The sequence below is a fragment of the Peromyscus leucopus genome, chromosome 12 (assembly GCF_004664715.2).
Source record: "Peromyscus leucopus breed LL Stock chromosome 12, UCI_PerLeu_2.1, whole genome shotgun sequence".
Taxonomy (NCBI): Eukaryota; Metazoa; Chordata; class Mammalia; order Rodentia; family Cricetidae; genus Peromyscus; species Peromyscus leucopus.
The window spans coordinates 74,079,690-74,151,778 of record NC_051073.1 but is presented as its reverse complement, the minus strand read 5'-3'; the positions used below and the strand labels follow the sequence as shown (position 1 = coordinate 74,151,778).

General features: G+C 37.4%; 4 protein-coding genes across 4 annotated transcripts; all 4 read right to left on the bottom strand.

Moving 5' to 3' along the window:
* Nucleotides 1-10,074: 10,074 nt before the first annotated feature.
* Nucleotides 10,075-13,744, bottom strand: LOC114684246 (olfactory receptor 2L5-like). Its single transcript, XM_028858760.1, has 3 exons — nt 13,712-13,744; nt 10,989-11,834; nt 10,075-10,116 (listed from the first exon to the last, which is right to left on the bottom strand). Exons 1-3 carry the CDS (start codon nt 13,742-13,744, stop codon nt 10,075-10,077), a joined length of 921 nt encoding a protein of 306 aa, XP_028714593.1.
* Nucleotides 13,745-26,451: 12,707 nt separating this feature from the next.
* Nucleotides 26,452-27,393, bottom strand: LOC114684264 (olfactory receptor 2AJ1-like). Its single transcript, XM_028858780.2, has one exon. The coding sequence runs from the start codon at nt 27,391-27,393 to the stop codon at nt 26,452-26,454; it is 942 nt and encodes a 313-aa protein (XP_028714613.1).
* A 24,416-nt stretch (nt 27,394-51,809) lies between these two features.
* On the bottom strand, nt 51,810-52,748 carry LOC114684247 (olfactory receptor 2L13-like). Its single transcript, XM_028858761.1, has one exon. It carries the CDS (start codon nt 52,746-52,748, stop codon nt 51,810-51,812), a length of 939 nt encoding a protein of 312 aa, XP_028714594.1.
* Nucleotides 52,749-69,971: 17,223 nt separating this feature from the next.
* Nucleotides 69,972-70,920, bottom strand: LOC114684248 (olfactory receptor 2L13-like). Its single transcript, XM_028858762.2, has one exon. It carries the CDS (start codon nt 70,908-70,910, stop codon nt 69,972-69,974), a length of 939 nt encoding a protein of 312 aa, XP_028714595.1. The 5' UTR covers nt 70,911-70,920.
* Nucleotides 70,921-72,089: the final 1,169 nt, after the last annotated feature.

Below are 72,089 nucleotides of genomic sequence, written 5' to 3'. Positions count from 1 at the left end.
GATGTGAGGGCAATTGTATATGAAGAAGAGGAGCTGAAATCTGATCTAGATAAGAAGGGAGAACGGGGGAGCACTGTGTTCTTAGGTACATTTCTACACCTCTGATGGAATTCTCATGTTCAGAAAGAAGCTGCTGTCGGGACCATGCAGAGAAGATTACTTACCTGGATTTGAAAACAGAACTACACATTCCCCCTTACCCCCCACAAAAAAAAAATCACTGACACCTGCTCATTGAGGATAGTGGGTTGCCTACCTGGACACAGGCTCTTGTTTGATGATTCATTGATGTCTACTCCCTGGCACAGCACTTACATCAGGCTCTCAACCTGTGTGCCTGTTGAAATGAATAAAACATTATCCTTAGAGATGATAGATTATTCTGATCATACTGACAAAACTGACATTATGTTTAAAATCCAGTCTTCGGCATCATGCCTTATGAATAAAGAAGAATGTCTTAAGGACACTTTCTTTTACATCCTTGAACACTGGTTTGCTCATAAAGAAAGGAATATTCCAGCCATCCTCTCAGGAGTGTTCTAGCAGCCATCTTTGGACACAGTCTGCACTAAACTTACAGTTCATGTTTAATTTCTATAAAAAAGATATACAGGGGTGTGCTCTCAGATCACTTCTCAGTAATTCATGAACACACTTTGAAGACAGTTACTGTAGTAATTATTTATTTCCAATGTTTGGACAGGTCATCTTGGCAGTTAATATTGGGGAATAGCTATATTTAGGGGTGTGGATACCTCCACCTTAAGGAATAAGATCTAAGACATTGATCTAAACAGAGCTAAAGAATTTATATTGACCTGATAATTGCAATAGGCTTCTGTGTATGTATGCATGGTTTTTCCAGACAGGGTTTCTTTGTGTAGTCTTGGCTACCCTGGAACTTGCTCAGTAGACCAGACTGGCCTCGAACTCGGAGATCCACCTACCTCTGCCTCCCAAGTGCTGTGATTAAAGGCATGCACCACCACCTTGCTGAGTACAGGCTTCATTTAACAAAGAGCCACTGAAAGAATTGTATTATTGATTACATTTTAATTTTAAAAACTTCCAATGTCTTCAGGCAGATGTAATGTTAGTGTGTCCCGTGAGCATTCCAAAAGACACAGAAAACAAAGAGATGTTTAAAGCCCTGTTGTAAAAGTTCTATTGCATAGATATGCTACATATACAGAAAGCTAGATTAATTTTGCCAAGGTTACACATATGTAAACACAACAGGGACACACAGTTAGCAAAAAAAAAATCTATGAAACACAAGACCAGGCAGATAACTGAACATTGACATCTCTGCTTAGTCTGAAAAACTCTATGGGACTCTTGAGAACATGAACCTCAATTCAGCATATATTAGGTCCTCCAGAAATGTCCATCTCTTTCCACAGAAATGTCCTCCATTCCACATCTTAGCTTTTGAGAAACCTCAACACCAGAAAAATTGCAGCCTCTTATTTATGGTCACAACCTTCAAAAACAACCCATTGTAGAATCCAAATATGTTTACAATTTTTTCCTCTTGCATTTTAAGCTTGTTTTTGCTTTTCTAATTTGTTATGAAAATCCTATGAAAGGCTTCCTCAGTACAAGAAAACCATACCTCCAGAGTCTCCCCTAGTTAACCTAACCCAGACCAACTCTGCTCCATAATGTCTTCTGGACTCAGTTTATACAAGGATCTTATACTTGTGTTTGTGTTGGTGAAAAAAGGTACCTTTATAGTAGAGCCATTCCCTGTAGACAGTTTCTGGGTCGAGAGAAGTCTTCAGCTTCCCCACTTTGTTCAAGTCCCCTGCCAGGTACACCACAAGATCATTTCCTTGTGCAGCAGCCTCAATTGAAGTCTGAAAATCTGCTTCCTACACAAGAGTTCCTTCTTCCACCAATATATCAAAAAGAAACTTTTAAGAATTATCTACTACTATTTCATCTTACACATGATGACACCAAGAGAACATCATTAACTCTCATGAAATATTGACGTGTTTACTGCTCATATAAAACATCATTCTTACTAATTACATGAAACATAGAGATATTTTGGATTTATTTCCCACAGACTATACTGATGAAAGACAGAATGGTAAATGCTGTATTTTATATGCACAGCCTTGGATCACCAAGTCTTAGATGTTCCTCCTTTTCCTATAATTGATCCCTCATGTCTAAATCTACAGAGACCAAGCCATGGCCATTTCTCCTGACTTGGCTGCTCTGGGGTAGCTCAGTTCTGAACTTAGAGAATTAAATGCATGTTGATCACAACTCCTGCAATCACAGGATGTCTAAAGATAGACTAAGGAAGGTGACTTCATTATTTCAGAATGTGACTTAAGAGATGTAAAGGATACTGGGCTATATTATATTATTATAGTCCCCATTTTAAGTGTTGGGCCCAAAGGTGTACAAATTGATATATTGAACATTGATATAGACAGAAACTGTACTTTAGTCACAGGTTGATGCAGAGGTCTTGTTGTAAAGTGAATCTTCAGACTCAGGGTCATCCAGGATGACAGATCCGCCACTGATAAGAAAAAGAAGTTGATTAAATTTCAAAAGAAATTAAAGATTATGGCCTAATATTTAAGTTTTTTACAATCTGAGGGATGTTTCAGGAATAAAAAGGAAGGATGTATGCTACTTGCATGTAAAGTGTCTACATAGAGGCAGAAATGAGGAGACTTATAATCTTACTGTGCTACTCAATCCACAGTAAGAAGATTAATGAACATTTGTGGTACTTAAGATATATACATGTGCCCTGAATCTCATTGTACAAATAGGTGAGAGTTTGTTATTGAATGGCATTGTACTCAACAAATACTAGTGGTGGGTGTGATGTGGAGCAAACTTTTACAAATAGTTCTGCTCCTTTAATTTACTAGTGGAAAAGTTATAAATGCATATGAATGTTTATTATTATCCTTTATGACTAACTGCTAGGTCTATGCATTGCATTGCCTAGAAAGTCGCATAGACCAATCACTCCATCAGGGTCTTACAGTACTTGCATGGTCCATATGTAACACTGAACTATGACTGGAAAAAAGGCCAAACCTTGATGACAGACCTCACCTAAGAATAATAGGAATACAAGAAGGAGGAGAATCCCAGCTCAAAGGCCTATGAAATATATTCAACAAAGTCATAGAAAACAAGTTTCCTGACAGAAAAGGACATAGCTATAAAGGTACAAGAAGCTTACAGAACACCAAACAGATTGGATGGGAAAAGAAGTTCCCATGACAGATAATAAACAAAACACTAAACATATAGAATAAAGAAAGAATTTTTAAAGTGACAAGGGAAAAAGTCCAAGTAACATATAAAGATAGACCTATTAGAGTTACATCAAATTCTCAATGGAGATTATAAAGACCAGAAGGGCCTGGACAGATGTCTATCAGACTCTAAGAAACCATGCATGCCAATTCAGACTACCATAACCAGAAAATTTTTAATTATCATAAATGGAGAACATAAGATACTTTAAGACAAACTCAAATTTAAAGAAGATTTATCAACAAATCCAGCTAATAAACACAGGTTAACAGAATAGAAACAAAACAAAATCCATCCTCTGCTGTATACAAGAAACACCTCAACACCAAAACCGAGCTCTGGGTTTGTTTTTATTTAATAATACCTTCTAACAATTTGTGCTACAAAAGATAGACATTACCTTACAGTAAAGGGTTGAAAAGAAGATTTTCTAAGCAAATAAATGTAGGAAGCATGCTCGTGTAGCTATTCTAATATTTAACAAAGTAGATTTACAATGAAAATTAATCAAAAGAGAGGTCAGCATATCTTTAAAATATACAGGCTTACTTAATTCCACAGTTCTTTCTATTACTCAATGTTTCTCCTCAGCTGTTGTTCCTTTTTCATTAGCATTTACAAAATCTAAAGCATTCCCAAGGAAAGCACTATGCAGTCTATCTCTGGGGGTCTTTATTACACACTTCTGTTTGTTTACTATATCCTTTAGACTTCAGTTTGATCTTTCTATGACGACTTGACCAGTAGGATTTGTGTTATACCTGTAATATGCTTTAAATTGTAATAAGCAAAAAACTGTTTCATTTACCAGAGACATATGCTGGGATATTGTTGGTGTTAATTTGTCCAGGTATAACCATGATGGCCATAACTTCTAGCAAATGTGTGATTACAGAATCAGCCTTTTCAGAACTCAAAGCAGTTGCCCATTAAAATACTGAATAGGTATCCTTGATGTGGTGTATACACTTTAATTTTCCAAATTCTACAAAATAAAACGCATCCATCTGCCAAATTTCATTCCTTTGAGTACTTTTTGGGTTACTTCCTGAAGGTAGTAGAGTTTGGTTGTATAAAGAACAAGGAGAAAATTTCCTTATAATTTCCTTGACTTATTGCCAAGTGATGGAAAATCATTTTTCAAACCCTTGCTATTGATATGATTTGTTTATGAAATTCTGAGGCCTCCAGAACATTTCCTATCAATAGTTGATCAATTTCAACATTATTTTGTGCTAGAGAACCTGCAGACCTGTATGGGATCAGATGTTTGTTATATATGAGGGATGATTCCTATTCCTGATTATTTGTTGTAACTGAATAATGAAGTTAATTCTGACTCATCAGGAACAAATTCAGCAGTTTTAATGTGTAAAGCAGCTCTGCATACCAAGAGTCAGTAACTATGTTAAGAATTTTGGAGATCAGTCCTCTGTCAGATGTGGGGAGGGTGAAGATCTTTTCCCATTCTGTGGGCTGCTGTTTTGTTTTATTGACCGTGTCCTTAACCTTAAAGAAGCTTTGAGATTTGCTGGTGTGAGATTATCTACTGCCTGTGTTTTCATGGGTACGTCTTACTTCATTGGGTTGGAGTTATCCTCTAGTGCTTTCTGTAGGGCTGGATTTGTGGATACGTATTGTATAAATCTGGTTTTGTCATGGAATATCTTGTTTTATCTGTCTATGGTGACTGAAAGTTTTGTTGAGTACAGTAGTCTGAGCTGGCATCTGTTGTCTCTTAGTGTCTGCAGAGTATCTGTCCAGGACCTTCTGGCTTTCAGGGTTTCCAATGAGAAGTTGAGTGTAGTTCTGATAAATCTGTCTTTATATGTTGCTTTGTCTTATTCCTTTGCAGCTCTTAATAATCTTTCTTTATTCTGTTTGTTTAGTGTTTTGATTATTATGTGGAAAAAGACATTTTGTGGAGAGGGTCCAGTCTATTTGATGTTCTGTAAGCTTCTTGTATCTTCATAGCCATGTCCTTCTTTAGGTTGTGAATGTTTTCTTCTACAATTTTGTTGAATATATTTTTCTGTGCCTTTGAATAGGAATTCTTCTCCTTCTTCTATCCCTATTATTCTTAGGTTTGGTCTTCTCATGGTGACCCTGATTTCATGAATGTTTTGTGTTTCCTATCATATCTTCAGTGCCTGAGATTCTCTCTTCCATCTCTTGTATTCGGTTGGTTATGCTTGCATCTATAATTCCTGTTCATTTACCCAGATTTTCCATTTCCAGAATTCCCTCAGTTTGTGTCTTCTTTATTTTCTCTATTTCAATTTTCAACTTTTGTAATGTTTCCTTCACCTATTTGATTTTTTTCTTGGCTTCATTGGCTTTATTTCAGGGATTTATTGATTTCTTCCAATTTTTTGTTTGTCTTTTCCTCCATTTCTTTGAGAGAATTTTTCATTTTCTCTTTAAGGGCCTCTATCATCTTCATAAAGTTATTTTTGTTTGTTTGTGTTTCGAGATAGGGTTTCTCTGTGTAGTTTTGGTGCCTGTTGTGGATTTTGCTCTATAGAGTAGGCTGTCCTCAAACTCACAGAGATCTGCCTGGCTCTGCCTCCGGAGTGCTGGGATTTAAGGTATGTGCCACCACTGCCCAGCCACAAAGTTATTTTTGAGATTGTTTCTTCTGCTTCATCTGCATTGGGATGTTCAGGTTTTGCTGTTGTAGAATCACTAGTCTCTGTTGGTACCATATTGCTCTTTCTGTTGTTGAATGTATTCTTACACTGCCATTTACCCTTCTGGGCTTGGGATAATTATCAGAACAGGTATTGATTCTTGTGATGACTTTGTTGGATGGGTCTTTCATACCTTTAATGTATGTTTTCTTTATTGCCTTTGGCCTAATTGACCAAGGGTTATAGTCATTGGCTGGTTGTCAGTTCGAGTAGGGTTTTCTCAGCTGAGGTTTGTGAGGGTTTGGGTGCCTAGGTCTAGTATCCAATGCTTCTGACGTGTGGGCTTTACTTGTGCCTGTGGGCTCAATTCTTCCAACTGGTATGTGTGGCTAGGTCTAGGGTCTAGTGACTGGGGTAGTGGCTGGGAGACCAGTCACTGACCTCTTCCTTCAAATGGTACAGAATTGTACCCCTTTTGCCTCTAAGAACTCCTGCATTTGTGGGGGATGGTTGGCCAGGGAGATAATGATGGGTTTGGTGGGTTTGGGTGGCAGACTGGATCTTGTAGGTTATAGGGTCTACTGAGTGGTGGTCGTGGTGGAGCTACCTGCCTGCAAGACTCTTACCTGCTGGTCTGCTGATGGGCCTGAGATGCAAGGGTGAGGAGAATGGGATATATTTTGGGGCTTACAGCCTAGGGCTTGGGGCAGTTTATCTGGGAGACCAGTTATATACCTCCTCCTCCAAATGATGCAGATGTGCTTGTATCTCTAGTGGCTGCTCACTTTGCAGGGGCTGGCTGGCCAGTGGGAGGATGATGGGTTCAGTGGGCTTGGGTGGCAGAGTGGGACTTGTCGGTTACAAGGTCCAATGGGTGGCAGCAGTGGTGGCGTGGCCTTTCTACAGGACTCTTAACTGCTAGCTGGATATTTCATCTTGTTTTAATGATGAAAGTACAGATACAATATATTGTCCCTGATACAATGAAAAAGATTAATTTCTCTGAGCAATTTAATAGGAATTTGTTGTAGTACAACTTTGAAATCTGGTAGAATTTCAAGGTAAATCTATTTTGGCCTATTTGGGTTTTTTTTGTTGTAGTTGTTTTGTTTATTTGGTTTTGTTTGTTTGTTTGTTTGTTTGCTTGTTTGTTGTTTTTGAGGGGTTTTTTTGCAGGAGGCATCTGATTACTGTTTCAATCTCTTTATTAGCTATGTATGCATCTGTTATGGCTGTTGAATCCTTCTTAGTTTATGTTTGATAGATAAGCTGGATCTCAACATTCATGCATTTCATTTAGCTTTTCCAACTTAATAGAGTTTAGGACAAGGATCTCTCAATCATCTTTGTTGTCTTAAAGGTTCATTGATTCTTTGTACTGTTTTCTAGATCATTCATTTCTGATCTGAATTTTATTATTTCTTGCCAGTGTCGTGGGATGTTCCGTATGTTAAATGTGTTGCTCTGATTGGTTAATAAATAAAACACTAATTGGCCAGTGGCCAGGCAGGAAGTATAGGCGGGACAAGGAAAGAGGAGAATTCTGGGAAGTGGAAGGCTGAGGCAGAGAGATGCTGTCAGCTGCCACCATGAAAAGCAAGGTGTAAGATACCGGTAAGCCACGAGCCATGTGGCAACTTATACACTAATAGATATGGGTTAATTTAAGATATAAGAACTAGATAACAAGAAGCCTGCTGTGGCCATACAGTTTGTAAGCAATATAAGTCTCTGTGTGTTTACTCGGTTGGGTCTAAGTGGCTTTGGGACTGGCAGCTAAGAGAGATTTGTCCTGACTGTGGGCCAGGCAGGACTGGAAAAAACTCCAGCAACATGCCATTACTGAGTTTGAGCTTAATTTGTTCTTTCTCTGGCTTGAGTTGCATCATTACTCATTTATTTTTAGTCTTTCTGAATTTAAAATGAAAGCACTTAGAGCTATAATTTCCCTTAGAAGACTATTTCTAATGTGGTCCAGAGGTTTTGTTGTGTTGTGATTTCCTTTTCACTTAGGTGTAGAATTATGTATATCTTTACTTCTGACCCTTTCATCACTCAGTAATGGATTGTTTAGTCTTGAGTCTGTGTGATTATTAAAGAATTGTTTGTCAATTTTAAGATTTATCACATCTTGATCATATGTAACACTTGGAGTTAATTCAGTTTTTATGAATTTGTTATGATTTATTTTGTTTGTTTTCAAGGATGTGGTCTATTTTAATGAAGCTTCCATGCATATATTCTTTGATGTTTGGGTGAATGTTCTGTAGATATCTCTTAAGTCTGTTTTAAGAATAATGTCATTTAATTCTTTTAAAGATTTTTTATTTATTATGTATACAGAAGAGGGCGCCAGATCTCATTACAGATGGCTGTGAGCCACCATGTGGTTGCTGGGAATTGAACTCAGGACCTCTGGAAGAGCAGTCGGTGTTCTTAACCTCAGAGCCATCTCTCCAGCCTCAACTTTATTTCTAATAATAAATGAAATAACTAAAAAATGATTTTCAATTTCATTTATGCTAATTAATTGTACTGATCACTCAATATATTCCTGTACAGATAGACATATCAAATTTTCAATATGTTTTGATGGCTCATAATGGCAGAACACTCTTTGCATGTTGTTATTATGACATATTGCTAAAACATTTTTTTTTTTTTTGATTTTTCGAGACAGGGTTTCTCTGTGTAGCTTTGCGCATTTCCTGGGACTCACTTGGTAGCCCAGGCTGGCCTTGAACTCACAGAGATCCACCTGCCTCTGCCTCCCGAGTGCTGGGATTAAAGGCGTGCGCCGCCGCTGCCACCACCCGGCAACATTTTTTAAAATTGCCTATAATTAGAAATCTTATATGGATGGATAATTACATGTGAACAACAATCTCCATTATGATTTTTGGAAGCAATATACTCCAAATGGAATTATTCATTAAACCTAAAATGAGTAAATGTTTTGACAGGGTCATACAATGAAATAATACAAGGCAATAAAAGACATGAATGAGTCTTGTACAAATGAAGTCAAATAAAAGGTCAGGCATGAGAGGGGACAAGGCAGTAAATGTTGATCAACTCTCTTGACAGATACTTTTTAGACCTTTATAAATGAGAACAAGAAAATTTCACTATCGTACATGGTAACATTATCTAGACAGAAGGAGGGGTCTTTGTTTGGAAATGGGTGTGCAAAGACTCTTAAGAAGGCCAATATTTCTCTGCATCTAGAAATGATACACAGTTACACTGGTGCTCAAATTTTAATTCATGGTTACTCCCTGATCCCCAGAAGCTACATTCTACAACCTGCAGAGGATGTTTGAAAGCATGAGCACTAGTTAAACCATATATATGGGAAATAGAAAAGGAAAGCTCTTTAGAGAGTGGGAGGGAAGTAAATCCAGAAATAGGTAAGTAAATAGAATAGCAATAAGGATGTCTGAAAAGCCGAAAGGAATCATGCAATTAACTATTTACCTAAAGGAAAACTGTAACACATATAACTCCCATGTATAAACATACATACATAATTTTAATGAATGTTTTTTTTTAAAATCTGGGCTGATGGTACTCCTTCCAAGATCCAAAGACCACCTAACAAAAACCCCAATATCAAACATGAAAAGCTATCTTTTCAGTTGTCAGCCAGGGCTGTTGAAAAATCTCCCAAGACATACAATTTATTCATATTGCCCTTGGTTACCCACCCTCACAGAGGTGGAAGCTAAGTACCTATTGCCGAAGATATGGTGCATATCAGAAACATGTCCCAGAGACTCTTGAGCTGGGACTAACCCGAATGCCATCTGGCTGAGAATTAGCTTTCATGGCACCATAAGGCATCATGAACATTTCCAAAAGAAGGAAGCAACCAACAGTCCTATGATGCCTATGAACAATATCAATAATCCACATGGGTTTATAACCCCGAGAGTATAGTAGTGGTATGCATTCTGTGGTGGTAACCAACAGCTCTCTAATTTGACGTAAGACCCACTTAATAAGAGGAAAACCATGCTTGGTACTAGAAACCTAGCTAGTAGAGTCATGATTAGTGGAGGAGAATCTACAACCATGAACTTACTAAACCAGCATAAGTCCTAACAGCTATCTATAAACATTTGTCCTTATATCCACAGACCTATATAATCTTCATCCTCACTGAGAAAATTTCTCTTTTCAACTGATGGAGACCACTACAGAAAATGGCAAGTCAATCAAAATGAAGAGTTGTGAAGGCCTACCTATACAACACTTCCATACCTAAGGTTTAGGAACATTGTAGAAGAGAGGGGTGTAAAGGTTGCAAGAGCCAGAGGATCCGAGACATTGCTGTGAGGTTGTGTATCCTAGTAACATCAGAAGCTACACCCATAAAGTCGCACCAATATGACTGCCCAAACTCAGGTAGAACAAGAACATCAATGGATATGCAATGGACAAGGAAAAGTCGGTGAGGCTTCAACCCTATACAAAGAACTAGAGGCAACTGAGGAAAGCAAAGCTGGGAGCTAGAGAGGTGGCTTTCCCCAGGAGGAGCACACTATTTGATTGTCAAGTGCCAAACAATCAGCCTGAAAACATACAGGCAAGTAACATTATACCATCTGAGCAGGTTACACTTGTTTTATACATATAGATGTGTATGTATGTGTGTATGTATGTATATATGTATGTATGTATATAAATATGCATCTATGCATGTAAAAGAAATTACAAAAAAAGAGACCATGAATTTGAAGGAAAGTGGTAAGGGGCATAAAGGAGGGTTGGAGGGGGAAAAGGTGAGGGAGAAATGTAATTATGTTATAATCTCAAAAATAAAATTAAAGAAAAATGTTAAGAGGTCAAAAAAAGAATGACATTTTTCTTCCTAATTTTTACTTCTGAGACAGAGCCCCTTACTTAATGCTTTATTACCCTTAATCTCTCTCAGAATATTTGAGATCTTATGGTTTAACTGGAGAATATGAAGCTGAGTGTTCTTGTACCTAAGTCCCAAACTCAGGTAGGCAACTTGTCTACATTTTTTGAAAAGCAAATTCTGTGAGTTACTCTTCTCAATGCATCCATCACTTCTTTGTTTCTCAGGCTGTAGATGATGGGATTGAGCATTGGGGTGAGGACTGTATAGAAGACTGCTAGAATCTTGTCCTCTGCTCCAGATCGGAGGGATCTTGGATGTAGATAAGTGTAAGCAAACGGTGCATAGTAGAAAGTTACCACAGTGAGGTGAGTGCTACAGGTAGAATAGGCCTTCTTCTTCCCTGTCCCAGAATGCATGCGGTAGACAGCAAGGAAAACACGACCATAAGAACACACTATACCAATGAATGGAAGCACAAGAAAGAGGATTGTGCTCACAAATACTGTGTACTCGTAGACCCATGTGTCCATGCAGGCCAGGGTCACCATGGCAGGAACATCACAGAAGAAATGGTTGATGGCCCCGGATCGGCAGTAAGGAATGTGAAGTGCATACCCAGTGTGAGCACAGGAGTTAATGGAGCCCAGCACCCAAGATCCTATTATCTTCTGCACACAAACTCTTTTGTTCATGCGTATAGCATAGTGGAGAGGAAAGCCAATAGCCACATAGCGGTCATAGGCCATACAAGCCAGCAAAAGGGTTTCCGCACCCCCAAAAGTCAAGAAGAGGAAGATCTGAAACCCACACCCAATGAAGGAGATGTGCTTATTACCCAACATGAAGTCAGACACCATTTTAGGGACAATGGTAGAGATGTAATTTATGTCAATGAGAGAAAGCTGACTGAGTAAGAAATACATGGGTGTGTGGAGATGGGAATCCAGGAGGATGAGGAGGATCATGGACAGGTTGCCAATCCAAGCTGTCAGGAAGATGAGAACAATGAGATTCAAAAATTCAAAAATCAGGTGCTGTTATTTCTTTAAAAATCTATAAATAATGCTTATGGACAAGTGTCAACTACACAAAGTCATTTTTCCTTCTTCATTCACATTTGGAACACTCTAACTAGACCCTGTCTGTGGACATCTACACATCACATTCACTGCACACAAAGAACAACTGCTGTGATTGCCCCTTCTCAGAACCTCACAGAGCATTTTGTTTTTCCTTCACTCCTCATTTTCCTCTCTTTTATCTAAAACATAAGGTGGACATTTATACACACAAACAATTATGACTTTTCCATCTAAGAACTAACTGAAATGAAAAGGAAATAAATGATGTACATTTAAAAAATATTTAATGCAAAGGAGAGGGCTAAGCAAGAAAAGAGAACTCAGGGCCTTTCAGAGTTTGTTTCAGGCTTGTTAATGGAGTAGAGCCAGGCTGCTAAGCACTGGGAGGGAGAAGAAATCCTGAGTCTTCAGATTGAGCAAGAGTGTGGGCTTTTCTCTTCCACAAGGAATGCAGTCTGCAGGAGGCTTATAATACTGGGCCCAGAAAATGCATGCTATGTCTGTCTGTGCTAAGGCCAAAGAATATCAGCCTGGAAATCTGTAAACTGAAGAGAGAGATACAGCACTTAGGAGTACACAAACACATACACATATAAACACTAAATACATGTATATAATGGGTTAGAATGATTGGGAAATGGAGATTTTTATCAGAAAACTGGCATCTTCAGAGGCACATGGAGAGGTATTCAGTTCATAGCACAGATATCACTTATTTTAAGGGAATGACAGATGCTGGTAAAGAATTTCTGAAAATAAAATAACCAGGACTGACCAAACACAGTCAAGGAAAGTTCTAAAGTAAACTGGAGGACACTCCAAAGACAAAATAGAAATAAAACATAAAAGACTGAAGTTTAGAAAAGAAGTTTTGAGATTGGATACTTATGCCTATGTGCAGGCATTCCTAAAAAATGCCTAATGCAAAATAATTATGGGTTGAGATTATCAAAATAAAAAGCAGTTCCTCAGAACTGAAATGTATGGCTCCATTGACTAAATACCATACATATTATGCAGAAAAGTAAAGGGGAAATTATTATTTTTTGAAAATACAATTATTTATTGAGCAGAGTAGTTTCTTAAGAATCCAGAGAGTTTCCTTTAAAAAAAATCCTTTTAATTTTCGGGATAGACTATAGCATGAGAAACCATGAGAGTATTGTTTTAAGAAAAAAAAACCATACAAGACAACAGGAGAAATGAAGTAGCTGTAACCAAACATCTACAGGCTTTGCAGTGAGGCTGAATGTTGTCCACACTGCCAATGCATTCTAGTACAGGCAGCTCCAGTACATTCTGGAAGGTGGAGTAAGGACATCAACCTCCATCAAATGTGAAGAGATATGTGGCAATGTCAGGAGGGAAGGGTGAAGGAAAGAAGGGTGTGATATGCAGAAATGTTTGCTGTCTAACCACTCTTTACCAACAAATGTGTTACTTAAAATATCAAAAAAGTAAAAAAAAAAAAAAAAAAGAGTGAAATATTCACCTGAGCAGCAATTGGAGTGGCTATGGAACTGTCTTATCTTTGGGGATGTTGCTGCTAGAACATAAAAATTTGCCAGACTTAACCATTCCAAAACATAAAAAATATTGAATGCAAGAAGCTTGAATTAAATTGTGAAAAACAAGGTGGAACTTTTGATTTCACACTTAGGAAAGGAGTCTCAACTGGCTACTGGAAACAGATGGAATTCAGGGAAAGCAGATATTACACACAGCTGTAGTTGGATTCATCATGAGATTGACATCCTAGACTGTCATTACAGTATGTCATGTACATTGATGTTTTAAGTGACCGATTAAAGTGTAATGTTAACAATTACCAACCTGATTAACATGGTGATGACTGCCACCATTTTTACTCTATACAGGGTGTAACAATAGTTCCATGAGTCACTTCATTGCTAAGATGAGAAGAACAAAGAGAAATAATGGCTGATATATCAGTTCTTGTATGTGACACCTCCCAACTGTCAAAGAAATTATTTCACTGGACTGTGTTTTGTTGTTCCTGTGTGACAACAGTGAGTAATGTGGAAGTTGCATCTGACAGGAAAGTGGATTCAGCCAATGATTGTTGGTTTCAAAGTTGAAAAGAACATTTTTGCTTACATGACAAACCAAATCATGTTGCCTTTTTTTTCTCTTTATGTGAAATAGTGATAATTCATCTCTTTACAGGCCATTTGAAAATATTTTAACTTATCTTGGCCACTCCACAAGGAGTGGTCAGGGTACTAGACTGACCTGTCCAGCAGGCCAGGTTATTCGAGGATCTCAAGGAGGGACCACCTGGGAATCAATGGGGGGCGAGAGGGAAAGGAGACCAAGCGCGTGAAGAAAGACAGAGTCAGTCTGAGTTGCGTCAAGGTCTCGTTTATTGACTGGGTGTTAGAGCTTATAAACAGGGCTTCAGGTAGGGAGGGGGAGCAGGAGGAGTGAGGAGAGGACAAAGAAAATTCCTAAGGGAGGGTCAGCAGGAGGTCGCTTTGGTCCCAGGCCCCTGCAGCTAGCTGATTTAGTACAGGCTCCAAGAAGTTTATTAATCCTACATTCCTAGGTTAGACTAAAAGCCTCCTATTTACACGAGGCTTGATAAATTGTGGAAGGTTACACAGGTTCAAGACACAGCTGTCCAGAGTCGGTCCCCAACACTAGACATGGGAAATAAATTAGCCAGAAAAGGGTGATGTGAGCTGAAGTAACAGCCCTGATGAAACACAAGACCTGTGTGTAGACAGAAAGATAGACAGCCCAAGCTTGCAAGTGTCCAGAAACCTCCCTGAAATAAATTGTCTAAATACATTGATTTAGTATTAGTACATTTTATAATCTCCTCCATATTGTATTTTTGTTTAATCTTTATCATTTAAGCCATAAAATAATATATCCACTAGTGCTTTTTTTTTTTTTTTGAAACGGTATTACTATGTAGCCTTGGCCAGCCTAGAATTTTGCCATATAGAACAAGATTGCCTACATAGAACTCACAGAGATCCCCCTGCCTCTGCATCCTAAGTGTTATGATTAGAGGTATATGCTACTTTGTCTGGTAACCACTAGCATAGAAAATAAAATCAAGTTAAGACATTTTAGGCAAATTTGCTTTGATCTCTTTTCAGGAACTTGGAGGAGACAAATCAGACACAAACATAGATATTATGTATCAGTTATTCTGATGGATTTTCTTTATATGTGACTTTTTTTTTTTCTTTTACAGCTTTTAATGTTCTTTCTTTGTTTTTTATACTTAGTGTTTTAATTTTAGCATGCCATGGAGAGTTTCTTTATGACCTTGTCTATTTGGTGTTTTGTGTGTATTTTGTATCTGTATAGATATGTGTTTCCTTCAGCTGGAAAGGTTTTCTTCTACAGTATATGGTCTATATAATTGACCTGGGATTCTTTTCCCCAGTTAATCCTGTATTTAAAAAATTTGTTCTTTTCATGGTTTCCCAGATTTCTTGAATGTTCCTTTACCGTATTTTTTAATTTTTCATATTCTGTGTTTCTATGGTCTAATTATGATACTTTATCTATAAGACCTGATCTACTTAATGTGTTCTACTTATATGGATCTTCCCCCATGATATTTTAAATTAGTTTGTTGGATATTTCAATTCCATATGCAATTCAACCTTAAGGTTTCTATATCAACCTTGAATTATGTGTTGTCATCATCATTTAATTAAGCCCTAGGATTTGGTTTTCTTAGGCAACACTTGAGCATTTATTACTATTCTAAGGTCATTGATATGGTTGTTTCTGTCTTCTTTAAAAACCTTGAAACTTTTGATGCTTTTTATGACTGTTATTTAAGAACTGTACTCGGTTCAACTAGACAATTCTCACTGGAGAGCATTAATATAGGTCTCATGTGTTTATGGGGAGGCTTACTGTCTGACATTTCATATTGTTTGTCTTTTGGTGATGAGTCCCAGAAATATGTACACTTTTTTACTGTGTGTCTGATATGGACTCAGTATAGTTGACTGGAGCAAGGATATGGATCCTGGACAAGAGTAGATGTTGTGGAAGTATGGGTGGAGATCTTCAAGCTGGGGCAGGTGACTGGATATTGGGACCAGGCTCAGTCAGAGGACTAAATTGGATACATTGGTTTAGAGATAAAAGGGCAAAGTCACCAAACATCGCCTGAGCACAGGATGTACTGGCCAGACTGGATCATAGGACACCTTTGACATTGGGAGTGATGGGATAAGATATGATAGTCAAAGGGGACTGAGTTGAACAAGGATGTGAATCCTGGTCTAAGCCTAGAGCTAAGTCATCCTTTTAATCCTTGGAATAGGGAATTTAGAAGATTTCTTTCCCATTTTAAAACAATTATCCATTAGGCAAACTTGCACCCTAGAGTAATCATCTGTTGAAAACCAGTCCATCTTCTCAAGCAGTCAATCTCCTGGGAAGTCCTTGAAGAACTTTCTAGACTACCTTGTTGAAGGATAATTGAGACAAGGATTAATATATTAACACACAGACATTTGTCTTAAGAGTCCACTTTAAACTTTAAGCTCTAGTCAGATAGCCAAAAGACAGACTGAGGTTCATCAGATTCCTGCATTCTTTCCCTGAGTGTGGTAACACCATGAAATATTCATTCTGCCCATCATCATTACACTGTGTCTTTATTTGACAGTTATACAAACCTAATTAGTTGGGGTTGTTGGAGCTGAGATCTTATTCTATTAAAACTCAAGTTACAATGTAAACCTAAATGAATTCAGGATAAACACACACACACACACACACACACACACACACACACACACACGTATATTTTACATGACCACTCACTTGTAAACCCATTTAGTACCAGATAAATGATATAAACATACAAGTACATGTAAACAATACTTATATACATGTATAAATATGAGTGTCTATGTCCTTAGAACATAGATTTAAGTTGCTCCAAATTCTATGTTTCAATGAGATAACAATTTCATGAAGTTTTTGTAGCAACAGAACAAGGAAAGCTATAAATCAGCATACTTTTCAAGTACATCACTGAGCATAGAAGCAAAGGTAAAGACGGACCAAGAGAATTTTGAATTAGACTCTAGGCCTGGAACATTCAAATCTCTGCAGAATCATTGAAATTCTGACCAATCATCCTCTTCAGGATGATATTCTTTGTGGAAATTTTTATTCATAAGAGTCATTTCAATATTTGTATTTTGTTTGTTTAGACTTTGTTTTTTGTTCTTTTATTTTTTGTGTGAGAGAGAACATGAAGGTGAGTAGGATGGTGAAGAGGATCTGGGAGAAGTCAGAGAGGAAAAATATGATCTATATATGGTATGAAATTTTTTAATTACAAAGTGAGGAAAAAAGTTTATACATATAAACTCATATAAATGCCTATTTTTCAGAATATTCTTTCTAAATATTTTGTGCTGATTCCAGCCTATCCATAAAATATTATAGTCAAATTCACATATATGTATATTTTATATACACACACAAACACACACACATATATATACATAGAGAGAGAGAGAGAGAGAGAGAGAGAGAGAGAGAGAGAGAGAGAGAGAGAGAGAGAGAAATATAGACATAGACATATATACACTTTAGGGCTTCCATTTAACTTTTAATTTCTCCTAGAAATAGTATGCATTGATCATTATGCTAGTAAGTTTTCTGTTGAGTCTCACTCAACCTGTCAAACAATTCTGAAGAAGGGATTGTGGAATTTAGAAATGATAACTATGGAATATAGATGTAGATGAAGAAAAAGACAGAGACATAGGATAGCTTAGGGGTATGTTTGGGGGGCCCCTCTGCGTCAATAACACAGATTCCTGAGTCTATTACTCACAGCCTTTATATGCCCAAAGAAAGGTGACAAAAAGACCTCCCCTTTCAAGGACATCACCATGGTTCAAGCTACAAAGTACAGTCAAGTGTAAACAACTCCTTAGTACTCAAGACATCTGGTGACCATGCCTTAAGGCAAAAGGTCCTGTAATTAGGCATAGAGGTACAAGATACCTGGTAACCATGCCTTTGGCCAAAGTATCCTACTATGCAGCCTTGCAGGGGAAAATAAGCTGGACTCTGACCTTGAGTCAAGATGAAAACAAGTCACAAGCTGGGGTTTCTGTGGGGCCCACAGATTTACATGCCTTCTTTTGAAATAACACTCTTTAGTACAAGGACAGGAAGTAAATTACAAGGAGAAATGTGTAAAATTCTGCATTGAGATCATAAAATATTATTAAAAGCATAATTGCTATAGTTTTGTCTTATTTACCATGTCCTTTACCTTATAGAAGCATCTCAGTTTCAGGAGGTTCCATTTATTAATTGTTGCTCTCAGTATCTGAGCTACTGGTGTTATATTTAGGAAGTGGTCTCCTGTCCCAATGCATTCTAAAGAACTTTCTACTTTCTCTTCTATCAGGTTCAGTGTAGCTGGATTTATGTTGAGGTCTTTGATCCATTTGGACTTGAATTTTGTGCATGGTGACAGATATGGATCTATTTGCAACTTTTACATGTTAATATCCAACTATGCCAGCACCATTTTTTGAAGATGCTTTTTTTTTCATTGTACAGTTTTGGCTTCTTTGATAAAAATCAGGTGTTCATAAGTGTGTGGATTAATACCAGGGTCTTCAATTCAATTCCATTGGTCTCACATGTTGGTTTTTATGCCAATACCAAGCTGGTTTTATTACTATAGCTTGAAGTCAGGGATGGTGATGCCTCCAGAAAATACATTATGATAAAGGATGCTTTTAGCTATCCTGGTTTTTTTCTGTTTTCCATATGAAGTAGAGTATTGTTCTTTCAAGATCCATGAAGAATTGTGTTGAGAGTTTGATTGCATTGAATCTGTAGATTGCTTTTGGTAAGATTGCCATTTTATTATGTTAGCTCTACCTATCCATGAGCATGGAAGATCTTTCCATTTCCTGATATCTTCTTCAATCACTTTCTTCAAGGACTTAAAGTTCTTCTCAAACAGGTCTTTCACCTATTTACTTAGAGTTACCCAAGGGTATTTTATATTATTTGTGGCTATTGTAAAGGGTGATGTTTTCCTTATTTATTTCTCAGTCTATTTATCATTTGTATAAAGAAGGGCTACCAATTTCTTTTAGTTAATTTTGTATCCCACAACATTACTGAAGGTGTTTATCAGTTGTAGGAGTTCCCTGGTAGAAGTTTTGGGGTCACTTAAGTATACAATCATATCTCCTGCAAATCATAAAAGTTTGACTTCTTCCTTTCCAATTTATATTCCCTTCATCTCCTTTTGTTTTCTTATTGCCCTAGCTAGAATTTTGAGTACTACATTGAATAGATATGGGGACAGCAGACAGCTTTGTCTTATTCCTGATTTTAGTGGAATCACTTTGAGTTTCTCTCCATTTAATTTGATGTTGGCTGTTGGCTTACTGTATATTTCCCTTATTATGTTTAGGTATGGTCCTTGTATTCATGAGCTCTCCAATACCTTTATTATGAAGGAGTGCTGGATTTTGTCAAAGGCTTTTTCAGCATCTAATGAGATGATCATGTGTTTTTTTTTTCTTTCAGTTTGTTTATATGATGGATTATATTGACAGAGTTTTGTATGCTGAACCATCCTTGCGTCTCTGGGATGAAGCCTACTTGGTCATGGTGGATGATTTTTTTATGTGTTCTTGGATTCAGTCTGCCACTACTTTATTGAGCATTTTTGCATCAATGTTCATGAGGGAGATGGGTCTGTAATTCTCTTTCCTTGTTGCATCTTTGTGTGGTTTGGGTAACATTGTAGCTGTAGCCTCATGAAAAGAATTTGACAATGTTCCTTCTGTTTTTATTGTGTGAAACAATTTGAGGAGTATTGGTATTAGCTTTTTTGAAATTCTGATAGAATTCTGCACTGAAATTATCTGGCCCTGGGCTTTTGGAGGGGGGTGGAAGATTTTTAACAACTGCTTCTATTTCCATAGGTATTATAGGTACACTTAAATTGTTTATCTGCTCTTGATTTAATTTTGGTATATGGTACCTAATCAGAAAATTGTCCATTTCTCTTAAATTTTCCAATTTTGTGGAGTACAGGTGTTTGAAGTATGACCTCATAATTCTATGGATTTCCTCATTGTCTGTTGTTTTGTCTCCCTTTTCATTTCTGATTTTGTTAATTTGGATATTCTATCTCTGCCTTTTGGTTAGTTTGGGTAAGTGTATGTCTATCTGGTTAATTTTCTCAAAAACAAACCCTTTGTTTCATTGATTCTTTGTATTATTCTCTTTGTTTCTATTTTATTGATTTCAGATCTCAATTTGATTATTTCCTGGTGTCTATTCCTCCTGAATGAACCTGCTTCTTTTTCTTCTAGAGCTTTTCAGTGTGCTGTTAAGTCACTAGTGTGAGATTTCTCCAACTTTTATGTTGATATTTAGAGCTATGAACTGTCCTCTTAGTACTGCTTTTCTAAGGTCCCATAAGTTTGGGTATGTTTTACATTCATTTTCATTGAATTATAGGAATTTTTAATTTCTTTCTATTTCTTCCTGATCCAGTGGTGGCTCAGTTGAGCATTATTCAGTTTCTATGAAATTATAGGATTTCTGTAATTTGTGTTGTTGTTGAATTCTAACTTTAAGACATGGCGGCCTGATAAAATATAGGAGGCTGTTCCAATTTTTTTTTATCCATTGAGATTTGCTTTGTGACCAAGTATGCCATCAATTTTCGAGAAGGTTCCATAAGTGCTAAGAAGAAAGTATATTCTTTGGTGTTTGGATGGAATGTTCTATTAAATCCATTTGAGTCATAATGTCTGTTAGTTCCCTTGTTTCTCTGTTATGTTTCTGTCTGGCAAACCTGTACATTGGTGATAGTGGAGTGTTTAAGTCTCCCACTACTAGTGTGCAGAGTTCGATGTGCAATTTAAGTTTTAGTAATGTTTCTTTAACATATGTGGGTATCCTTGTATTTGAGACATAAATACTAAGAATTGAAACTTCATCTGGATGGATTTTTCCTGTGATGAATATGTAATATCCTTCTTGATTTCTTTTGATTAATTTCAGTTTGAAGTCTATTTTGTTAAATATTAGGATAGCTATACCAGCTTTCTTCTTGAGTCTATTTGATTGGAAAGTCTTTTCCCAATCATTTCAACTGGGGCAGTGTCTGTCTTTGAAGTTGAGATGTGTTTCTTCTATACAGCAGAAGGATGGATCCTGTTTTCATATCCATTCTGTTAGCCTGTGTCTTTTTATAGGCAAATTGGGTCCATTGATATTAGGGATGCTAATGACCAGTGATTGTTATTTCTTGGGTTTTTGTTTGTTTGTTTTAGTTTTTTTTGATGGTAGTGTGCATGTGTTTCCCTTTTTTGGGGATTTGTTGGTGTGGGATTATCTATTGCCTTATTTTCATGGGTACATCTAAATTCCTTAGGTTGGAGTTTTCCTTCTAGTGCTTTCTGTAGGGCTGGATTTATGGATAGGTATTTTTTTGTCCTGGAATATTTGTTTATACTGTCTATGGTGATTGAGAAGTTTGCTGGGTATTATAGTCAGGGCTGACATCCATGGTCTCTTAGTGTCTGCATAACGTCTGTCCAAGACCTTCTGACTTTCACATTTTCCATTGAAAAGTCAGGTGTTATTCCCATGGGTCTGCCTTTATATGTTACTTGGCCTTTCTCCTTTGCAGCTCTTAATATTCTTTCTTTATTCTGTATGTTTAGTGGTTTGATTGCTATGTGGTGGGGGGACTTTTTGGGTGATCCAGTCTATTTGGTGTTCTGTAAGCTTCTTGTATCTTCACAAGCACTTCCTTCTTGAGGTTGGGAAAGTTTTCTTCTGTGATATTGTTGAATATATTTTCTGTGCCTTTGCACTGGTATTCATCTCTTTCTTCTACCCCTATTATTCTTATATTTGGCCTTTTCATTATGTCTCAGATTTCCTGGATGTTTTGTGTTATGACTCTGTTGGCTTTAATGTTTTCTTTGACCAATGAATCTATTTCCTCTATCATATCCTCCATGCCAGAGATTCTCTCTTTCATCTCTTGCATTCTGTTGGTTATGCTTGCATCTGTAGTTCCTGTTTATTTACCCAGATTTTCTATTTTCAGCATTACCTCGGTTTGTGTCTTCTTTATTGCCTGTATTTTAATTTTCAAGTCTTGAAATGTTTCCTTCACCTGTTTGATTGCTTTTTCTTGGTTTTCCTGACTTTCTTGAAGGGATTTATTGATTTCTTCCAATTTTTTGTTTGTCTTTTCCTCAATTTCTTTAAGGAATTCATTTCCTTTTTAAAGGTTTCTATCATCTTCATAAAGTCATTTTTTAGGTTGTTTTCTTCTGCTACTTCTACATTGGGTTGTTCAGGTCTCACTGTAGTAGAACTACTAGATTCTGGTGGTGCTGTACTGCTCTTTATGATGTTGAATATATTCATGTACTATCATCTACCCATCTCTTTCTCCAATCAGTGCAAATGGTGTCTGTGTCTCAGGGAGTAGCTCTTAGTCCAATTGGCACTGGCAGTGTTTGTGTGTCAGGGAGCTGCTGGGGTCTCTTGGTTCCATTGGAGCTGGTGGAGTCTATGTTCAGGGAGTAGCTGAGGTCTTGCAAGATGGGTGGATTTGGGAGATGGAGTGGGGGCTTGTAGATTACAGGGTCTGATGGGGGTAGGGGTGGGAGTGGTCAGTCCACCTGCAGTAGTCTTGCCTGTTGGCCTGCAACTGGTGCTGTAATAGGTGGGAGTATGGGGTCATAGGTTGTGCCCCTGGGCCTAAGGCCTAGTGCCTGGGGTGACTGCCTATGAGAACAGTAATTCATCTCTTGGTCCAATTGGATTTGGGGGAGTCTATGTCTCAGGAAGCAGCTACAATTTCAGGGAATGGGTGGGTTTGGGAGATGGCGTGGGACTTGAAGATTACAGGGCCCATTGGGGCAGGGGCAGGCCTGCCTGCAGGAGTCTTGCCTGTTGGACTGAAACTGGAGCTGCAGTGGTTGGGGATATGGGGGCGCAGATTGTGCCCCTAAACCTAGGACCTAGAGGCTGGGGTGACTGGCTAGGAGAACAGTGACTCACCTCTTGGTCCAATCAGAGGTGGTGGAGTCTGTGTCTCAGGGAGCAGCTGTGGTCTTGGGGAATGGGTGAGTTTAGGGGATAGAGTGGGGCTTGTAGATTACAGAGTCAAATGTGGGGGTGGGGGTCAGGCCTGCCTGCAGGAGTCTTGCCTGCTGGCCTGTACCTGGGGCTACAATGGGTGGGGTTATGAGAGCACAGGGGCCTAAGGCCTAGAGGCAGGGTGACGAGCTACCAGAAGAGTAACTCACCCACAAAATGGGAAAATATCTTCACCAACCCCACATCTGACAGAGTGCTGATCTCCAAAATATATAAAGAATTCAAGAAACTCGACAGCAAAATGCCAAACAATCCAATTAAAAAATGAGCTGCTAAACAGAAAATTCTCTACAGAAGAATCTCAAATGGCTGAAAAACATAAGGAATTGCTCATTATCTCTAGTCATCATGGAAATGCAAATCAAAATGACTCTGAGATATCAGCATTATTCATTTTCAGAAATGACTCTGAGATATCAGCATTATTCATTTTCAGAAACTGAAAACAACCTAGATGCCCCTCAACCAAAGAATGGATAAAGAAAATGTGGTACATTTATACAATGGAGTACTTACTCAGCAGTAAAAAACAAAGACATCATGAAATTTGCAGGCAAATAAATGAAACTAGAAAATATCATCCTGAGTGAGGTAATCCAGACTCAGAAGGACAAACATGGTACATACTCACTCATAAGTAGATACTAGATATAAAGCCAAGGATAACCAGACTACAGCCCACAGCTCCAGAGCAGCTAGCTAACAAGAGGACCCTAAGAGGGATGCATGGATTGCCCTGGAAAGGGGAGATAGATGAGATCTCCATGAGTGTACTGGAAATGGGGGGGGCAATGGAGGGTAGGGGATAGTGGATTAGAATATAAGGGAACAGGATGACCAAGCTGGAACAGGGACAGAGTGGGAAAGCAATGGACGATATACCATGATAGAGGGAGACATCATGGGGAGAGGGAGAAACTGGGTACTAGGGAAATTCCCTCAAATCCACAAGGATGACCCTAGTTTAGACTACTAGCCATAGTGGAGAGGGTACCTGAAATAGCCTACCCTGGCAATCAGATTGATGAATACCCAACTGTAATCATAGAGCCTTCATCGAGTAACTGATGGAAGCAGATACAGAGATCCACAACCAAGCACCAGACTGAGCTCTGGGAGTCCAATCAAAGAGAGGGAAGAGGGATTATATGAGCAAGGGGGGCAAGATCATGATGGGGAAATCTACAGAGACAAATGAATCAAGCATGTAGGAACTCATGAACTTTAGATCGACAGCTGTGGAACCTGCATGGGACCAGACTAGGAGACACTAATATCTTGGTCTGTTTGAAGGGCCCTGGCAGTGTGATCAGGATCTATCCCTGGTGCATGAGCTGCCTTTCTGGAACCCATTACCTATCATTGATTGCCTAGCTCATCCTTGATGCAGGGGGAAATGGCTTGGATCTGCTTCAAATGAATGTACCAGGCTTTGGTGTCCCCCAATGGGAGGCCTTACCATTTTGGAGGAGGGGATGGAGGGTGGGATGAGAGGGGGATCTGTGGATGGTATGTAAAATATTAATAATATATTAATAAATAAAAAAGTTATTAGGATTGATTAACTAGAAAAAAAGACATAATTGCTTCTTTTATGTCTATATCATCAAGCTTTTGAAGTTCAATTATTAGAATAAATTTTTTTGTATTTGTTAATGTTTTATTATACATCATGTATTCTATTAGAGCTGGGGAAAAGGAGACCCCTCCCTCCACACTCAAGTGAGATAATAAACTTACTGTCTTTTACAAAATCTAATTAGAAATGACAATGTTATGGTTAGTTCTTAATTCCTGATAATTGGAACATCATTAAGTTTTCTGTGAATTTACAACAAAACACTCATGTTAATATTTAAATTACAGTATTTCTGAAAAAATAGTTATCAGGGAAAAACCATCATCCAATGTATACATTAACTCAAGCGTAAATACACTGAAGCCCTGTAGCTCTGCAGGTTAATACCATTTAAATACTTCTCTCTTCAGAGATTTTATTTCAAATATAGGAACTTATTATAGTTTATCCAGACGGTCCACATACTGACTCCCTGAACACTTAAAATTACATTTAGTTAGAAGTAATGTTATTAGAAGAAATTTTATACTGCATTTGATGCTCTAAGTATATGTTCCAGAGTATTCTTTTTAAATATTTTGTGCTGTTTCCAGTCTATATACAATATATCATAGCAAATTTCACAAAACAGAACTTGTGCTAAATTTTAAGTTATTTCATTTTTAAAAATTGTAATATAGTTATATCATTTCCCATTCCCTTTCCTCCTTCAAAATTCTCTTACATACCCCTCCTCACTCTCTTTCAAATGCTTGACTCTTTTTTCATTAATTGCTCTTACATGTAAAATGTTTTGTTCCTTTGATTTGATTTTTTCAAGCAAATTGAAATCAAATTACGAATGAAAATGTACTGCTTTTCCATGGTATTGCAGATAAACCAACTTATTTATAATCACATTCCCAGTGATTGTATTGACAATAGATTCACTGTAACATATACACTTCCATAAACATTCTGGGTACTGAGAATCTTCATATAGAGAAGCTGTTCAGTTATAAAATTCTGACAATAACGTACTTAAAAAGAAAGAGTAACAAATTTTTCATTAATTAAAATCAATAGCATAAATAATTTATCATCATTGCAAAATATACTGAACTACAATTACAGAGTATAGAAGTTGAAAGTTCTATAAAGTGATGAAGATAATCAAATAAACCAGTAAGCAGTATGACATCAGCAGAATCATGAAGATCAAAATCCCACATTAAGGTCTTTACAAAAAAGTGTGTGATACAGAGGGGGAGTGTGCGGCACCCATCAATAAGGACGACTCCTAGCCTACAGCAGACTTGTAACATGCCAAGATGTACTATGGTCATTGTAGAAGATGATACCACAAAAGACAAACTAGGGCATTTCCATCCGTTACAATTTTATATGATGTCTTCTTTAAATTACTTTCTGTATGTTATTCATACCACAGCAGTTATTTAAAATACTGGATGTGATATGATTAAAATTATCCCCAGAAAATATTGCTTTCTACTTTCTTGCTATTAGTAAAGCATATTAATCAGTTTTAGTGGAAATATGTTTCTTTGCATTGTTTTGGAGAATTGCTAGAATAGATTGTGCACATAATTCTACAATATGTATAGAACATATACATACATTAAAATTTTTTCAGAGTCATCTCAGATAATACCTTTTTGTTGCCTTAGCACAGCAAAGCATGACTTTACCATGGGGCACCTGAATATGCATACAGATATATGTCTGTATTCTCAAGTAAATGGGTAAACCAAGCTAAGAAAGTGAGTTTACAAAACACAAAAAATGCAGGCATTTTTCTATTCATTTTTTATTCAGAAAATTATTTTGGATGATGTTTTTCATAGCCACAAAGACATCTTTATTCCTAAAGCTGTAGATTATGGGGTTTAGGGTGGGTGTCAAGATGGTGTAGAATATAGCCAGGAACTTATCCTGGCCTGGAGTGTGGTATGAGCGAGGTCTCATATATGTGAAAATGAATGGCCCATAGTACATTATGACCACAACCATGTGGAAGGAGCAGGTGGACAAGGACTTCTGCCGGGCCCCTGATGACTGCATTTGGAAGACAGTGAGGAGAATTTGCACATAAGATATAGAGATCACGGAAAATGGGATCAGCAGGAAAATAATGCCACTCACATAAACTCCTCGTTCATAGTGGGATGTGTCTACACAGGACAACTTCAACATGGCAGGGACTTCACAAAAAAAGTGATCGATGGCCCTCGAGTGACAGAAGGGAAAGTGGAGGGCAAAAGATGTGTGGACTATGGAGTTAAGGATCCCCACAAGCCAGACACCTGCAGCCAGGAGCCTACTGGTGTTGTCCCTCATCAGCACAGGGTAACGGAGTGGGTGGCAGATGGCCACATATCTATCATAGGACATGGCTACCAGGAGAAGGCACTCACCACCTAGCAAGGTGAGGGACAGAAATATCTGGAAGCCACAGCCTGCAAAGGAAATAGTTCTGCTACCTGACAAATAGTCAGCGATCATTTTAGGCACAATGTTGGAAATGTGCAAGATATCCATGAAGGAGAGATGGCTGAGCAGGAAATACATTGGCGTGTGGAGTCGAGACTCACTGTGGATTAGGAGGATCATGAGGGCATTTTCTGTTATAGTCATGATAAAAATGAAAAATATAAATGAGAAAAACACCTGGCTTGTTTGTGAAGAAGAGAACAGTCCCAAAAGAATGAAGTCACTGCTAAAAGTGTGGTTCTCATGTTCCATCTGGTCTCCTCCTATTTTACCTACAAAGAGATCGTTATTTAATGAGGAAAAAGTACTAAAATCTTATGCATACTTATATATGTTTACATAATAAAATGAGTTGATATACAATTTGTATTTACCATTAAGTGCGTCATAGAGGGTCTCAGAGTGGGTATATAAGGCAAAGCATATGTTTATTTGTTCTAACTATAATATTTAGCGTGGAATAGACCTTTTATATTATAGATTCCATATGCAATTACTTGAGTCCAGTCATTACTCAAATATAACTTTATCATCTGCACAGCACATGTAAGCTTCACTCGGGATTCCTGTGGGTGGGGTTCTCTGCTGGAGCTCTCCCTAGAACCTGGACATTGTAAAACCATTCATTAATTAACTGAGACTCAGACTTTCCTGCTCTTTTGCATTCTGCTCCAGCCTGACATTTTGGATAAAAATAGTGGTCTCCAGTTATGAAAGTAAAGGAACAAAGAATTACATCAGCATGAAATGTGTAGGTGATTCCAAGATTAGTTTTCCAATCATTTCAATACTTCTTTCAAATAGCTCTGTGATTAGACATCAGTGTATGTGTGTGTCTGTGTGTCTGTGTCTGTGTGTGTCTGTGTGTGTGAGAGAGAGAGAGAGAAGAGAGACAGACAGACAGACAGACAGACAGAGAAAGAGAGAGAAAGAAGCAGAATTAGAGACAAGATTGTCTTATATCTATAAAGTTCTTTTTCATGAAAAGTTATTTAAAATCTTTAACTTTATGTAGCGCATTATTAACCCAGAGAGCCTGCCAAGTGGCTTAGCTGATTTCTACGTGGGAAGCCACATATATGATTCATTGTCCTTAACCACTTGGTGATTCAGGCTATACATTGCTCATTACTGAGCAAAGTGCTACTAAACTCACTTTGAGAATAAAAGGTAGACAGTGGGAAGTCTTTGGAGACTATGAATGAAGAACGCAAGATGTAATGCAGCCAAGATAACTTAAACAACATTATCACTCTCTGTATAGTTAGGGGGTTTGTGGGATTCCTAGAGGAGAAAGAATTCAACATACTGGGTGGGGATATCTGAACAGCTTCTCAGTAAGATATACACGTGAACGGATACTTGGGAAAGCAAAATGGCACTCCTGAGCCAGCCAATGAACTGATCACAATTCATTTTGCAACAACTGTTTGTGTGTATGAGAGTCCTTTTAACACTCTAGTAGCTAGAGTCTAGCTACATGCAATCACTGCAGAGTTACCATGTATCTGCAGTTTTTATTGTCAGCCAGATTTAATGGTGTCATCAAATTCATAATGGCAGTTACTGAGTTATTACACTAAGTCCCCTCCAATAGCCTTCTCCCAACAATGTCATAAATGGGCATTTATAACTCCAGACCTCATGGATTCATACTGGTGCCCTTTTGTGCAGTTGGAAAAGCTCCAAAATCTCCTTACCTCTGTCCTCTAATATACACCTATACAAAATCACATTTCTACAAGTACTGCCTCTATAAACAGTGTTCATGTAGTATGTCCTATCAGATCCTATGATCTGTATGTAGAAATGATGGTTCCAAAGATGCATTCTTCCCCTTTCTTTCACTTGAACAAGATTTACGCAGATTCAGCACCACACATATAATCCTGTGCTTCTCATTCTTCCTGAACCCAGTAGAACGTGACTAATTGACACTGTTCTCCAGTTATAGTCCAGGAGGGTGGGAACTAAAACAGCCTACCTTTCTCACTCCCCTTATATTACGATTCAGCACTTTATTATGAACAGATTCAAATGGAAGGATTACAGGAGCAGAAAGCTGAGTCCATTCACCATCCAATGAGTACATTTTCAATCACAGGAGCTGCTCCAGGTTGCAAACAGCAGCACCTATTTCCTTTGGAAAAAAATATAAAAATGTTTTATATTAATTACTTGCCTGTCTCACTGATGACAGCATCTATTTCTATTGTATTATATACCCAATAAATTCAAGTTACAGTATCTTTAAAGTATTTCTTCATACAGTAAGCTTGGTTGAAATAAAAGAGAAAAAGATTTTGAGAACCTAGAGAAATGACTTTATAGTTTGTTGGCTCTATTATCTACTCTACCACAAGAACAAAGGCTGTAGCAAGTATGGTTTTGTTGCTATCTTCAAGATGATTAAAGTGCAAAATACTGATCATGTACTTAGATTATTAGCAAATTCCAGCAAGTGTGAATAACATAAAGTGAGGCTAGAGTGAGCAGAGGTGAGGAAATAGGTTTTGTTGGTAAACATGCATGTGCTTCACACATGGAAGGATATTACACAAGTCTTGTGACTAAGAGCCTGTTAAGAATGAACATCTTAGTGGGATCTGTGCTTACATGAGAGAACTTGTAAGGACTAGATCCAGAGAGTCTGCATTATAAGAAGAGCCCCAGTTCCTACCTTCCCAAGCACTGTACCTTGAGCATTCTCCTGCAGAGAAAGCTTACTGAAAGCTATCAAGATAAGTTTCTTACTCCTCAAACTTATTATCATAACATGCCTTCCATGCAACCTACATTTATGATTTTTTTAATACAAGAGATTAAAGTCTCTACCTTAACAGCACATTAGAATGATGTTATTTCAGATGGAGAAGGTGAAGGGTCCATAGAGTTTGACGTACAACTGCTAGGAGATAGGTCTGGCTGTCGTCACTCTAAACTCTAAATGGTAAATACTCCCCTAAAGTAGCATTAGCAGAAATGTGGCCACACAGTCTGTGAACTCATTAGTCTCCAAAGGTCAGATGGGTAGTAAGGAGTATGGACAAAGAAAAGAACTCAAGGCCAAGGGCAGCATCAAAGTAATATCATCATATGGACACCAGAGTTTTTCAAAGATCCAGATGAGCTACTGAGTTTCATCATGACAACCAAGATCTTCATTGTGACTGTCCATCAAGAATCTGTAAAAATTGTTTTTAAGTGTAGCAGTCTTTGTCTGGAATAATAACACTTTCATTACCTTTGCCTTTCTAGTTCTGTTTACTTCTCAGTTTTTGTTTGTAAGTTAACATAGTAAGATTGCATCTTATTTTTCTAGAGTTAAAGCAAATATGTTTATACTCCACATGTGCATGTTTCTTCTAAGTTACCTAAAATAATTTTATTGGGCTTTGCATTTATCTAAATAAAATAATTGCATTTAATGAATTTTAGAAAATCCAGATGATCTACAAAAATATTGTAAATTAGTTTTAAAATAGGTAAAGTATACTCTCTCTCTCTCTCTCTCTCTCTCTATATATATATATATATATATATATATATATATATATATTGTTATGACAGAATGGTATACATTTGTGGACTAATTAATAGTAATAAAATATTAATAAGATAAAAAAATCACAAAATTAGGTTTAAAGTATCTGGTAGAAGAACAGCTACCAGCACCTATTGTAATTGCTTCCTCCTCTGAACACTTGAATTGGTGCATAAACTTGGGAAATCTTTGTTTGGCCTGATGTCATTCTAGTCTGTTGTATTAAGACCAGGTAATTCTCTTTTTGCATAACATAGAAATTAAAGATATTGTGTTATATAATAAAATTTAATGCCTTTAGATTCTTCAGATGTTTAGTACTAAAAGTCAACACTTCCTTCTTTTTTTGTGTTTTGTCACATCCCATAATTTAAAAAACAATCATGAAATCTCCAATTCTTATTTACTATTTATGATAAGTGATTTGTATTTACACAATTTAATTTATTTTCTGTATTCCCATAATTTTGTTACTGCACCGTAAACTGTTTACCCTAATAATGCCAAAGGTTTCAAGATTTTCCTCTAACCAATTATACCTTTAAAAATCTCTCTTAGCACAGAGATTCATGCTTTCTGCAGAGATGACTCTTTCCCATTCAGAAGCAGCCAACTTCCCCAGGACATGATACTCAGGCTGTAGGTGAGATGTTTGCAAGAGTTCATTTACTGCTACAGTCCAGGACTAGGGCTTAACACAGTGTATTCCAGCACATGGTGGAATATACGCACACAATTCTGCAGGACCCAGCCCTCCCTCTTGTCTTCACTACTCATCACATCAGACCATCCCTAATTTACTCCTCATAGCATACCTTATCCTGTAGGTTAGGCAGTATAAGGAGCATCCTCACTCAGGATGCTGAGCACTTACTTTGTTTTATATTAACAATACCTCTATATACATGATGGAAGATACCTCATTCCAGAAAAACCTTCAGATTAGCTTGAATTGAGCAATGCTTGTTGGATGCAAGGTGCAAAAATTGGGAAGACATCTACTCTCCTTGAAGTTCTTGGCGTGGGGCTTCTGGGATAGAAAGAAGCTGTCTTTTGATTGGGAGCATTGGGAATTGGATTCCCTGAGAGTAGGCTGGCCATGCAGAAGTGGCTTATGTGGGGAAAATGGGTGGACTGGATCATTCCCTATGGTAAAACAGAGGCATCTGGGCATCATGTCATCACAAAATAAACTAAATATATAAATGAATGTAGAATTCTGGTAATATCATTGATTTACTTATAATAGCTATGACCAACCTTTGTTCAGCATGTTAGAATTTCAAGCAAGATTTTAAACAACTCTTGTTTATTAAAGTCTTCCATGATTTGTTGTTGTTGTGAGTAAGGTAGCCCAAGATTACCTAGAACACACTTTTTCCAACTGACATGCCATCTAAATAATTAACTAAGAAACAACATTATTAAATGCAAACTACACTGAATGGACCTAAGTGATGAATAAAGCTTATTCCATTCAAACATCAAAGAATAGACATAACATTTAGCAGCCTGTTGAAGTTTCTCTAAAATATAAAAACATATGCACACAAAAAAATCACAATAACTACAAAAAAATTAAATAACTCCTTGGCCACATTGCAACAAACCTGGAAATCAACAGCAAAAGAATCTTTATGAATTAGACAGACTGATGGAGACTAAAGAAGACACCACTGATAAATGAATCAAAGAAATCAAAATGGAAATCCTAAAAAAATACTAGAATCAAATTGCAAGAATTAAATAAAAATGAAAAGACAATATATCAAAACCTCTAAGACACATTTTTTTTGTTTTTCAAAACAGGGTTTCTTTGTGTAGGCCTAGCAGTCCTGGAACTTGCTTTGTAGACCAGGCTGGTCTCAAACTCACAGAGATTCACTTGCCTCTGCCTTGCAAGTGCTGGGATTAAAGGCATGTGCCACCACCACCTGGCTTAAATGCAGTCTTAATAGAGAAATTTATACCTCTAATTGCATATATTTTTAAAAAATCAGAAAAAAGTTAAATGACCTAATGATGTAACTTAAGAGTTTTAAAAATCAAGGTCAAATCAAATCCACATTCAGTACATAGAAATAAATAATAAAAATCATGGCAACATTAATACCATAGAAAGAACAACAACAAAATAGTTCAAGTTATTAATAAATCTATGAGCTGCTTCTGAGAAAATGTAAAGAAATTTGACAGACACATCACTAAATTAACCAAAATAAAGAAAGGGTTGACACAAATTAATAAAATCAGATATGAATGGGAAAACATTACAATAAAAAATCCAGAGTATTATAAGTAAATACTATAAAAACTTGCACTCTAATGAGTTAAAAAAAAACCTAAAAGAAATGGATTAACTTCTAGATTCATCCAAAACCAAAAAGTCAATGAAAAAAAGACAAATAACTTAAATTGACATAAATTGAAACAGTAGCAGATTAGTATCCAGAATATACAAAGAACTCAGGAAAGAGAATCAACCAAACAAAGCCTACTCCCAAAAATATCTTTGAGAAAATAAATGAGCCAATTAAAAACTGGGCTATGGATCTGAACAGAGAGTTGGCAAAAGAAGAAATAAAAATGACTAGGAAATAACTTTTAAAATTATTCCACACCTTTAACAGCTGAGGAAATGAGAATTCCAATCACATCATGTTTTTATCTTGCCCCTGTGAGAATGGCTAAAATTCAAAAAAAAATTTATCTTGATAAATGCTGATATGGATGTAGGAGAAGGAGCACTAAACCACTGATGCTAAGAGTACAGAGTAGTATAACTACTATGGAAATCACTGTGGAGAAGTCTCAAAAACCTGAAAAGTGATCTACTATAACTCTATACTTATCCTTGGAATATATCCAAAGGACTCCATATCCTACACCATACATACTTTCTCTGCCATGTTTATTGCAATCCTATTCACTATAGCTAGGAAACAGAAGCAGCCTAGATGTCCTTCAACTGATGAACAGATAATGAAAATGTGGTTTGTATACAGTAGAATTCTATTTAGCTGTAGGAAAAAAACAAAATTTGGAGATAAATGGATGGAACTAGAAATCTTCAAAAAAATGACAGGATTCCCCAATGATGATTCCACATGGACTATGGTAAAGCCATTAAGCTGATTAACAACACGGAAAGATCGACTCTGGACTACAAACTAATCAGGACAATTTTGAGATGGCTAGCTGAGATGATCCAGCCTGACAGACTACTTGAACAAGGACTTAAAACAAGCCCTGCACTTTCTCATGATACAGCAGCTGGACAAATGATACAGGACTTGACAATTAACCCAAGAATGTTCTTTTCAGGATCCCCTAAAGATGTCTTCACCCCTAGAAAGCAGGAAGTAATCTTAAGAAAATGACACCCACATTTCCAAGAGATGGGATGGGAGTTTTTTTTGGTCTTTTAATGAGTTTTTGATATTGTCATTGTTTATGATGGTTGGTTACAAATTGTTAATTGTTAATGGTTAGGGAAAAAAGCTGAACAAGGAGATAGATTCAGAGTTTTTGTTTAAAAAAAGATAAAGAAATAATAGGATAAATGGGTAGATCACTGAATCTACACTAAAAAGAAAAAGGAGAAGATATAAAATGACAAAAGATAGATTACTGAATCTATTATGAAAAGAAAAAATACTTTTAAAAAGGAACTACTTGTTTTAAATAAGATAAGTAATGAAATTTTTTGTCTGAGTTTATCAAATGTTACTAGACTAGACATTGTTAATATATATAATGGAGTTTTTTGCCTGAATCTGTCAAATGTTGATGGACCAGACAACGTTAATGTAATCTTGACTGTGTATATTATGTATACTTATTGGATATAATTTTTCTTGTATTAGTTATAAGCTTTTTTAATTTTAGACAAAAAGAGAGAAAATGTGGTGGTATTGTGTTCCCCAAAATATTGTGTACCCTAATAAAATTATCTGGGGACAGAGAACAGAAAAGCCACTAGATACTTAGGATAGGCAGTGGTAGCACACGCCTTTAATCCTAGCATTCCAGAGGCAGAAATCCATGTGTTCAAGGATACAGCCAAGCATATTGACTCATGCCTTTAATCACAGAAAGCAAGTCTTTAATCCCAGGGAGTGATGGTAGAAAGCAAAAAGGTATATAAGGTGTGAGGAACAGAAACTAGAAGCATTTGGCTGGTTAAGCATTTGGCAGGTTAAGCTTTTAGGTATTAAGCAGTAGAGTTCAGCTGAGAGCCATTTGGATATGAGGACACAGAGGCTTCCAGTCTGAGGAAACAAGATCAGCTGAGAAGTTGGCCAGGTGAGGTTAGCTGTGGCTTGTTCTGTCTCTCTGATCTTCCAGTGTTCACCTCAATAACTGGACTCAGGTTTAATTTTATTAATAAGGACTTTTAAGACTCCTGCTACACAATACTTAGTGAAATAACCCATACCCAGAAGGATAAAAGTCTCCTTCATTTGTTTCAAATATTCAGATTTGAGAATATATCTTGAAATAACTCCAGATGCCAAGAAAGTAGAAAGGGAGCATGATAGGAAAGGAGAGTGGGAGCTACAGAGAGTAGATAGTACAACAAAGGGGAAATGGGAAATAGGGGAGAGTTTAACTCAGGAGTAGGGGGATGAAGGTAACACAGAGGATATGGGAAAAGTAGAGACAAATAACATGAAGGAAATTTGAAAAAGTCACATATAAGCATTGTATTGTATATTTACTTAAAAATTTGCATTTAAGTCCCAACCCCAGCGGACTTCCACAGCTAAGGAGAAAGCCACAGCAGTAAGAAAAATAGGTGAGTGACCTGCCTGTCAGCTGAACTGCCCCACTCCTTAAATTCTATTCCCAAATACCCATTCCATCACCCACCACTCCCACCTCATCAAAGCCTCCAGGTCTGGCCATGCCCTTAACAACAGCGGACTTCCAATGCTCAGGTACAAGCCACACCAGTCAGAAGAATAGAGACACCCTGCTGCACCAAGGTCAAGCTAACTGCCAGAAGATCAGTTTCCAACTTGGAAAGATACTCTGTCATAGATCAGAAATCATGCCAACTGCAGAAATCAAGGTAATAAAGACTAGAAGACCAAAGGAGAAACAGATACCAAGGAAAAAACACCTATTTAACAAGGAAAAACTAAGAAAGCAGGACACAGACCTACACTCATTCTAAACCCAAATGCCTAAATGCCAGTGTAAGAATACAATCAACAACAGTTAGTACAATATGCTACCACAAGAGCCCAGCTAGCCTATGACCAAGACGTAGATACTCCAATGCAGCAGAACCACAAGAAAATGGCCTTAAAAACAACTTTGTGAAGATGGTAGAGGTCCTTAAAGTGGAAATGAGAAACTGCCTTTGAAAAAAATCAAGGAGAGCTGGAGAGATGGCTCAGTGGTTAAGAGCACTTACTGCTCTTCCAGAGGTCCTGAGTTCAATTCCCAGCAACCACATGGTGGCTCACAACCACTTGTAATGAGATCTGGTGCCCTCTTCTGGCCTGCAGGGACACATGCAGGCAGAATCCTGTATACATTAAAAAAAAATCAAGAAAAAGACAAACCAAAAAAATAGAGAAAATCAATGAAGGGCGAGGGTCTAGGGAAAGGGAGAGGGAGATCCTAGCTGGATCAAGAAAAGAGAGGAAGAACAAGGAATAGGAGACCATGGTAAATGAAGACCACATGAGAAAAGGAAGAAACAAAGAACTAAAGAGGCCCACAGAAATCCACAAAGATACCCCCACAATTGACTGCTGGCAATGGTCGAGAGACAGCCAGGACTGACCTACTCTGGTGATAGGATGGCCAAACACCCTAATAGTTGGGTGAGAAACCCCATCCAAGGACTGAGGAATCTGGATGCAGACATCCACGGCTAGGCCCTGGGTGGAGTGCTCGGAGTCTAATTAGTGAGAAAGAAGGGGGTTTATATGAGCGAGAATTGTTGAAACCAAGGTTAGATAAAGCACAGGGACAAATAACCAAACGAATGGAAACACATGAACTATGAACCAAAGGATGAGGGGCCCCCAACTGGATCAGGCCTTCTGAATAGGTGAGAGGGTTGATTGGCTTGATCTGTTTGGGAGGCATCTAGGCAGTGGTACCAGGTCCTGGGCTCGTTACATGAGTTAGTTGTTTGAAACCTGGGACTTATGCAGGGACGCTTGGCTCAATCTGGGAGGAAGGGACCAGACCTGCCTGGACTGAGTCTATCAGGTCGACCCAGTCCTCGGGGGAGACCTTGATCTGGAGTAGGTGGGAATGGGGAGTGGGCTGGGGGGAAGGGGAGGGGGCAGGAAGGGAGAGAACAAGGGAATCTGTGGCTATTAGGTAGAACTGAATAGCATTGTAAAATAAAATTAAAAAAAAATAAAATATATTGAAATTAAAAAAATGGAGAAAATCAATAAATCAGTTAAAGAAAAAATGGGCAAAGAAATATATGCAAGATCTAAAAATTGAAATAGAAGCAATAAAGAATACACAAACTGAGGGAATTTTGGAAATGGAAAATCTCAATAAACAAATAAGAACAACAGACACAAGCATCACCAACAACATACATCATATGGAAGACTGAATCTCAGGCATTGAAGATACAATAGAAGAAATGGATTCATCTGTCAAAGAAAATGTTAAATCGAAAAACTTCCTAAGACTAAACATCCAGGAAATCTGGACACCGTGAAAAGAGCAAATCTAAGAAAAATCGAAATAGAGGGAAAGGAATCCCAGCTCAAAAAACCCTGAAAATATATTTAATAAAATCATAGAAGAATTTCCTAACCTAAAGAAGAGAATGCCTATAAAGGTACAAGAAGCTAACAGAACACCAAATAGATTGGAGCAGTAAGGATGTCCCATCCCAACGTAAAAACAAAACACTAAATATATTCAACAAATAAAGAATATTAAAAGCTGCCAAGGAAAAGGCCAGGTAATACATAAAGGCAGACCTACTAGAATTACACCCATCTTCTCAATGGAGACTCTAAAAACCAGAAGGATCTGGACAGGTGTAATGCAGACTCTATGAGACCATGACCATCAGCCCAGACTAATATACCCAGCAAAATTTTCAATTGCCATACATGGAGAAAGCAAGATAGTTCATAAAAAAGTCAAATTTAAACAATATCTATCAACAAACCCTGCCCTACAGAGGTACTAGAAAGAAAACTCCAACCCAAGTAAGTTAACTAAACCTAAAAAACACAGGTAATAAATCACACCAGCAAAACCAAAAGAATAGAAACACACATGCATACACACATAACCACTACCAACACTACCACCCAAACCAGAAAATAACAGGAATTAACAATCATTGGTCATTAATATCTCTCATTATCAATGGACTCAAAACTGCAATAAAAAGACACAGGCTAACAAAATGAATATGAAAACAGGATCCATCCTTCTGCTGCATACAAGAAACACATCTCAACATCAAAGATAGGCATTACCTTTAAGGGTTGGAAAAAGTTTTTCCAAGCAAATGGACCTAAGAAGCAAGCTGGCATGGCTATCCTAATACCTAACAAAATAGACTCCCAACCAAAATTAATCAAAAGAGATGGGGTAGGACATTTAATACTCATCAAAGAAAAAATCCATCAAGATGACATTTTGATTTTTAATATCTATACCCCAAACACAAGGTAACACATGTTTGTAAAAGAACATTAGTGAAACTTAAATCACACATCAAACCTTACAGATTAATAGTGGAAGACTTCAATTCCCCACTCCAGCAAATGACAGGTCATCCAGACAAAAATTAAACAGAGAAACAATGGAGCTAACAGATATTATGAGTCAAATGGACATAACAGATACCTACAGAACATTTGATCAAAACATAAAAGAATATACCTTCTTCTCAGCACCTCATAGACAATACTCCAAAATTGACTGCACACTTGTCTACAAATCAAGTCTCAACAGATACAGGAAAATTAAAATAACCCACTGTATCATATTGGACCACCCAGGATTAGAGATGGACATCAACAACAGAAACAACAGAAAGCCCATAAACTCATGGAAACTGAACAACTCCATACCGAATGACTACTGAGTCAAGGAGGAAATAAAGGAAGAAATTAAACACTTCCTAGAATTCTGTAAAAATGAATATGCAACATAGACAAACTTATGGGACACAATATGTAGGGTAAAAGGGCCAGCCAAAGAAAAACACCCTGACCCTGAGACCAGAGCCAATTCATGGGCCCTGAAACAAGAGACAAAACATTAGAAAGGACTAGTGAAAAAACAAACCCTGGCTCTGAAACCAGAGCCAAAAGGTAAAAAATAGCCAGTGAAAGAAACATACTTTGACCCTAAAATCAGAGCCAAAGAAACACACTCTGCCCCTGACCAACTCAGCACAAAAACCACCAATCCCTGAGCCAACCAATCCATGAGAATGAAATCTAGCCAATTTCTGAGCTTATCCAAGCTCAGGGATTGAAAACTGACTAATTCTCACCCTGAAAATCTTTACCCTGGAAAAACTCCACCCCTAAGAAGCCCTATATAAGCCCTGTACCTGTTCAGTTTGAAGTCATCTTTTCCACCTTGGCAGAGGCAGCCACTCTCCTGGATTCCTCCCTCCCAATAAATCTCTTGAATAAGGTTTGGGAAACAACCTTTGTTTACCAGAGTGGTGTGGGGAAGAGAAATAGCAAGTTTCACCAGGGCTGGAGCAGAGCTGTTATATTTCTGTAGAGAAACTCCCTCGGCAGAGCAGAGCTGTAAGGGCTTTCTCACAGAGGAGCAGAACTGTTATATTACTGTGGGGAAACAATGCCCCACCAGAACAGAGCTGTTGGTATTGCCTGCCTTCTGACAGCCAGGATACCTTTCTCTTCAGAGCTGTAACACCTACAGGTATAAACTGGCTTCTGACAGCCAGGATACCTTTCCCTTCAGAGCTGTAACACATATAGGTATAGGCTGGCTTCTGACAGGCAGGGTACTTTCTCTTCAAAGTTGTAACACCTATAGGTATAGACTGGCTTCTGACAGCCAGGATAACTTCCCATCAGAGCTGTAACACTTACAGGTATATCCTGGCATTCAATCACCTACCTTTCCCTTCAGAGCTATATTGATTACACAATGAAAGTGGTGCTAAGATGTAAGTCCATAGCCCTAAGTGCCTTCATAAACAAATTGCAAAGATCTCATACAAGCAACTTAACAGCATACCTAAATGCTCTAGAACAAAAAGAGTCAAACATACCCAACAGGGGTAGAGGGCAGCAAATAATCAAACTGAAGGCTGAAATCAATAAATAGAAACAAAGAGAACAACACAAAGAATTAATGAAACAAAGAGGTAGTTCTTCCAGAAAATCAACAAGATAGACAAAGCCTAAGCCAAACTAACTAAAAGACAGAGGGAGAATATCCTAATTAAAAAATCAGAAACAAAAACAAGGAGATAACAATAGACACCTAGGAAATCTAAAGAATCATTATACGTCAAAAACCTGTATTTCACAAAATTGGAAAATCCAAAAGAAATGAACAATTTTCATGGTAGATACAACTTACCAAAATTAAATCAAGATCAGATCATTTAAATATACATATAACCACTAAGAAAATAAAAGCAGCCATTAAAATCTCTCAACCAAAAAATCCCTGAGCCAGGTGGTTTTAGTGCAGAATTCTACCAGACATTCAGAGAAGAGCTAATATTGATGCACCTCAAATTATTCCACAAAACAGAAACAAAGGGAACATTGTCAAATTCATTATATGGGGCCACTGTCACCCTGATACCAAAACCATACAAAGATCCAACAAAGAAATGGAATTACAGATAAATTTTCTTCATAAACATTGATACTAAAATAATAAATAAAACACTTGCAAACTAAATTCAAGAACACATCAAAAAGATAATCCACCATGATCAAAAAGGCTTCATCCTAGAGATGCAGGGATGGTTCAACATATGAAATCTGTCAATGTAATCCACCATTTGAATAAACTGAAAGGAAAAAAAACATGATGATCTTATTAGATGTTAAAAAACTTTTAACAAAATCCAACACCCCTTAACAATAAAGGTCTTGAAGAGATCAGAAATACAAGGATAATACCTAAACATAATAAAAGCAATATACAGCCAGCATCAAATTAAATGGAGAGAAACTCAAAGTGATTCCACTAAAATCAGGAAGAAGACAACACTGTCTATTCTGTCCATACCCATTCAAAATAGTACTTGAAATTCTAGCTAGAGCAATACGACAAAAAAAAAAAAGGAAATACAAATTGGAAAAGAGGAAATGAAAGTAACATTATTTGCCAATGATATGATAGTATATATAAGCCACACAAAAACATTCTGCCAAGGATCTTCTACAGCTGATAATCACCTTGAGTAAAGTGGCTGGATACAAGATTAACTTAAAAAAATCAGTAGCCCTCCTGAATACAAATGACAAATAGGCCAAGAAAGAAATTAGGTCAGCAATACACTTTACAATAGCCACAAATAATATAAAGTATCTTGGCATAACTCTAACCAAGCAACTGAAAGACTGTATGATAAAAGCTTCAAGTCTTTGAAGGAGAAAATTGAAGAAGAAATCAAAAGATGGAAAGATCTCCCTTGCTCATGCATCGCTAGAATTAACATAGTAAAAATGGGCAATCTTACAAGAAGCAATCTACAGATTCAATGCAATCACCATCAAAATGCCAATATAATTCTTTATAGAACTTGAAAGATCAATATTCAAGTTCATATGAAAAAACAGGATAGCTAAAACATTTCTATATAATAAAAGAACTTCTTGAGATATCAACATCCCTGATTTCAAGCTGTATTACAGAGCTACAGTAATAAAAACTGCATGAGACATAAAAACAAACACATTGATCAATAGAATCAGATGGAAGACACAGACATAAGTACACACACCTATTGAAACTTGATTTTTAATAAAGAAGCTAGAAATGTACAATATATAAAAGAAAGCCTCTTCAACAAATGGTACTGGATGTCTGCATGTAGAAGAGTACAAATAAATCAGTCCTTATCACTTTGCACAAAACTCAAGTCCAAGTGGATCAAAGACCTCAACATAAAACCAGGTACACTACACCTGATGGAAGAGAAAATGGAGAATAGCCTTAAACACATTGACACAGGAGACAACTTCTCAAACAGAACACTGATAGCTCAAGCACTAAGATCAACATTAATAAACAGGAATTCATGAAACTGAAAAGCTTTCATATGGCAAAGTGCACCATCAAATCTGACAAGGTAACAGCCTACAGAATGGGAAAAGATCTTCACCAACCCAACATCTGACATAGGACTGATCTCCAAAATATATAAAGAATTCAAGAAACTTGATATCAAAACCAAATAACCCAATTAAACATGGGCTACAGATCTGTACAGAATTCTCAATAAAGGAAATTCAAATGCCTGAGAAACACTTAAAGAAATGTACACATTCCTAGCCACTAGGGAATGGCAAATCAAAATGACTTTAACATTCCATCTTAAACCTGTCAGAATGGCTAACACCAAAAACACAAAAGACAATTTATGCTGGAGAGGATATGGAGCAAGGAGGACACTTCTCAACTGCTGGTGGCAGTGCAAATTGCATAACCACTTGGGAAATCAATATTTGGTGGTTTCTCAGTATACTGGGAATCAATCTACACAAGACCCAGCTAGACCACTCTTGGGAATATACCCAAAGGATACTCCATCCTACCACAAGGACACTTGCTCAGCTATGTTCATGGTAGCATTATTCATAATAGCTGGAACCTGGAAACAAACTAGATGGCCCTCAACTGAAGAATAGAAAAAGAAAATGTGGTACATTTATACAATGGAATATTACTAAGCTGTTAAAAACAATGGCATCAGGAAATCTGAAGAAAATTAGATGGAACTAGAAAAATTCATCCTAAGTGAGGTAAACCAGACCCAGAAAGACAAACATGGTTTGTACTCACTTGTAAGTGAATACTAGTTGGAAAGTAAAGGACAACCATGCTACAATCCATAGCCTCAGAGAGACTAGGAAACAAAGAAAACCCAAAGGAGAATGGGGATGCAAGGATTTTCCTGGGAAAGGGAAATAGATAACCTGGGTAGACTGAGGGCCAGGTGGAGATGCAAACATGAGGGATTGAACTAGGGAGGGGGCAATGGACAGGAAGAGTAATAAAAGAGGCATCTTGATGCAGGGGGCACACATTTTGGGGTCACATAGAAACTTTGTGCAAGGGGAACTCCTGTGAATTTACTAAGAGTCCTAGAAATAGTGGATAGGTAGTCTGAACTGACCATCTTCTGTGTTCAGATTGATAACTACCACAATTGTCATCAGAGAGCCTTGATACAATGACAGATGGAAACAGGTACAGAGATCCACAGCCAAGCACTGGGCTGAGCTCTGGGAATCCTGTCGAAGTGAGCAATGAGGTGGGGTGGGGAGGTGGATGGAGGTGTCAAGATTATCACAAGAGAACCCACAGAAACAACTAACCTGGGCTCATAAGAGCTCACAGACTCTGGACCAATAGCTTGGAGCCTGCATGGGACTGACCTAGGCCCTCTACATATGTGTGACAGTTGTGTAGCTTAATCTACTTGTGGGACTCCTAGTGGTGGGAACAGGGCCTGTCCCTAATGATTTGGCTAGCTTTCAGGAACCTGTGCCTCACACTGGATTACTTTGCCCAGCCTTAATACAAGGGGGGGAAGCTTAGTCCTACCTCAATTTGATATGCCATGCTTTGTTGACACCCATGGGAGGCCTGCCCATTCCTGAACAGAAACAGAGGAGGAGTGGATGGGAGGGGTAATGTGGAGGAAGGGAATGGGAGGATAGAAGAGAGGGGAAACTGTGGTCAGGATGTAACAATAAATGAATAAATTTAATTAATAATAATAATAAAATGAAAAAATTTAAAAGCTCCCATAGACTATCACAGCTTCAACAACGTTTAAAAGTCCAAACTTCAAAGTCTCTCCTGAGAGTCATGCTATTTCTTAAGTGTAATCACCTATAAAAATCAAAATCAAAAAGCAAATCACATATTTCCAACATATAATGGCACAAAATATATATCACCATTCTAACACATAGAGGGCATATCAAGAAAATACTGGACCAAAGCAAGACAGAAAAAACAGCTGGGCAAACTCCAAACTGTGCATCTGCATGTCTGATATCAAAACGCTCTTCAGATTTCCAACACCTTTCAGCTTTGTTGATTGCAACACACTTCTTTCTAGTGGACTGGCTCCACTCCTGGTTAGCAGCTCTCCTCGACAGGTATCCCAGAATTCTGGCATCACCAACATCTTGGGGTCTCCAAGGCAATCCAGGCTTCACCTTCACAGTTTCACATAATGGCCATTCTAGGCCACCATTCAAGGACACCCCTGACACATGCCTGGACTCAGAGGCTTTCTTTATTCATGGAGAGATTCCATAATTCCTTTCTTCTATCCTTAACTCTAAAGCCAGAACCATGTAGCCAAAGCTGCCAAGTTCTGCTGCTTACTGGAGCTGGAATATGCCCCCATTGGTCAGTTACATCTTCACCAGCTTTGTGTCTTTCACTGCCTAAATTTAGCTGTCCTAAAATTTGCTCTGTAGATCAGGCTGGCCTAAAACTCAGACATCTGCCAGCCTCTCCCTTCCCAATGATGGGGTTAAAGGTGTGCCACACCATATCTGGTGCTAAGCCTGTCTTTGGTTTCTTTTCACAAGTTGGAAATTTAGCTGGGTGGAACCTTGCCCTGAGGTCACCACTCCCTTTATTCCATTTCTTAATCTGTTTATCACCTTGAACACTGGACTTAGTTCCATCTAATTTCTGGGGAATATTTTTCTTCTCAAAATTTACATTTTGTAATTTACCCTTCTCAGTGTGCTCCTTTTCATTAGAAATCTTCACTAGAGTTACCAATAATAACCACACAACAGAGTCTATACTAGGCTGTTTTGAGATTTCCTCTGCCAACAAAATTAGTCCAAAATTCTTCATTTTAGCCTCAGGTAGACTCTTCAGACAGGGGTAAAAGGCAGCCACTTTCTTCACCAAAATATCACAAGAATGATTTCTAGGCAACATACTAAAATTCTTATCCTCTGAAACCTCTTGAGTGAGCTCCTAACAGTTCAAATAATTCTTACCACCTCTGTCTTCAATGATCCTATGAGTATGGCCCATTAAGCAGCACTTAAATCATTTCACTGCTTTTGAAACTCAAATTACCGAAGCCCAAATTTCTCCAAACAAACAAATGGTCTGTCCTAGCACAACAATATCCCAGTCTCTAATACCAACTTCTATCTTAGGGATTTGTTTCTATGAAGAGACACCATGGCCACGGCAATTCTTAAAGGAAAACATTGAATTGAGGGGCTTGCTTACAGTTTCAGAGGTTCATTCCATTATCATTAGGACAGGGAGGATGGTGGCATGAAGGTGGCTGTGATGCTGGAGAAGTAGCTGCGAGTCCTACATCTTGAAGACAACAGGAAGTTGACTGAGACAGTGGGCAGTATCCTGAGCATAGAAAACCTCAAAGTCTTCTCCCACAGAGACACACTTCCTCCAACAAGGCCATAACCACTCCAACAACGCCACATCTCCTAATAGTGCCAATCCCTGTGAGATTATGCGGGGCAATTACATTCAAACTACCACATGAAGAGGTGTCTAATTGGAATTAAGTATCACTCAGTAGGAGAAAACTCATGCCTGGTACTATAAGCCTCCCAAATATGCTAGAGAAAGCATAGATGCTAGATGGGAACACACTACTGTCTTCTTATTAAATCAAAGAAGCATCTTTTGCAGCAGAGAGAAGCTACTACAGAGATCTACAACTGGTCAAAATGCAGAGGATAAGTGACTGTGTAGTGTCCAGTCCCAACAGGTACACATACAACACAACTCATACCCAAGGCTCAGAAAACATTGTTGAAGAGGGAAGAGAAATATAGTAAGAGCTAGAGAACATGGATGCTTGCTGTAAGACAGCATCTTCTAGACATGACAGGAACTGATGAAATCTCAACAATGTGGTTGCCTAAACAAAATCTGCATAATGACATCACCAAGTGACATGCCAATAGAGATGTAGACAATTCCACAAGGTCCAATACCTAGATTGCCAACCCCAGGCATTCAATGATGACTGATAGAAGAAAAATCAGTTTTCTTTGGGAAAATTCCCTGATAGGATATCAAATCCAATCTCAAGTGATGATCTCTAAACACATGTGTATAAGAACAACACAAAATGGTGTCAGCAGTGTATGTATGTATTTACAGATGATAGATAGATTAGATAGATAGATATATAGATGATAGATAGATAGATAGATAGATAGATAGATAGATAGATAGATAGATAGGTAGATAGGTAGATAGATGATAGATAGTGTTAAAGATACATAGATTCATAGATTAAAAAAATATTTATAGAAGTTGTCTTAATTTCCAAAGAGAGTGGGAACTTGGAAGGAATTGGAAGGAGAATGAGGAGTATTATTGATACAAATACAGCATATACATGAATAAAATTCTCAAAAGGTCTCTGTGTGTGTATGTGTGTTCCAGATTGTATGACACATTATATACATTATAAACATGCAGGAGCCCAAAGAGGACAGAGAGAGATGTGGTTCTCCTGGACCTGAGGTTACAGACAGTAGTGTGCTACCTATCATGGATGTTAGAACTCAACCCATGACCTCTTCAAAAATATCAAGTGCCCTTAAGCCTTGAGACATCTCTCTAGTCCATCAAAAATATTTTTTAACATTTTAATTAAATTATTATTGAATCATTTTCTTTCATTGCTATTTCTTCTACAAATTTCTTGCATCCCCCAATCATTCCTTCCTAATTAACCTCTTCCCATCTCTAATTATTATTCTTGAATATAATGATGCATTTACTCGTGTGTGTGTGTGTGTGTGTGTGTGTGTGTGTGTGTGTGTGTGTGTGTATGACCTTGTCAATGCCTTGAGATTGCATGTGGATAATTTCAAAACTGACCACCTGGTATTGAATAATGAATTGGCTGGCTCCTCCATGTAAGAAGACTACTCTTCCTGTTTGCTGCATCCCTTAGCTTCCTATAGTCCTTTGTCTAGGGGTGGAGGCCCATGGGTATTCTCCCTTTCATGTTAGCATGTCTACTGGTGATATACCTGTTCAGATCTTGTTTAGGCAGCCATATTGCTGAGGTGTCATAGCTGAAGCTTCTCTGTCACTTCTAGGATACACAATTTCACAGATTTCCTGGTACTCTGCCACTTACATAATTCTACCCTCTCTTCTGTTCTGCCCTGAGTCTTATACTCAGGAGTTCTGTGCCTGATGTATCCACTGGGGCTGGGCATACCACTACCAGGTGATCTCTGCATTTGGACCACTTGTGGTTTTCTTTAAGGGTCTCTGCTGCATAGAAAAACTCCCTTGGGATGTGTTGGGAACTACACTTAAATCTGGGTATAAAGACAAGTATTTACAATGAAGTTAGAAATGATACTGGTTTATTAAAGTAGCTGCTGTGGAATATTTTGTATGCTGTGAATGTGTTGCTCTGATTGGTTGATAAAAAGGAGCTGATTGGCCAGTAGCCAGGCAGGAAGTGTAGGTGGGAAAAACAGAAAGGAGAATTCTGGGAAGGTTGAGTCAGCAGATGCCAGCCTGCTGTCCAGGGTACAGCATGTAATGGCACACAGGTAAAGCCACAGAATACATGGCAACATATAGATTAACAGAAATAGGCTGAGTTTCAATGTAAGAGCTAATCAGTGGTAGGCCTGAGCTAATGGCCAAGCAATTTTAATTAATAAAAGCCTCTGTGTGTTTACTTGGGTCGGAGTGGCTGCAGACTGGGTGGGACACAGAAAATTCAGCTACAAGTAGCTGTAGTAGGTTCTCCCCTAAGATCCATAACTTCCCTATCACTAGCTCCAGGAATTTGGGTAGGTTTCCAGAACCAGGCATGATTTCCCTCCTGTTGAGCTTGTCTTGAGTCCAATTAGACAGTTCTTGTTTTCCACAAAGATGATTGCCCCTACTGCATATTTAGGGATTTCTTGCCATACTGGTCTTTGATGTGGTTCATAGGCTTCACAGCAAGTGAAGAATACTGGCTGCTTTCCATTCTTAAGTGCTCGCACAACAACTTCTGATTTCTTAGAAGCTAGTCCTCAAAAAGGAGGCTTCCAGGTCAGGTACAACTCAAATCCTGGAAGTTGAGTGTCTTAAGTGCATGGTGTACTCAGCAATAGTAACATATCTTCTATACCTGAAAGGCAACAAACAGTAGTAGCAATAGCCTGTATTATGTACGAAATCTCTTGCATTCCCCTGATCAACTCAAAAGAGGATTTCTCATGTCTGATACTGTGATTTATATTAAATAGTCTGTGACTCTTTGAAGAAGCATTTTCAGCCCAATCAACTGAACGTCATCTAAACTTTGTGTTTATATGGAATTACATATAATTTTATGTATTATCTGTAGTTTTGGATAAATGGGAAATAATATGATTCCTTATAACTTTTTCAAATATCTTTAAAGTTATTTTTCCCTCTTCCCTACTTCTTTCTATATTGACTTCATCTTCTCCCCAGTTAAAGACTCTCTCAAATTTTTTTTCTATTTTCCTCTTAACTGAACTGGTATCCTGCCCTCTGTAGCACTTCCCACATGGGACCTTTTTACTTTCTGTTCCTTGATTATATGGTTACTTCAGGTTATATATTCACATGTGAACATGCAGAGCTAGACATCATGAATGACAGAAAATGTGAGATGTTTCTTCTAGGTCTGGGTTGCCTCATTCAATATAGTCTTTTCCATTTCATTCATTTACTTACAAATTTCATATTTTTTTTTCAATTTTCTTTATACCCATATACTATTTTCAGTACATATGTAACAAATTCTTATTGTCCATTCATCAGTAAAAAGATATTTAAGTTGTTTCAATTTCTGAGCTCTTGTGACTAGAGTGGCAATGAACATGGGTGAGCAAGTAACTGTGGACTAGGATATCAAGTTCTTTGGGGAGATGCCAAGGAGTGGTATAAGTGGGTCAAAGGACAGAATATATTTTAGCCCTTTGGGAATTCTCCACACTGATTTCCAGAATGGCTACATCATTTTTAATTTCCACCAATAATAGATGAGGTCTCCGCTTTCCACATTCTCCCCAGAATACTCCGGGGTTTGTTTTGTTTTGTTTTGTTTTGCTTTGCTTTGCTTTTGGTTTTGGTTTTTTTTATAGTTGCTATTTTGAATGGATTAAGATGAAATCTCAGATTTTGGAGGGGTTATTGTTTGTTTTGAGGGATTTTTGATTTGTTTTACTTGCATTACTTTTAATGGTTGGATGATGAGACCTTTTATTATATATTTCTTTTTATATTCCTTAAAATATTTTATATTGAGCTTTGAAAATTTTCTGTTCATATCCACAGCCAATTTTTGAATGGGTTATTTGTTTTTCAGACTCTTTCTTTGTTTTTTTTTCTTTTACTTTTTATTTTTTTATATATTCTGGATGTTAATCCTTTGTTAGATGTATTATATGAAAAGTTCCTCTCACACTCTGTGGGCTTCCATTTCATTTGGTTATTTCCTTGGCTATGCAGAAAGTTTTGGGTTTTATAAGGTCCCATTTGTCAGTTGTTGGTTTGAATTTTTAGGGAAATGGAGGGCTATTCAGGAATTCCTCTCCTATGCACATACATGTTGTAAGGTACTGCCTATATATTTTTCTAACAATTTCAATGTTTCAAGTTTCACAATGAGGTCTTTGATCCACTTAGAGTTAATTTATGTTCAAAATGATGGATAAGTGTCTAATTTCATCCTTCTGCATGTAGACATCCACTTTTCCCAGCACCATTTATGGAAAAGTGGATTTATCATTTCTACACTGTGAAGTTTTGGAATCTTCATCACATAACAGATGGCTATGCTGTTCATGATTTCGATGAGATGATTTCAGGATTTTTAATTGATTTAGGATGATTTGGGCTGTGGGATTGCTATGCACAGCCTTTTCTGTATCAAGGTATGTTTGGTCTAGTCTTATTCTATGACATTCATAATGAATATATGATAAATTATGTCAAAGGCTCTTTCTTCATGTATTGAAATGATCACATGATTTTGCTTCTTATATGTCCCATTATGTAATTTATTACATTCATTGATTTGGGAATGCTGATGCATTACCACATATTCCAAAATAAAGAAAGAGCCTTGGCACAAGTAACTAAAAGAAAAAAGATATCACCCAAGTGAGAATTATTACTGGAATAGGAAGCATCTCAAAACATACCACTACAATTCCATATATTGTAAGGCAATATTTTAATAACCTATATGCTGTTCAGTTGAAAAATATAAAAGAAATTGATACATTTCAAGATGCATGCAATATACCAAAAAGTAGACTAAGAATCAAAAAAAATATGGGCATATATCAAAAGATTATACAAAATGAACAAAACAAATTTAACCTAGATTTTAAAAACGTAGATAAATCTCAAAAACTATTGAGTGTCATTTCATTTCAGTGTTTTATGGAAACAAGAAAATTTCTAAGCAAATTATGTTCCTCTAGTATGATCTTGTACAAAGACATTAGGATAAGATGGCCAGCATATGTGCTCTATATAATAAATGTTTCAACTGAAGATAATTGCACTTATTTATGGGGTCCAATGTGATATTTCATACATTTAAACATTGTATAATGATGGAATAAGAATAATTAGCCAATTTATACTTGAAACTTTTTACTTCTTTAGCAAAAATACATTCAATATTATCTCTTGGGGATATAAGAGGCATTATGATTAACTATATTTCCCCAACTGAAGCACAGCATACCAAAATCTCTTCTGGCTAACACAGAGGGGAGTTCAGTAGATGGTGTAGGGGCAATGTCTCTTAAACTCTTCAAATTTATTCTATGACAATTTGACCCAGTAACTAGACTGAGAGATGCTGTGGGATGATCTGTATGTCAAATTGCTCTGATAGGTCAATAATGAAAACATAGATTGGCCAATGGCTATGCAGGAAGTATAGGTGGGACTAACAGAGAGGAGAAAAGAAACAACAGGAAGGCAGAAGGAGTCACAGCCAGCCGCCACCATGACAAGCAGCTTGTGAAGATGCTGGTAAGCCACGAGCCATGTGGCAAGGTATAGATTTATGGAAATTGATTAATTTAAGCTATAAGAACAGTTAGCAAGAAGCCTGCCATGGCCATACAGTTTGTAAGCAATATAAGTCTCTGTGTTTACTTGGTTGGGTCTGACAGGCTATGGGACTGGCGGGTGACAAAGATTTGTCCTGACTGTGGGCAAGGAAGGAAAACTCTAGCTACAGACAGATCCCATAATTCTCTATTTTTATGTTATTGGCTAAACATACTCTTCCAAAGGTATGGTATTAATTTACACTTCAACTAACTGTGTATAATAGTTCCCCCTACTTCTACTCACAATAGAATTTGATAACCATTGTTTATTTTTATAATAATCATTCTACCTGTAGTGAGATAGTACTTTTGTGGTGTATTTGGATGTTCTTCCAACATTTCAAGAGTCTGAGATTGCTCTGTGTAAGGATTGGTGACATAAATTGGCAAAGTCCAAACTGTAATAAATCATAAATATACATAGGGTTTTAATAATGAAAATAATGAAGGCAAAATATTTGAACAAAACAATTAATTCATGGTAATATTATAGAAACAACATGTCAATATCAGCATAAGCAGTACCATATTATAGGAAACACATAAAGTATATCTCATGTTGTGTTGGTATAGTAATTTATTGTCTAATATGAGTCATTAAAATCATTAACTGTAAGTATAATTATTAATAATTATACTAGCATGTAACAATAAACATATTATTTAATCTTAATTAGTAATGAATCACCAGAAAGGTATGACATGTGTGTGACACACATTATGTTTCCAGTACATAGCACTGCCCTATGAAATTCTCCATGAAAATTGAAATATGAGTAGAGATGAATTAATCAATGTTTAGTGGAATAGAATGTCCCAAAGACTCTTGTCATGGCCCCTAGTACCTCCTTATTCCTCAGGCTGTAGATGATAGGGTTGAGCATGGGGGTGAGGATAGTGTAGAAGACAGCCAGAATCTTATCTTCTGTCGGGGAACGGAGACTCCTAGGACGAAGGTAAGTGTAGACAAAAGGTGCATAGTAAAATGTCACCACAGTTAAGTGAGTTGAACATGTGGTGAAGGCCTTTTTCTTTCCCTCTTTTGAGCGCATATGGAAGACAGCAAAAAGGACCCGTCCATAGGAAACTGCAATGCCAAGGAAAGGAAATAAAAGAAACAGGCATGTGCTCACAAATACCATGTACTCATAAATCCAAGTGTCCATACAGGCCAGGGGAACCATGGCAGGGACATCACAGAAGAAATGGTTAACCGACCTAGAATGGCAGAAAGGAAGGTGAAGGAGATAGACTGTGTGTGATAAGGAGTTAATGGAGCCCAAGGTCCAGGATCCTATGATCATCTTCAGACACTTCATTTTGCTCATGCGAATAGGATAATGAAGGGGGTGGCAGATGGCCACAAAACGGTCATAGGCCATGGAGGCCAGAAGCAAACCCTCAGAACCTGCCATGGTCAGAAAGAAAAAGGATTGCACTCCACAGCCCAGTAAGGTAATGCTTTTCTGGCCAGAGAGGAAGTTGAATGCCATCTTGGGAACAGTGGAAGAAATATACAACATGTCCATGAGAGAGAGCTGACTGAGGAGAAAGTACATGGGAGTGTGGAGCCTGGGATCCACACGAATGAGGTGGATCATTGTTGAGTTGCCAAGCAAGGCCACAGAGAATATGAAGATGATGAGCAGCAAAAGCAGAAGGCCTGTTTGGTTTTGTGGAAACAACCCTAACAAAATGAAATCACTTGAGCTCTGATTCCATTTCTCCATGAAAATGTATTGCTCTCTCTTTATTCAAAAGTGACCGAAAAGTAAACCGCACTTATCATGTAAAGTAGAGGAGAAGAATAAAGAGAAACTGGTCTGTCATGAATGCTTGCACTGAATTGTTCTTCCTCCAGCACCGTCCTTCTGCTGAACTTATTTTGAAATCTGAGCTGAATGTTTCTTGTCTTGCCTCTGGCCAAGTTCTCAGTTCAGAGATACCTGTATGGTCGTTTTAAAACCAAGGGTGGGAACATGAGTAAGATAGCTCACACATTTCCTCCTAGGTAACTCCATGCAAGACCATTACTCAAGATCGTCAAGCCACCTTAGAACTAAGAAAGCCTCTATCTTCTGCATCACTTACTTCCTGGCCCTGTTCCCATAATTGACCACACTGCACACAGATCCCAGAGATCTCCTTGTGCTCTGCTTCTCACATTCGCTAATGAATCTTTGCCTTTCCTGAGGATAACATCCACTCCCAATTCACTGTTCTGGAACTAACAGGATTTCTGTGTGCTCAGATCCACACTAATCATAAGATGCTACTTCCACAAGGGATGCTTTGGTTTATGTAAATTTTAAAGATATCAATTGAATAAATGGATATCACTTACAATATCAAGAAACACTTACAATAAAGTGTTTATACAAAAAATAAATATAATAAATGATACACATTGCCTAATATGCCTAATATGTGTTTTTGTTATATTTTACAATTGAAAATATTATACTCACATGCCCCAGTAGTATAAATATTTATATGCACTGTTTTCCCCTCTTCCTATGCAGCTCATATCTTTATACTCCACTGAGAGGAGTGAGAAGCCCTTAAAAATATGTTCATGGGAAAAGAAAATGTGTAGGTATGCATTCTTAACTCTGCATACCCATATTTTTCAATCATTATATTTTCATTCATTTAATTCTTTGTATTTGTGTGGGGTGTGGGTGCATGCATATAAAGTCAATGATTCCTTGTATTCTTTTAAAAATCATGGTAGACAAAGGGTAAGAGACAGCTGGGCTGGGACTTGCCATGAGCCACCAGGTGCAGGTACCATGTAGGCAGGTCGGTGAGAAGTTCCTTACTCAAAGTAATCAGCAAGGAACAGGGTCAGGAGAGAGAGTAAACAAGGACAAAAAAACTGTGATGAGTGGTTGGGCAGGGAAGATGTGAGGGCAATTGTATATGAAGAAGAGGAGCAGAAATCTGATCTAGATAAGATGGGAGAACAGGGGGAGCACTGTGTTCTTAGGTACATTTCTACACTTCAGATGGAATGCTCATGTTCAGAAAGAAGCTGCTGTCGGGACTATGCAGAGAAGATTACTTAGAGGGAATAAGAATATCTGATAACTTACCTGGATTTGAAAACAGAACTACACATTCCCCCTTACCCCCCCACAAAAAAAAATCACTGACACCTGCTCATTGAGGATAGTGGGTTGTCTACCTGGACACAGGCTCTTGTTTGATGATTCATTGATGTCTACTCCTTGGCACAGCACTTACATCAGGCTCTCAACCTGTGTGCCTGTTGAAATGAATAAAACACTATCCTTAGAGATGATAGGTTATTCTGATCATACTGACAAAACTGACATTATGTTTAAAATCCAGTCTTCGGCATCATGCCTTATGAATAAAGAAGAATGTCTTAAGAACACTTTCTTTTACATCCTTGAACACTGGTTTGCTCATAAAGAAAGGAATATTCCAGCCATCCTCTCAGGAGTGTTCTAGCAGCCATTTTGGACACAGTCTGCACTAAAGTTACAGTTCATGTTTGATTTCTATAAAAGGGATATACAGGGGTGTGCTCTCAGATCACTTCTCAGTAATTCATGAACACACTTTGAAGACAGTTACTGCAGTAATTATTTATTTCTAATGTTTTGACATGGTCATCTTGGCAGTTAATATTGGGGAATATATTTAGGGGTATGGATACCTGGACCTTAAGGAATAAGATCTAAGACATTGATCTAAAAAGAGCTAAAGATTTTTATATTGATGACCTGATAATTGCAATAGGCTTCTGTGTATGTATGCATGGTTTTTCCAGACAGGGTTTCTTCTGTAGCCTTGGCTACCCTGGAACTTGCTCAGTAGACCAGGCTGGCCTCGAACTTGGAGATCCACCTACCTCTGCCTCCCAAGTGCTGTGATTAAAGGCATGCACCACCACCTTGCTCAGTACAGGCTTCATTTAACAAAGAGTCACTGAAAGAATTGTATTATTGATTACATTTTAATTTTAAAAACTTCCAATGGCTTCAAGGCAGATGTAATGTTAGTGTGTCCCATGAGCATTCCAAAAGACACAGAAAACAAAGAGATGTTTAAAGCCCTGTTGTAAAAGTTCTATTGCATAGACGTGCTACATATACAGAATGCTAGATTAATTTTGCCAAAGTTACAGATATGTAAACACAACAGGGACACACAATTAGCAAAAAAAAAATCTATAAAACACAAGACCAGGCAGATAACTGAACATTGACATCTCTGCTTAGTCTGAAAAACTCTATGGGACTCTTGAGAACATGAACCTCAATGAGCTGTCTGCATTCAGCATGTATTAGGTCCTCCAGAAATGTCCATCTCTTTCCACAGAAATGTCCTCCATTCCACATCTTAGCTTTTGAGAAACCTCAACACCAGAAAAAATGCAGCCTTTTATTTGTGGTCACAACCTTCAAAAACAACCTGTTGTAGAATTCAAACATGTTTACAATTTTTTCCTCTTGCATTTGAAGCTTGTTTTTGCTTTTCTAATTTGTTATGAAAATCCTATGAAGGGCTTCTTCAGTACAAGAAAACCATACCTCCAGAGTCTCCCCTAGTTAACCTAACCCAGACCAACTCTGCTCCATAATGTCTTCTGGACTCAGTTTATACAAGAATCTTATACTTGTGTTTGTGTTGGTGAAAAAAGGTACCTTTATAGTACAGCCATTCCCTGTAGGCAGTTCCTGGGTCACGAGAATTCTTCAGCTTCCCCACTTTGTTCAAGTCCCCTGCCAGGTACACCACAAGATCATATCCTTGTGCAGCAGCCTCAATTGAAGTTTGAAAATCTGCTTCCTACACAAGAGTTCCTTCTTCCACCAAAATATCAAAAAGAAACTTTTAAGAATTATCTACTACTATTTCATCTTACACCTGATGAAACCAAGAGAACATCATTAACTCTCATGAAATATTGACGTGTTTACTCTCATATAAAACATCATTCTTACTAATTACATGAAACATAGAGATGTGTTGGATTTATTTCCCACAGGCTATACTGATGAAAGACAGAATGGTAAATGCTGTATTTTATATGCACAGTCTTGGATCACCAAATCTTAGATGTTCCTCCTTTTCCTCTAATTGATCCCTCATGTCTAAATCTACAGAGACAAAGCCTTGGCCATTTCTCCTGACTTGGCTGCTCTGGGGTAGCTCAGTTCTGAACTTAGAGAAATGAATGCATGATAATCACAACTCCTGCAATCACAGGATGTCTAAAGATAGACTAAGGAGGGTGACTGCATTATTTCAGAATGTGACTTAAGAGATGTAAAGGATACTAGGCTATATTATATTATTATAGTCCCCATTTTAAGTGTTTGGCCCAAAGGGGTACAAATTGATATATTGAACATTGATATAGACAGAAACTGTTCTTTAGTCACAGGCTGATGCAGAGGTCTTGTTGTAAAGTGGATTTTCAGACTCAGAGTCATCCAGGATGAGAGATCCACCACTGATTAGAAAAAGAAGTTGATTAAATTTCAAAAGAAGTTAAAGATTGTGGCCTAATATTTAAGTTTTTTACAATCTGAGGGATGTTTCAGGAACAAGAAGGAAGGATGTATGCTACTTGCATGTAAAGTGTCTACATAGAGGCAGAAATGAGGAGACTTATAATATTACTGTGCTACTCAATCCACAGTAAGTAGATTAATGAACATTTGTGGTACTTAAGATATATACATGTGCCCTGAATCTCATTGTACAAATAGGTGAGAGTTTGTTATTGAATGGCATTGTACTCAACAAATACTAGTGATGGGTGTGATGTGGAGCAAACTTTTACAAATAGTTCTGCTCCTTTTATATTACTAGTGGAAAAGTTATAAATGCATATGAATGGTTATTATTATCCTTTATGGTTAAATGCTAGGTCTATCCATTGCGTTGCCTAGAAAGTCGCATAGACCAATCACTCCCTCAGGGTCTTACAGTACTTGCATGGTCCATATGTAACACTGAATTATGACTGGAAAAAAGGCCAAACCATGATGACAGACCTTACCTAAGAATAATAGGAATACAAGAAGGAGGAGAATCCCAGCTCAAAGGCCTATGAAATATATTCAACAAAATCATAGCAAACAAGTTTCCTGATAGAAAAGGACATAGCTATAAATGTACAAGAAACTTACAGAACACCAAACAGATTGGATGAGAAAAGAAGTTCCCATGACAGATAATAAACAAAACACTAAACATATAGAAAAAAGAAAGAATTTTTAAAGTGACAAGGGAAAAAGTCCAAGTAACATATAAAGATAGACCTATTAGAGTTACATCAAATTCTCAATGGAGACTGTAAAGACCAGAAGGGACTGGACAGTAACCTTTTGGGTTACTTCCTGAAGGTAGTAGAGTTTGGTTGTATAAAGAACAAATAGAACATTTCCTTATAATTTCCTTGACTTATTGCCAAGAGATAGAAAAATCATTTTTCAAACCCTTGCTATTGATATGATTTGTTTATGAAATTCTGAGGCCTCCAGAACATTTCCTATCAATAGTTGATCAATTTCAACATTATCTTGTGCTAGAGAGCCTGCAGACCTGTATGGGATCAGATGTTTGTTATATATGAGGGATGATTCCTATTCCTGATTATTTGTTGTAACTGAATAATGAAGTTAATTCTGACTCATCAGGAATAAATTCAGCAGTTTTAATGTGTAAAACAGCTCTGCATACTGAGAGTCAGTAACTATGTTAAGAATTTTGGAGAACAGCCCTCTGTCAGATGTGGGGAGGGTGAAGATCTTTTCCCATTCTGTGGGCTGCTGTTTTGTCTTATTGACCGTGTCCTTAACCTTAAAGAAGCTTTGAGATTTGCTGGTGTGAGATTATCTACTGTCTGTGTTTTCATGGGTACTTCTTACTTCCTTGGGTTGGATTTATCCTCTAGAACATTCTGTAGGGCTGGATTTGTGGATAGTATTGTTTAAATTTGGTTTTGTCATGGAATATATTGTTTTATCTGTCTATGGTGACTGAAAGTTTTGCTGAGTATAGTAGTCTGAGCTGGCATCCGTTGTCTCTTAGTGTCTGAGGAGTATCTGTCCAGGACCTTCTGGCTTTCAGGATTTCCAATGAGAAGTTGAGTGTAGTTCTGATAAATCTGTCTTTATATGTTGCTTTGTCTTTTTCCTTTGCAGCTCTTAATAATCTTTCTTTATTCTGTATGTTTAGTGTTTTGATTATTATGTGGAAAAAGACATTTTGGGGAGGGTGTCCAGTCTATTTGATGTTCTGTAAGCTTCTTGTATCTTCATAGCCATGTCCTTCTTTAGGTTGGGAATGTTTTCTTCTACAATTTTGTTGAATATATTTTCTGTGCCTTTGAATAGGAATTCTTCTCCTTCTTCTATCCCTATTATTCTTAGGTTTGGTCTTTTCATGGTGACCCAGATTTCATGAATGTTTTGTGTTTCCCATCATATCTTCAGTGTCTGAGATTCTCTCTTCCATCTCTTGTATTCTGTTGGTTATGCTTGCATCTATAATTCCTGTTCATTTACCCAGATTTTCCATTTCCAGAATTCCCTCAGTTTGTGTCTTCTTTATTGTCTCTATTTCAATTTTCATCTTTTGTAATGTTTCCTTCACCTATTTTATTGTTTTTGTTTCTTGGCTTCCTTGGCTTTATTTAAGGGATTTATTGATTTCTTCCAATTTTTAGTTTGTCTTATCCTTCATTTCTTTGAGAGAATTTTTTATTTTCTCATTAAGGGCCTCTATCAACTTCATAAAGTTATTTTTGTTTGTTTGTTTTTCGAGATAGGGTTACTCTGTGTAGTTTTGGTGCCTGTTCTGGATTTTGCTCTATAGAGTAGGCTAGCCTCAAACTCACAGAGATCTGCCTGGTTCTGCCTCCGGAGTGCTGGGATTAAAGGTATGTGCCACCACTGCAAAGCCACAAAGTTATTTTTAAGATTGTTTCTTCTGCTTCATCTGCATTGGGATGTTCAGGTTTTGCTGTTGTAGAATCACTAGTCTCTGTTGGTACCATATTGCCCTTTCTGTTGTTGAATGTATTCTTACACTGCCATTTACCCATCTGGGCTTGGGATAATTATCAGAACAGGTATTGATTCTTGTGATGACTTTGTTGGATGGGTCTTTCATTCCTTTACTGTATGTTTTCTTTACTGTCTTTTGGCCTAATTGACCAAGGGTTATAGTCATTGGCTGGTTGTCAGTTCGAGTAGGGTTGTCTCACCTGAGGTTTGTGAGGCTTTGGGTGCCTAGATCTAGTGTCCAATGCTTCTGGCTGGTGTGGGCTTTACTTGTGCCTGTGGGCTCTATTCTTCCAACTGGTATGTGTGGCTAGGCCTAGGGTCTAGTGACTGGGGTAGTGGCTGGGAGACCAGTCACTGATCTCTTCCTTCAAATGGTACAGAAGTGTACCCCTTTTGCCTCTAAGAACTCCTGGTTTTGTGGGGAATGGTTGGCCAGGGAGATAATGATGGGTTTGCTGGGTTTGGGTGGCAGACTGGATCTTGTAAGTTATAGGGTCTACTGAGTGGTGGTCGTGGTGGAGCTACCTGCTTGCAAGACTCTTACCTGCTGGTCTGTTGATGGGCCTGAGATGAAAGGGTGAGGGGAATGGGATGTATTTTGGGGCTTACAGCCTAGGGCTTGGGGCAGTTTATCTGGGAGAACACTCATATACCTCCTCCTCCAATTGATGCAGATGTGGTTGTATCTCTAGTGGCTGCTCACTTTGCAGGGGCTGGCTGGCCAGTGGGAGGATGATGGGTTCAGTGGGCTTGGGTGGCAGAGTGGGACTTGTCGTTTACAAGGTCCAATGGGTGGCAGCAGTGGTGGTATGGCCTGCCTACAGGACTCTTAACTGCTAGCTGGATATTTCACCTTGTTTTAATGATGAAAGTACAGATACAATGTATTGTCCCTGATACAATGAAAAATATTTTTTCTGAATAATTTAAGAGGACTTTGTTGTAGTACAACTTTGAAATCTGGTAGAATTTCAAGGTAAATCTATTTGGGCCTATTTAGGTTATTGTTGTTGTAGTTGTTTTGTTTATTTGGTTTTGTTTGTTTGTTTGTTTGTTTGTTTTTGAGGGTTTTTTGGCAGGAGGCATCTGATTACTGTTTCAATCTCTTTATTAGCTATGTATGCATCTGATTGGGCTGTTGAATCCTTCTTAGTTTATGTTTGATAGATAAGCTGGATCTCAACATTCACGCACTTCATTTAGATTTTCCAACTTAATAGAGTTTAGGCCAAGGATCTGTCAATCATCTTTGTTGTCTTAAAGACTCATTGACTCTTTGTACTCTTTTTTAGTTCATTCATTTCTGACCTGATTTTTATTATTTCTTGCCAGTGTTGTGGGATGTTCCGTATGTTAAATGTGTTGCTCTGATTGGTTAATAAATAAAACACTGATTGGCCAGTGGCCAGGCAGGAAGTATAGGTGGGACAAGGAAAGAGGAGAATTTTGGGAAGTGGAAGGCTGAGGCAGAGAGATGCTGCCAGCTGCCACCATGAAAAGCAAGATGTAAGATACCGGTAAGCCACGAGCCATGTGGCAACTTATAAACTAAGATATGGGTTAATTTAAGATATAAGAACTAGATAACAAGAAGCCTGCTGTGGCCATACAGTTTGTAAGCAATATAAGTCTCTGTGTGTTTACTCAGTTGGGTCTAAGTGGCTGTGGGACTGGTGGCTAAGAGAGATTTGTCCTGACTGTGGGCCAGGCAGGACTGGAAAAAACTCCAACAACATGCCATTACTGAGTTTGAGCTTAATTTGTTCTTTCTCTGGCTTGAGTCGCATCATTACTCATTTATTTTTAAACTTTCTGAATTTAAAATGAAAGCACTTAGAGTTATAATTTCCCTTATAAGACTATTTATAATGTGGTCCAGAGGTTTTGTTGTGTTGTGGTTGCCTTTTCACTTAGGTGTAGAATTATGTATATCTTTACTTCTGACTCTTTCATCACTCAGTAATGGGTTGTTTAATCTTGAGTCTGTGTGAATATTAAAGAATTGTTTGTCAATTTTAAGTTGTATCACATCTTGATCATATGTAACACGTGGAGTTAATTCAGTTCTTATGAATTTCTTAGGATTTATTTTGTTTGTTTTCAAGGATGTGGTCCATTTTAGTGAAGCTTCCATGCATATATTCTTTGATGTTTGGGTGAAAGTTCTATGGATATCTCTTTTTTTTAATATATATATATATATATATATATATATATATATATATATATATAATTTTACAATACCATTCAGTTCTACATATCAGCCATGGGTTCCCCTATTCTCCCCCCTCCCACCCCTCCCCTTACCCCCAGCCTACCCTCCATTCCCACCTCCTCCAGGACAAGTCCTCCCCCGAGGACTGCGATCAACCTGGTAGACTCAGTCCAGGGAGGTCCAGTCCCTTCCTCCCAGGCTGAGCCAAGTGTCCCTGCATAAGTTCCAGGTTTCAAACAGCCAACTCATGCAATGAGCACAGGACTTGGCCCACTGCCTAGTTGCCTCCCAAACTGATCAAGCCAATCAACTGTCTCACCTATTCAGAGGGCCTGATCCAGCTGGATCCCCTCAGCCTTTGGTTCATAGTTCATGTGTTTCCATTCATTTGGCTATTTTTTTTCAATAATTGAGTAAATCTGAAATTTATTATATGCCACAGTCGACCTAGGGACCTCCATGCTATATATAGCCTCTATGATTCTATGGGTTGTGGTCTGATTGTTCTTTATTTTATACCTTTGGAATACTGGATTAGAGACACAGTTAATGTTGAGGCTACTGAGCATGATGATACATGGGTAGGAGAAGCAATTTCAAAAGGTTTGAGGAGTGTTAGATGTTTTGGATGTGGGAAGCAAGGACATTTGAAAAGGGACTGTAAACAGGTCATTCCTAGAAACAATGTTTCTTCAACAAACAATGGCAACAGAATGCCCCTTCCTTCTGGAGTATGCAGAAGGTGTGGTAAGGGAAAACACTGGGCCAACAAATGTAGATCAACAAAGGACAGACAGGGTAATCCTTTGCCTCAGTTTTTGGGAATCTCCCGGAGGGGCCTCATGCAGGCCCCCATAGCAAATCCAGTTCAAACCTTTCCTGCAGCCATAGAGGAAACCCCTGCTCAGAGCGATTAAATAACCAAATGCCATATTAGAATAAATCATGCTGGTCAGGATGATGAAACAGAGAGAATAGAAAATTCAGGAGAAAACATAAAGAAAAATTTTTGGCAAACTTCTATTAATGAACAGAGACCAAAATTAATGATAAAAATAAATGGTGTTTTGTTGTCTGGTCTGGTAGACACAGGTGTGGACGTTACCATAATTGCACCAGAATTTTGGCATCCAACTTGGCCTCTTCAGGAGGTAAACGTTCAACTGTTAGGAAGTGGGACATTATCTCAGGTGAAACAGAGTGCAAGATGGCTGGAATGTATAGGTCCAGAAGGACAGAGAGGAAAATTAAAACCATATTTGGCTAACAAGGCTATGAACCTGTGGGGTCGAGATTTGTTGCAACAATGGAATACTCAGATTAACATTCCTCCAATCTCAGAAAAAAATCATAAACTAGCACATGTTTCTGCGAGAAATATTAGAAGGCATTATTTTGAGTGGTCACCAGCCATCCATATGATACAAGAACAGGGCACAACAACTGATGGTCTTCCAAAGACACCAACAGCTCTACCTTTAAAATGGTTAACACACAAGCCTGTATGGGTTCAGCAATGGCCTTTAACAACAGAGAAACTCCAGGCTTTAGAAGAGCTGGTAGAAGAACAGTTAAATTCTCAGCATATTGAACAATCAACAAGCCCTTGGAATTCTCCTGTATTTGTTATTAAAAAGAAATCTGGTAAATGGAGAATGGAAACAGACCTTAGAGCAATTAACAAAGTAATTCAGCCAATGGGCTCTCTACAATCTGGAGTTCCTTTGCCTACTCTGTTACCAAAAGGATGGCCTCTCATTGATTTAAAAGACTGTTTCTTTTCGATACCCTTACAAGAAAAAGACACAGAAAGATTTGCTTTCACAGTGCCTACTTATAATAATTCTCAACCGGTTAAAAGATTTCAATGGAGGGTCTTCCCACAGGGAATGTTGAATAGCCCAACTCTGTGCCAATATTTTGTACAACAGCCATTGGAAGTGATACGTAAAAAATTTCTTAAATCTATAATTTATCATTATATGGATGATATTTTACTAGGTGACTGAAATGCAGGTACTTTAGAAAGAATGTTTGAAGAAGTAAAGAAAATTTTGCTTTGCTGGGGATTACAAATTGCTCCTGAAAAGATACAAAGAGGAGATTCTATTAATTATTTAGGATATAAAATAGAGCTACAAAAAATTAGACTCCAAAAGGTGCAAATTAGGAGAGATAGACTACAGACTGTTAGTGACTTTCAAAGATTATTTGGAGATATTTCTCATCTATGAACTATTGTTAGGGTAAAAAATGACGAACTGACTAATTTGTTCAAAACCGTAGAAGGTGACAAGGACTTAAATAGTCCAAGAGAATTATCACCTGAAACTGAGAAAGAATTGGCCTTGGTAGAAAAGAAAGTACATGAAGGGCACATGGATTGTATTGATCCAAAGCTGGATTGCATTTTGGTTATTTTACCTTCTAGGCATTCTCCTACTGGAATATTAATGCAGAGGGAAGATATTATGTTGGAATGGATATTTTTACCAAATAAACCGAATAAAAAATAAAAACTTATGGGGAAAATATCTCTGACTTGATTTGGAAAGGAAAATTGAGACTTCGTCAATTAGCAGGAATAGACCCAGCAGAAATTGTCGTACCTTTAACTAAGGAGGACATTGAAAAATTATGGACAGAAAGTGAACCTTGGCAAAGAGCTTGCAATAATTTCTTGGGAGAAATTAACAGCAAATATCCCAAAGGCTATATAATTGATCTTATAAAGAGAGCTGATTGGATCTTGCCTCGAATTTTAAGGCAAAAACCCATATCTGGAGTTCGTACATTTTATACAGATGCCAACAAACAAGGAAAAGGAGGTTACAAATCAGAAAATTTAAGTAAAGTGGTTCAAAGTCCTTAAAATTCAGTTCAAATTCAGAAATATATGCTATTCTGTTGGTATTAATGGGTTTTTCAGAACCTTTCAACATAGTAACTGACTCTCAGTATGCTAAAAGAGTGGTATTACATATTGAGACTGAAGAATTCATCCCTGATGCTTCAGAATTAACTTCACTATTTATTCAATTACAAGATACAATCAGGAAAAGGAGTCATCCTTTATATATAACTCACATCTGATCCCATACTGGTCTGCCAGGCCCTCTAGCACAAGGCAATGATGAGATTGATAAATTATTGGTAGGAAATGTGCTGGAGGCCTCAGAATGTTCATAAAAAACATTATGTCAGTAGTAAAGGTTTAAAAAAGAATTTTTCCATAACCTGGCAACAAGCCAAAGAAATAGTAATGTCCTACTTGTTCCTTCTACAATCAAACGCCATTACCAGCAGGATGTAACCCAAAGGGTACTCAGAAGAATGAAATCTGGCAGATGGACATGTTTCACCTTGCAGAATTTGGAAAACTGAAATATGTACACCACACCATTGATATTTATTCAAGATTTCAATGGGCAACTGCTCTGAGTTCTGAAAAAGCTGATTCTGTAATCATTTGCTAGAAGTTATGGCCATCATGGGTATACCTGCACAAATCAAAACTGACAATGCTCCATCGTATGTCTCTGTTAAAATGAAGCAGTTTTTTGCTTATTACAATATAAAGCATATTACAGGTATACCACATAATCCTACAGGTCAAGCAGTTATAGAAAGATCAAACAGAACTCTAAAGGGTATGCTAAATAAACAGAAAGGAGCAACAAAAACCCCCAGAAATAGACTGCATAATGCTCTATTAACTTTGAATTTTCTGAATGCCAATGAGAAAGGAACAATAGCTGCAGAGAGACATTGGATAATAGAAAAAACTACAGAATTAAATCAGCCTATATACTTAAAGGATGTGCTGACCTCAGAATGGAAACCAGGGTATGTATTACGTTGGGGATGAGGTTTTGCTTTTGTTTCTACAGGAGAAGATAAGCTGTGGGTATCATCAAAATTGATAAAGGTTCAATTTGAACAAGAGAAACCTCTTAATTAGAGGAGGTGATAGTTCATCAACCAGCATGAGCATCCAATTTAAACTAACTTGTACCATTAACACATGCTTTTTCATTTAATCAGATATAAACTTGCCAAAAAGGAACATCCCCAAAATTGGTCTTGGGGAAAGGTTTTTGTTTTTGTCTTTTAGGGGAATGAAGGTTAAGCAATCTGAAGAACACTGGACAAATGAGACAACTGAAGAAAAGGGACAAATCATCTATCCCAGGAAACAGAGTAAAACAGCGTATGGGTATATATTATCTAAAAAATTTTATGTCTTCCTAAATGTTTGTTTCTGCTTTTCTCTAAAGATTTAACACTATTGGTCTTCTAAAAGTCCCAATTCAATTAAAATTTAAAGCTGACTTTGGAGTTGGAGAATGACTCTCTCCTTCTTTAAACTCAAGCATGTTGTTAAAAGGAAAATGCAAACTCCCTGTATCATGCCAGAATAAAAGAGCCATCTTCTGCCATGGGACAGGACAAAAGCCAAATTAATTAAGGGGCTATTCTATTACTAATCTCAAATCTTTGATTCTATTCTGATTCTTTAAACTTTACTTAAAGTATAAATTTTATATCAAAATTTACAAGATTAATAGATATATAGATATATATACATTTTAAACTTTGTTAAGATATGAATGGTCATATAGAGTACTAACTAATTCTAGAAAAAAGGCTTCAATTAGCTGCATATATATGTCTTTGTGTTCGAGTCTCTTATCAGTTATCTGCAGGAAATCACGGCCAGGCCTAACATCAACTGAAGTCTCCAGAAAGAAGATGGGGCCCCAAAACAACAACAATTCCACGTGGACAATAATAATATCACTAAGCTGACAAACATCATCTACAGATCAGCTTTGAACTACAAGGTGCTCAGAGCAATTTTGAGATGACTAGCTGAGATGATCCAGTCTCAAAGACTACTTGAATAAGGACTTGAGATAAACCCTGAACTTTGGCATTATACACAGACTGGATAATAATGAAGGATATAGTTACCTTTCCTAGAATTTGACAATTAACCTAAATTTTTTCTTTCAGGATAAGGATAACTTCGCCCATACCCAGCAGGAAGCAATTTTAAGAATACAACGCCCACATTCCCAAAGAGGTGGTGTGGGGCAGGTGGTTTTTTGGTTCTTTTAATGGGTTTTGGGTCTGGGATAATTTTCATTGTTTAGGGGGGTTGGTTACAAGTTGTTGTCAAGGGTTAGGAAAAAGGCTAAGCAAAGGAGATTAGATTTAAGGTTCTTGTTTTAAAAAAAAAGAAAGAAAAGAAAAAAAGACAATTACTAGTTTTAAATACTATACATTATCACCAACTATTAGGATATAAAGAAATGAAAGTTAGTAGTTAGACATTACAATAGAACTTGTAGTCATATTAGATATGTTTTAAAAATTGAGCAGATATATTTTAGACAGGTCATCTTCAAACCCTTCAGAGATCTACCGAATATGGCATTTAAAATGTTTTAATAACTTAGAAATTTTTCTTTTTTGAGACATGTCAGCTCCTGGCAGTACCAATCTACTTCAGAGAAAATATGGGCATTGAAGAAACTGCATATGGAGTTAACTTTCATTGTGGCAAAAGTTAGCCATTGGACAACAAAGTATCCTCGAATCAACAGGACAACATGGACAGACAGAACATGAAACAAAGGACTACTGATTCCTGCCAAAAGAAGTGTGGTTATGTCTTTATCAAAAGGCATCTTCTGAGGCCAGGACAATATGGCACCATCCCTGAAGTGGCCTTTACAATCCGGAAAAGGTACAGTGCCCTTTTCTTCAAAGGCAGCTTAACAGGCAGAGGGCCGATGGCTTCTGTTGTGCAATGGAACAGCAGCTGAAAGTTCACACCTCTCAATAGTAGACTGGCATTTAATAGAGGGATGTGGAGAAGAAGGGGATGCTGAGATGAAGCCATATATACACAGCCAAGAAGAATGGACAGCTGAATTAAAAAAAAACAGTCAACAATTTCCAGAATTTAAAATCCTGAATCATGACATGACACTAGTGGCATTCAGGTGTTTCTGGTACATGGACTGCTCTCACCCAATGTGAGGTTGAACTGTTGACCTTATGTACATCCTACTTCACAAATGAGTCTGCCATTTGTCTGCCATGGGTCAAATGACAGGATATATTATAGCCCTTTGGGAATTCTCCACTCTGATTAACAGAATGGCTACATCAGTTTGGATTTCCACCAGTAGTAGATGAGGTCTCTGCTTTCCATATTCTCCCCAGAATACTCCGGGGGTTGTTTTTTTGTTGTTTTTTTTTTCTTTTTTCTTTTTTTTTTCTTTGATAGTTGCTATTTTGAATGAATTAAGTTAAAATCTCTGATTTTGGAGGGGTTATTGTTTGTTTTAAGGGTTTTGTTGATTTGTTTTACTTGCATTACTTTGACTGGTTGGATGATGAGAACTTTTATTACATATTTCTTTTTATATTTCTTAAAATATGTTATATTGAGCTTTGAAATTTTCTGTTCATATCCACAGCCAATTTTTGGATGGGTCATTTGTTTTTCAGACTCTTTCTTTTGTTTTGTTTTTTTTTTCTTTTTAGTTTTTTATATATTCTGGATGTTAACCCTCTGTTAGATGCATTATATGAAAAGATCCTCTCACACTCTGTGGGCTTACATTTCATTTGGTTATTTCCTTGGCTATGCAGAAGGTTTTGGGTTTTATAAGGTCCCACTTGTCAGTTGTTGGTCTAAATTTTTAGGGAAATGGAGTGCTATTCAGGAATTCCTTTCCTATGTACATACATATTGTAATACATATATTTTTCTACCAATTTCAATGTTTTGAGTTTCACAATGAGGTCTTTGTTCCACTTAGAGTTAATTTATGTTCAAAGTGATGGATAAGTGTCTAATTTCATCCTTCTGCATGTGGACATCCACTTTTCCCAGCACCGTTTGTGGAAAATTCTGTCTATTCTACAGTGCATATTTTTGGAATCTTCATCACATATCAGAGCGCTGTGCTGTTCATGATTTCAATCAGATGATTTCAGGATTTTTAATTGATTTAGGATGATTTGGGCTGTGGGATTGCTATGCACAGCCTTTTCTGTATCAAGGTATGTTTGGTCTAGTCTTATTCTATGACATTCATCATGAATACATGATAAATTTTGACAAAGGCTCTTTCTGAATGTATTGAAATTATCACATAATTTTTCTTCTTTTATGTCCAATTATCTGATTTATTACATTCATTGATTTGGGAATGCTGATGCATTACCACATATTCCAAAATAAAGAAAGAGCCTTGGCACAAGTAACTAAAAGAAAAAAGATATCACCCAAGTGAGAATTATTACTGGAATAGGAAGCATCTCAAAACACACCACTGCAAATCCATAAATTGTAAGGCAATATTTTAATAAACTATATGCTGTTCAGTTGAAAAATATAAAAGAAATGGGTACATTTCAAGATTCATGCAATACAAAAAAAGTAAACTAAGAATCAAAAAAATGGGCATATATCAAAAGATTATCCAAAACTAACAAAACAAATTTAACTTAGATTGTAAAAAGGTAGAAAAATCTCAAAAAACACTTGAGTGTCATTTGACTTCAGTGTTTTATGGAAACAAGAAAATTTCTAAGCAAATTATGTTCCTCTAGTATGGTCTTGTACAAAGACATAAGGATAAGATGGCCAGCATATGTGCTCTATATGATAAATGTTTCAACTAAAGATAATTACACTTATTTATAGGGTACAATGTGATATTTCATACATTTAAACATTGTATAATGATGGAATAATAATAATTAGCCAATTTATACTTGAAACTTTTTACCTCTTTAGCAAGAATACATTCAATATTATCTCTTGGGGATATAAGAGGCATTATGTTTAACTATATTTCCCCAACTGAAGCACAGCATATCAGAAACTCTTCTGGCTAACGCAGCAGAATGTTCAGTAGATGGTGTAGAGGGAATGGCTCTTAAACTCTTCAAATTTATTCTATGCCAATTAGACCCAGTAACTAGATTGACAGATCCCATAATTCTCTATTTTTATGTTAATGGCTAAACATACTCTTCCAAAGGTATGGTATTAATTTACACTTCAACTAACTGTATATAAAAGTTCCCCATACTTCTACTCACAGCAGCATTTGATAACCATTTTTTTTATAACAATCATTCTACCTGTAGTGAGGTAGTACTTTGTTGTGGTATATTTGGATGGTCTTCAAACATTTCAAGAGTCTGAGATTGCTCTATGAAAAGATTGGTGAAATGAATTGGCAACGTCCAAACTGTAATGTATCATAAATGTTCAATATACATAGGGTTTTAATAATGAAAATAATGAAGGCAAAATATTTGAACAAAACAATTCATTCATGTTAATTTTATAGAAACCACGTCAATATCAGCATAAGCAGTATCATATTACAGGAAACACATAAAGTATATCTCATGTTGTATTGGTATAGTAATTTATTGTCTAATATGAGTCATTAAAATCATTAACTGTAAGGTTATGAACTAAACATGTGAATAATTATACTAGCATATAACAATAAACATAGTATTTAATCTTAATTAGTAATGAATCGCCAGAAAGGTATGACATGTGTGTGACACACATTATGTTTCCAATATACAGCACTGCTTCTATAAAATTGTCCATGGAAATTAGAATATGAGTAGAGAGGAAATGATCATTGTTTAGTGGAATAGAATGTCCCAAAGACTCTTGTCATGGCCCCCAGGACCTCCTTATTCCTCAGGCTGTAGATGATGGGATTGAGCATAGGGGTGAGGATAGAGTAGAAGACAGCCAGAATCTTATCTTCTGTCGGGGAACGGAGACTCCTAGGTCGAAGATCAGTATAGACAAAAGGTGCATAGTAAAATGTCACCACAGTTAAGTGAGTTGAACATGTGGTGAAGGCCTTTTTCTTTCCCTCTTTTGAGTGCATATGGAAGACAGCAAAAAGGACCCGTCCATAGGAAGCTGTGATGCCAAGGAAAGGAATTAGGAGAAACAAGATTGTGCTCACAAATACCATGTACTCATAAACCCAAGTGTCCATACAGGCCAAGGGCAACATGGCAGGGACATCACAGAAGAAATGGTTAATGGATCTAGAATGGCAGTAAGGAATATGAAGAGCATAGACTGTATGGGCTAAAGAGTTGATTGAGCCCAATATCCAGGATCCTATGATCATCTTCAGACACATCATTTTGCTCATGCGAGTGGGATAATGAAGGGGGTGGCAGATGGCCACAAAACGATCATATGCCATGGAGGCCAGGAGCAAGCCCTCAGAACCTGCCATGGTCAGGAAGAAAAAGGATTGCACTCCACAGCCCAGTAAGGTAATGCTTTTCTGGCCAGAGAGGAAGTTGAATGCCATCTTGGGAACAGTGGAAGAAATATATATCATGTCCATGAGAGAGAGCTGACTGAGGAGAATGTACATGGGAGTGTGGAGCCTGGGATCCACACGAATGAGGTGGATCATTGTTGAGTTGCCAAGCAAGGCCACAGAGAATATGAAGATGATGAGCAGCAAAAGCAGAAGGCCTGTTTGGTTTTGTGGAAACAACCCTAACAAAATGAAATCACTTGAGCTCTGATTCCATTTCTCCATGAAGACGTATTGCTTTATCCTTCTTGAAAAAGAAACTTAAAAGTAACATACACTTATCACAGGAAATAGAATGACAGAATAAAGAGGAACTGGCCTGTCATGAATGTTTGCACTGAATTGTTCTTCCTCCAGCACCGTCCTTCTGCTGAACTTATTTTGAAATCTGAGCTGAATGTTTCTTGTCTTGCCTCTGGCCAAGTTCTCAATTCAGAGATATCTGTATGGTCATTTTAAAACCAAGAGTGGTAACATGAGTAAGATAGCTCACACATTTCCTCATAGGTAACTCCATGCAAGACCATTGCTCAAGAATGTCAAGCCACCTTACAAAACTAAGAAAGCCTCTATCTTCTGCATCACTTACTTCCTGGCCCTGTTCCCATAATTGAACACACTGCAGACAGATCCCAGAGATCTGCTCCTTGTGCTCTGCCTATCAAACTCTCTAATGAATCTTTGCCTTTCCTGAAGATAACCTCCTCTCCCAATTCACTGTTCTGGAACTAATGGATTTGTGTGCGCTCAGATCCACACTAATCATCAGATGCTATTTGTGTGTCCTCACATCCATAAGGGATAATTTGGTTTCTGCAAATTTTACAGCTATCAACTGAATACACACTCACAATAAAACATTTTATACAATAAAACATAACAAATGTGACACTTTCCCTAATATATATTTTTGTTATATTTTACAATTGTAAATGCTATACAAATATATTCAAATAGTATAAATGTTAGTGGTATGCATTGCTTTCTCCTCTTCCTCTAAATTCTGGTTTATGAACTCCATTGGCAGGATCAAGAAGCCCTTAAAAACCTGCTCATTGGAGAAGAAAGGTACAAGTTGCATTATTTACTCTGCTCATTGATATTTTAAAATTGTTATATTTTCATTCACTTATTTATATGTCTTTTATGAAAGATAGACTACCAGTGGATAGTCAATTTCCTTGCTCCTCCTGGAATAGCAAACTCAGATCACCAAGTTAAAGGCAAGGGTCTTTCCTTGCTGAGCCATCTCAACTACCCAAATAACAAAGGAATGTGTTGGTCTTATTCATTATTTTTTATGTCACATATATTTTACTTACACACTTTAAGCTTATTTCTGGGGAAAATAAAATAAAATTATTGACCATATTCAGAATAGATCAATTAAAACAAGAATAAAAT

Excerpts from the sequence above, each read along its gene's own strand:
- LOC114684246 (XM_028858760.1), bottom strand. The coding sequence starts at position 13,744 with ATGGTGGCAGTCATCACCATGTTAATCAGGTTG. Across the intron at positions 11,835-13,711 it reads TCACCATGTTAATCAGGTTG|CACCTGATTTTTGAATTTTT; the intron begins GTAATTGTTAAC and ends AAGAAATAACAG. Across the intron at positions 10,117-10,988 it reads TGATGGATGCATTGAGAAGA|TTGAAAAGAGAAATTTTCTC; the intron begins GTAACTCACAGA and ends GGTCTCCATCAG.
- LOC114684264 (XM_028858780.2), bottom strand. The coding sequence starts at position 27,393 with ATGGAACATGAGAACCACACTTTTAGCAGTGACTTCATTCTTTTGGGA.
- LOC114684247 (XM_028858761.1), bottom strand. The coding sequence starts at position 52,748 with ATGGAGAAATGGAATCAGAGCTCAAGTGATTTCATTTTGTTAGGGTTG.
- LOC114684248 (XM_028858762.2), bottom strand. The coding sequence starts at position 70,910 with ATGGAGAAATGGAATCAGAGCTCAAGTGATTTCATTTTGTTAGGGTTG.